The sequence below is a fragment of the Myotis yumanensis genome, unplaced genomic scaffold (genome assembly GCF_028538775.1).
Source record: "Myotis yumanensis isolate MYYU_CA2020_CCGP unplaced genomic scaffold, mMyoYum1.0.hap1 SCAF_3, whole genome shotgun sequence".
NCBI classification, from domain to species: domain Eukaryota; kingdom Metazoa; phylum Chordata; class Mammalia; order Chiroptera; family Vespertilionidae; genus Myotis; species Myotis yumanensis.
In genome coordinates this window covers 25,452,237-25,523,208 of record NW_027223754.1, presented here as the reverse complement: position 1 = coordinate 25,523,208, position 70,972 = coordinate 25,452,237, and the positions used below count along the sequence as shown (strand labels likewise).

The following is a 70,972-nucleotide window of genomic DNA, read 5'->3' as shown; positions in this document are numbered from 1 at the left end:
AAGATAAACAACCCAATCAAAAAATGGGCAACGGACCTAAACAGATACTTTTCGAAAGAGGACATACAGAAGGCCAAGAGACATATGAAAACATGCTCAAAGTCACTAGAGATGCAAATCAAAACACCAATGAGGTACCATCTCACACCTGTCAGAATGGCTATCATCAACAAATCAACAAAGGACAAGTGCTGGAGAGGATGCGGAGAAAAAGGAACCCTTGTGCACTGCTGGTAGGAATGCAGACTGGTGCAGCCACTGTGAACAGTATGGAATTTCCTCAAAAAAACTAAAAATGTAACTTCCATTTGACCCAGTAATCCCACTTCTAGGAATATGTTCCAAGAAACTAGAAACACCAATCAGAAAGGCTATATGCACCCCTATGTTCACAGCAGCACAATTTACAATAGCTAAGATTTGGAAACAGCCTAAGTGCCCATCAGCAGATGAATGGATTAGAAAACTCTGTTACAGCTACCATTTGCAATAGCATGGATGGACCTAGAGAGCATTATGCTAAGCAAAATCAGTCAGAGAAAGATAAATATCACATGATCTCACTCATTTGTGGAATATAATGAACAACATAAACTGATGAACAAAAATAGATCCAGAGACAGAGAAGCATCGATCAGATGGTCAAACCTCAAAGGGAAGGCAGGGGAGGGTGGAGGGAAGGAGGAGAGATCAACCAAAGGACTTGTATGCATGCATATACTAGTAAGCATAAACAATGGACACAGACACTAGTGGGGTGAGGGCACGAGTGTGGAGTGTGGGAGGCAATGGGAGGATAAGGACACATATGTAGTACCTTAATCAATAAAGAAAAAAAAAAAAGGCAGTGGCTTCACACACCCTAGGTGCTCCCCTCACTGTCTCAAGAGCAGGCCACATCCTTTCTGCTCCTTGCCCCAGCTCCAGCCTTCCCCAACCTGGAGTACCAGGCAGCCTCTTCTCCAGCTAACCCAGATGTCATCCTACTTGGGCTCTGCCTTCTTCCTGAAACCTCCAGCTAAGTGTTCCCTCATTGTTTCTCTGGTGGTCGTCCTGGCCCCTGAGTGCCTTGCCCTCTTGGGAGTTGCCACTGTCCTACACAATTCAGGTCTCAAGGGAAATGCCACTTCTTCACAGTCCTTCCCTGATCTAAGCCCTCAGAAAGAAACGTTCTGTTTGATTTTTGTCTGTAGCACTTTCTACTTTACTAACACCTGTTTGTTTTTTCTTATCTCTCTCCATTAGAAAGTAAGGCAAGAAGGGAACATGCCTGCCTGTTCCCTATGGTGGCTCCGAGCCTGGAACAGTGCCTGCCACATTGTAGACCCTCAAAAAATGTGTTGAATAAACTGATGAATGAATGAATCCTCCTTCCCCGTAGCATAGTAATCAATGCATGTTTGCTGGTGGGTTAGAAAAAGCGAACGGCAGCACCCAGCACCGTGAGGAGAGAAAAGGATGGAGCAGTACAGAGAGGGCTAGGGGCAGGCCCAGGATTAGGGTTTGGGTTCCTAACTCCACCTGGTGGGTGACTCCGGGCAGGTGGGCCAGTCTCCCTGTGGCTGTATAACACTCCAGGCCCTTCCTCCTAGGATTCTAGAGCTCTGGAGATGGGAGCATGTGGGACTCCCTGGCTTGGCCAATGGACCTGCCTTGGCAGCCGGTGCCCTGTGTGCAGGGGAGGTGTTCCAGCATGCCCTGGGGGCTGCAAGCCTCTTTATGGAGCCAGTGGAACAGGCATCGTTAGGAGAGGAAAGGGGAACAAAGAGCAACCTTCCCAATTATTAATAAGGCAGCAGCCCCATCCATCTTAATGAGACAAGGCGGAAAAAAACCAGCCGCCAGGCAGCCAGCACACAATAGGATACAATAGAGACCTTGCTTGCTTTTTCAAAAGGAGGAAAGAAAGAGAGACACACAGAAAAGAAAAAGCCACACAGATTGGAAAGTAGTTCCAAACGGTCCACCTCTGCCCCTTGAGGAAGCTGTCACCCTGCTCTGCAAACCGCAGCTGTTTGAGAAATGCCGAGGATGCATGGTCCTCTGCTGGGCCCCACAGTGGGGTGGGGGTTGGGGGGGCGGGGGCCTTGGCGGAGGGGTTGGGGCAACTTTTATGGCAAGTGGTGGGGAAAGTGGCATCCATCCTAGCAAGAGATTGAGTCCTGGGTGCAGTGTGGCTCAGTGCAAACATGAAGATCTCTACAGCTTAGTTTAATTCTAGCTTAGTTAAATGGGGGCTCAAAATGATTTGTTAACTTTTCAATTAAAGCTCCTCTCCTCCACCCCCACCCCCAACCCCACCCCACCTTCATGTTATGTTAAAATTTGTCTGAGCCCTGGATCTGGGTTCTTCTATTTGTTAGCTGTGAGCAAATCCCTTAATGAGTTACCTTCAGTTTCTTCAGAACAAACTTACCTTCTAGAGTCACTGATAAGATTATATTGTGCTAATCATGGATAAACAATTATCAAAGTGTCTGACACAGGAAGGCGTTCAGTAGTAAATCTTAATTGAATCAGAGTCTGAACCTTATTTCAGCTGGACAGGCGATGAGGTCTTCTCCAGGAGGTGGGGGTATCTTGACTGTGGATTTGTCTGATGTTCACCTTGATTCCCCTGGCCCAGCACAGGGCCGAGCACAGAGTAGCTGAATGAATGACTAAGAGGCCAGATGCTGATGCAGTGGTGGAGGACAAGGCTCAGCACTCACAAGCTGATGCCCTCCGGGGGCCAAGCCTGGATCCCAATTAGAGCAAGGATTCCTGCCAGTGATCACTGCACTCTGCCAGGATCCTCATCAGTTTGGCGGGAAATCCTTGCAAGCTCTGCTGGATCCTGCACATGCCCAGACACACTCCCGGATGTCTGAACCACTAAGCTCTCTCAGGGATGACACAGCTTGTCCAGCATTTCCTCAGAGCCAACATCCCCAGGCCTGTGCAGGAACTCAGGTGCTCTCTGTGGCACTCAAGCAAGCATTTCCACCATCTCTCCAGTCCTGGGACAGGGTCCAGTCCATAGAGGAAAGGTGTGTTTTGTGTGGCAAGTTATTACAGGACGAATTCCTGCAGCCCTGAAAGAGTGGCTGCCGAGAACTCTCCTGGTACGACAGGTACATGACCTTCCAAATTTCTCCTCTTGGCATGGCCACTTTATGGATGGATTACCTCAGGAGGCATTTGTTCTGTGCCTAATGTTGGCCAGGAGGGTGGAGGGGTCAGAGGTCAGTGTGCTTCCAGGGTGTTAGGGGCCTGGTGTCCACCAATGACCTACAGTAGGACCTGGAGCAGGCTGTTCAACTTCTCTGAGTCTGTTTCAAACCCTTCTCTGCTCCTTGGTGGAAACAGCTCAGAATCTCTTCTCTTCGGGGGATGCATGATGTAATGTAATGAATAGATGCTTAGACTGGGCCTGTAATTCCCTGGAGAGGGCAGGAGGCCCAAACAAAGCACACTGGGGTGGTGAAAGGTAACAGGGAGCGGCTGGGGAGGGCGTGTGTGTGAGGGAGATTGAGGACACCCATCCTGTACAAAACCTTGCACGTAGTAGGAGCTCATTAAATATTTGTTGACTGATTGCTGGCCTAAGATCTCTCTCTCCATATTTCACTTCTGTGTGGTCTGGAAGGAAGATGTAGAACATGACTCCATAGGCATCGTGACCTGGACAATGAGGGCAATTATCCAGAAAATGTGAGCCATCGCTCACCCCCCCCCTCCCACACTAAATCTTTTGCAATAATTACCTGACATTTCAAATGAAGCAGGATTTTTAAGAACCTAGGTAATTGAGGCGAATATTAGAGACTCACCCTGTTCCTTCTGCCTGAGAAAAACATTTGTGCTGTTCCATTTGCCCATCTTCTTTCTTTAAAAATTAATAGTTATACTTTTATCTTTTTTTTTTTAAAAAAGTGCTATATGGCCATTGTAAAAAATTTAGAAAATGAAGATGATACTAACAACCAGAGTTGTTAACATTTCAGTGTACTTATTTGCAGATAATTTTTTAACCTTTTTCCTTCTTTCTTTCCTTCTCTCTCTCCTTTCTCCTTCTCTTCTTTCTCTGAAAGTTGAATCACATTGTATATGTTTGTATTCTGTTTTCTCCATATGCCACTCATTTGTTCATTCCCTTATTCATTCAGCAAGCCTTTATTTATTGAGTGTTTGAAAGGTACCCGGGTACTGTACTTTGAGGTATAGTTGTGAATAAAACTGATACAAATCTCTGCCTTTGGGAAGCTTAATACATTTTGGTTGTGGTGGTGATAGGGTGACAGAAAGTAAAATAAATGAACAAATATGTAGTGTTTTAGGAGATCATAAGAAGTAGGTAGGAAAATAAAGTAGACAGGGATAGCAAGTGGTGGAGAGGTCTGGGTACAGTTTTAACTAGGAAAGATCTCACCAACTAGGTCAGTGGTTCTCAACCTTCTGGCCCTTTAAATACAGTTCCTCATGTTGTGACCCAACCATAAAATTATTTTCGTTGCTACTTCATAACTGTAATGTTGCTACTGTTATGAATCGTAATGTAAATATCTGATATGCAGGATGGTCTTAGGCAACCCATGTGAAAGAGTCGTTCGACCGCCAAAGGAGTCGCGACCCACAGGTTGAGAACCGCTGAACTAGGTGATGTCTGAGTCCCAACTGGCCGGGCAATATTCTATCCTAAAATACTTCATTTCCAATATCCAATCTTCAGGTGCTTAGAATGACTTTCTCAAGAGCACTTTCTGTAGGCAAATTCTTGTATCAGCCATATTAATAATGCAATAAATATGAAGAAAAATGCAAAGAAAAGTGCTGAAAGTTTATGACCAAGTTCTGGGTCTTTTATTCAGAGTTATCACAGTGTGTCCATGGCAGAACAGAAAATGAGTTGGGGGAAGGTAGGGTGGATTGGAAGTGATACTGCAGGTACTTGCTTGTCACAGCTATACCAATGTGCTAGCTCTCTCGTCTTTCCACTGTAACACACTGCATCATAGGAATAAAAAAAATCCCATCAGAACAGCTCGATTTTACGTGTCAGCTTTGCTCTGTTCACACTGGTCTTTGTCAAAGGTTATAATTATCACTAACATTTGCATTGGGCTTTTCAATTTTCCAAGTCCTGGTGTTTTTGGAGTTCTTGATACAGAATGAGGTGGTAAAGTAAAGGGTGGCCAGAGTTTCCTATTTATATAAAATTTCAAAGTTTGAAAGAGTCTAGAGCAGTGGTTCTCAACCTTCCTAATGCCGCGACCCTTTAATACAGTTCCTCATGTTGTGGTGACCACCAACCATAAAATTATTTTCGTTGCTACTTCATAACTGTAATGTTGCTACTGTTATGAATCGTAATGTAAATATCTGATATGCAGGATGTATTTTCATTGTTACAAATTGAACATAATTAAAGCATAGTGATTAATCACAAAAAACAATATGTAATTATATGTGTGTTTTCCGATGGTCTTAGGCGACCCTTGTGAAAGGGTTGTTCAACCCCCAAAGGGGTCACGACCCACAGGTTGAGAAACGCTGGTCTAGAGTCTATCTGGTCCAACTTCCTCACAGTTAAGGACTGAGGCTCAAAGAGGTTAAGAGATTGCGAATGCCACTCAGTTAGCTCAGCTTGGAAAACTAGACTCTAAGTCTAGTGCTCCGTGCACAACAGCGGTGTCTCACACAGGTTGTAATTACAGCATCATTCCCTTCCAGCACCCAACCTGGTTTTTCCCACATAAAATTCCAAACAATAAAAATTGTTCTGCAGTCAATTACTGGCACCAGATTTCTCAAATTAACGACGACACCTGTCTTGCCTGTTTTCAGAGCAGTAACGTCTTCACCTGCCTCAGGATCTGTGTGGGCTCTGTCTAGGGATGGGCAGGTGGTTGGTGTCAGCCTCTTGGCACTGGCATTCTTTGAGTGTGAGTTCCAGGAAGTAGCGTGGTGTTGGTACCTCTGTGCCCATTAGCCAGCCCCTCCTAAAGCTCTGAATATGGACTTTGTCTCAGGGGCTCCACTCTGCTCCGAGTGGACTAAAGCCAGTCATTTGGCAAAAATCAGCTCAGTTGCCACCATTGTTCTTAAAGAGGCAGAGCTGAATGGGCCTTGGGACTAATGTATTCTATTATGCCCCTCAGGCTGGCCTCTGAGTGTTGGGGAGAGGGCTGCATTCCAAAGGCCTCCCTCCCCCATACTCCACTCTTGAGCCCTGCCCACTCTGGGCCCCAGAAAGGAGCTGTCCAGCCAGCCCAGGGGCCAATGGGTGTCTCACCTCCCAGGAAGAGCCCTTGCAAATGAGCCGTGGGGAAGGCACCCCATCTGGAACCCTTGGGTGGGAAGATGGCATTGAGAGTGGCTGAGGGTCCAGTGAGGGAGCCAGGAATGGACATGGAGAGGCAGCCTTGGCTACTGGGAGGGGCAGGAGTCTACAGGGATAGTCTGTGGAACCGGGCACCTTGCTCCTGCCCTGCCCCTCACACCTCCACATCTCCACTCTGCAGGGCGCATTCACCAATCATGCCATGTGTGTCTGCCGCCCCTTCTCCTCTGTGAGCTGTTTCCCACCAGGAACATGCCTCCTCCAGAGGACGAGAAGGGTCACGGGATGTGATTTGAGCCGCTTGCAGACCTCTGGCTGCAGGGTCAGCGGTGCCTGCACCAAGAGAAATATGATGTGTGAAAGATAAGGGGCGAGGGGTTTGGAGACAGAGCGCCTGGTCGCACACATTTATCAGACATGCCCTTTTAAGCACAAAGAAGGGGTTTGTGTGAGTCTTGGGTCACTACCTCTGATTCTTGTGTTTGACAAGCTAGACCTCCATCCAAAACTTCCCCTTATCTTGGAGCACCTAAGGGAAGCTCAGCCAGGGCAGGAAGGAGAGGAGGCAGTGTGTGGCCCGGGGGCTTAGCTGTCTTCCCTAACTAGACAGAGGTTTGGAAATGTGACTTCCCGGCCACAGGGCTCGGTGAGCTCATACTGCAGAGGTTTCTCTCCCTTTGGACGTTATTAGTCCCTGTTGTTTTTTTCTCCCCACCACCCCCTTTTATTGGTTAAAGTATACTTATTTTCTTTGACAGCTACACAACCTTTGGGAGAGATATCAGAAGGCTGAGAGCCTACTGCTTAGGATAGTTTGGGCGAGCCAGGGGTGGGCAAAGTGATAGGGAAACGGAGAGAGCTGTCCCTCAATCTGACAGAATTGTTTGACCTGAGGAAGATGGGGATGTCTGTGTGCCTGATGCCGTGATGGGAGCGAGGTGGGTTCTGGTGGGCTTGTTCTGGGGCGGTGTGCCTAGCATGTCTGGTGGTTTCTCAGAGTTGCTGGACAGCGGGGCGGGGGGCGGGGGCGGGGGGGGAGATGAATGCTTGAAGATGAATCACCGTGTCCTGACTAACTGTGGTATCTCAGCCCAAGCCCTTCCCACATCCACTCTCCCCAACCCTCCCCTCTGTGCACGCTGCCCCTCAGTCACCTTTGGTGTGCATCTTTCTTCCCCACCTCTGGGATTTTAGGATTTTGGGAATCTGTCTTAGATATCCTCTCTTTCCCACATGACCCAGCCCAGACAAAGGTTATGTCAGGAGAAAAGAGAGGATAAAAGGAGACATGTAATACTCTTTGTAATACTTTAAACAATAAAACAATTTTTTTTTTAAAAAAAGAGAGGATAGAATGAAATTCCAATCTGAATCCCCCCCCTAATTGTGAGGAGGCCTTGTCCTTGGGGTGGGGTTGGAAATAAAACAAAAAATCGGGGAACTTGGGTGAGTTGAAATCACGCAGGATATAGAGCATTTTATCCTCCAGAAAGAATATTTTCTTCTTCTGTCAAGGCGCCAAGGATAATGGTAATAAAAGAAAACGTAAGTGATGGCGGTAAGGATTATATGGCCATTTAGGAAGCAGCCGGTTACATATTTATGGACCGAGATGGCTGCAAACCCCTTCACACGAGGAGTTAATGCAGAACTTGGAAAGCGCTTTAAGGCCGAGTGGCTGTACTCGGGAAGCTGTTATTTATGGAGCTTTATACTGTGTATTAAGCAATTTGGTGGTCTAGACTCCAGTTAAAAATAAAGAAAGAACAAAAGGGTTTGATAGACAAATTATGCTTTCATTGGGGTGGGGGAGGCTTGTAACACTCTAAGTGTTAGAAGGATTTGAGAAAAGGCAATGTTTGTACGATGGCAGATATTAAATATGATAGAGTGTGAAACTGCTGGAAGATTACAGAAGCCTCCAGATCTACATGCAGTTGCTTAGGTTACAGCCCATGTGGAAGAAAGCGGGGTCTGTGGGCTCCTGGCTGCGCAGTCAGCCTCCAAGGGGCCAAGGGGCCAAGGGGCCAAGGGGCCAAGGGGCGGGGCTTCTTTGCTGCCTACCCTTTGGCTGTGTGACACTGCCCATCCCCGGAACACTCCGCTGCATTGCTTCCTTAAGAGTTGCCTGTCCACCCTTTCTGCCTGAGACCTTGATTTCATTGCTAAAGGATTGTCTGAATGCCCTGAACATGGGATACCCGAGGAGCCTGTATGACTCAGTTTCCTCTTCTGAAAAGTGGGGCTTCATAAGATCCTTCCAGTGGGATGCTCAGTCAGGTGACACGGAGCAATGCAGGTGCGTGTGTGTGACGAATCCACTGACACTTAGAAATAGGGTGTTTCACAGCCATAGGACTCGAAACCGAAGGCAGACAGACACACTTCTAGGCCCGTGGAAGAGCTTCTTAGAATGTTGCTTCTTGGTCCCCAACACACCAAGGATTCACCTTGGAATCTGGTTAACATGCAAATTGATCTGGGGTGGGACCTGGGATTGTGCATTCTGACAAGTTCCCGGGAGACACTGATGCTGCGGCCTGGGGATCGCACTTTAAACAGCGCCAGGAGACGTTCAAAATCAGAACTTTCAGCCTTTGAGTTTCTTTTCCGCCGCGAGAGTCCCTACACTATAGACCCGCCTCAGTTAGGGTTGTTTCTAGCTGTTTGAAAGAGAAAACTCAGATCACTTTGGATTTAAGCAGACGAGGGAGAGAGATGGTAGTTCTCACCTAACAAGAATTCCAGGGTAGGCCGCTCAGGTCATTCCTCAAGACCCAAGGTTCTTTCTGTTTCTCTGTTCCTCCACCCCCGTTCACGGGCATTTACCCTCATGCTGTGGTCTCATAGTTGCAAGAAAGTGTCTCTTGGTATCACATCTGAATTCCAGACAGGAAGAAGAGGGGAGGGACCTTTAAGGATGTCTGTGCCCCACTTGCCAACCTGTACTTACTTCTCGCTGCTCAGAGCTGGGTCATAGGACAATCTTATTCACTGACCCCATGTATGTGTACCTACTATGTGGCAGGCACTGGGCTAAGCACTAGAAATACAAGGACCAAAATAGTTTGGGTCCTCAAGAAGCTTCTAGAAGAGCTCTAGACATACAAAGAAGCAAATAGTGAGGAGAGGTGCTCAGATAGCTGTGGTGCGTGGGGCAGACAGAAGACTGACTGTGCTGGCCACTTCCAGCTAGGGGACACAGGGGAGTGGCCAGCCTGGAGGAGGTGGAGAGCTGAGTCTTGGAAAAGGGCTGGGAGGACAGCCGGGCCTGTGGGGGCAGCATGAGCTCAGCACAGAGGCGGGAGACAGCCTGGTGCCTCCTGGGAACTGCATATCCATTCACAACTCTGTTGGAACTGCCCTAAGGCTGGGATCCAGCCCTCACACCCCTGTAGGGCAGCACAGGTGCTTTTCCTCTGTCATATAATCTGATTGGTCGTGCTGTACAGGTCTTAAATATTTTTAATATCACCCCTCAAAAGACCATGGAAGTCTCAACATGTCCAGGTCCTAGAGGGGATCATGACTAGCCCTCCTGCCTTACACCCTGGACCAATTCTTGTACAGTCTTCTTGCTCCCTCTTTCCTGGGTGTGGAGTGAGCCCTCCCTCTTTGCGTGGCTCTCAATGTTTTCTCCCTAGAAGGTTTCTTCTGGGCATCCATGTGATGGCAGCTCAGCGACACATGGTTTTTTGGCAGTTGCCAGCACAGAGTACTATGGTCACCTCTGCAACCCAGGCCCGGCACCCCTCAGGCACTCCCTACTTCCTGCTACTCTTGTTCCCTCCCAGGACCCCATAGGAAGACCCCTCATGCACCGCCAGGACCTTCAGACCTCTCTCTCCATCCTCTTCCTCTTTCAGAACTGTCTTCTCCTTCTAGCTGACCTGTGGGAAGAGCGATAAATGAATTCACCATAGAAGTTAATGACAGCCAAAGCCTCTCTGGGTTTCTCTCCCGGGGCCTAGCATTTAACAAAGACAGTTAGGCCTAGTGCAGAGTCCACAGGACTGGAATCCAAAGCTCAGGGGTTCTTGGCTGAGTGCGTCCCGCCCCAGAGCACTGTTATGGCTGGACTGTGTCCCACCACTCCGAGCCTCTGTGTCTTCTCCTGTGAAATGGGAATAACAAACGTTGCTGCCAGCTCTGAGGCGGTGAGGCCCCGGTGTGGTAATGCACATGGCGTGCAAACTGCAACAGGCTGCAGGAAGGTGGCTTCCCCTTCCACGGGGCACTGTGCCTCAGCCCCGCTGAGCAGGGCCTTTCGGATGGGGACTGTGTTATGCAGGCTGAGCAGGGCCTTTCGGATGGGGACTGTGTTATGCAGGCGGAGGGAGACTGGGCCCAGATGGAGACCAGGGGTGAGCGCTTTCACAGCCCAGGCTGAGGTCACCAGACCCAGAGGGGGAAGGAAAAGCTCTCCTGAAGGGCTCAGGAGTGTGATGATGGGCCCTCTCGCACTCCTCCCCCCAACACCTCATTTATATCCGGGTTGTTCTCAGCTCCAACCCTTGAGGAAGGCGGCCGAGCCGTCTGGCGCGCCTGCCATGAAGGGTTAGGTAAATAAGCACATGGCTCCTGGGGGAATGTGTCTGCTGCCACCGACGCCCCCCCCCCCACCCCCCCCGCCCCCGCCCCTTCCCGCGCAGCAATCTCAGCAGATTTACAGGCCTCCTGTCACCGAAGCATGTGCAACTTCACCTTCACTCCCGGATCACCAGGGCGAGGTCTCCTGCTCTGTGGGGTCCCAGCGAAGCCTCAAGCTCTGAAACCAGGACATGGCACCAGGTATTACAGCCTTGTAGCTTCTCCGGCCCCCACTTCAATCCCAGGTGCTGTCAGAGGCTCCCAGAACCCCCAGCTTCTAGGCCCCAGCTCCTGTTTTTTACATAGGATTGCATCAGGGTCTGGGGTCAGTGTCATGTACGATTTATAGGAAGTTAAGTTCTCCTTTTGGAATTGGCCACTACATTCCGCAACCCATTCTTCACTGAGCAGTCTACTGGTGCCGGCCCTGGGGAGACAAGGAGTTGGATGTGGCATCTGCCCACAGGTGGCTCTGGGATGGGAGGAGAGCCAATATAAAAGTCTCAGATGCCGTCTTTGTAAAAGGCTCCAATCATCAGCTCTCCTAGGAGTCAGATCTAGGCAGGATTTTCCTTCCCTGCAGACAAAGAGAACTATGTGAGTGCTTCATGCTTACTTATTGCCTTGCTTCTCAGGAAACTAGTGCAAAATCAATGTTCAAGTGGTGTCTCTCTTAGCCCGGATATTTCACACATCTCCTCCCTCTACTGCATGTTTATGCATTTTGGGGGGGAGGGGGTGGAGGGCCCTATTGAGCACCCACTGTATGCCTAGCACCATGCTAGATGCTGGGATGCAGGGATAAACGAGACAAAGAAGACAAGATGCTGGCTCTCCAAGAGCTCACAGTCATGTAGTAGATGCCCCAAAGCAAGCGGTTATAAAAGGTCGAGGCAAGTGCTGTAATGAAGGTGCTCTGGGTGCCAAATCAACTTTGAATTTTTATGAATCGTCCTAGACATTCCCAAACCCCAGACAGCAGGTCAGGACAGTTCTTGAGTCAGGGGAGGTCGGGATCAATAAGGCGGGCATATCTGCACCTCCACAGAGGCTGAATGGAAAAGAAGCCAGTCCAAGCAAGTACATTCATGTGCTTCATGATGTCATATATGGAATATCACTTTAAACATTTCACAGTTTACTAAAAGCCTATGTGCCTCACTGACACTAGCTATTGATAATTCATGTATTTTATTACATGAGGTAGCAGGGCAGGCATTACATCTCTAATTTACAGATGAGAACTCTAAGGCCAGAGGGATGAAGTGCAAGTCACCTAGCCTGTAAGCAGAGTCGAGGCCACACTTTGTATTTGCTGACCTGGGCCAGGATGCTTTTATTTGCATTTCATCAAAGCCACCACCACCACCCAGCCACAGGCAGGAGACCTCTCTGTACAACTCCTGATGGAGCAGATTCTGAGTATATCTTTGGAGAGTGTCATAAAATCAGTGATGATACGATAATGGAACAGACTAAGAAGAACAGGGTGGAAAGGCTCCTCCTTCCCCCCTAGTTTTTCTAGGAGAGGGCAGGAAGGAGCTCTGTGGGTGGGAAGAGGCCACCAGGTAGGCACCTGGGAGGCCCTTCAGTGACCCTGCCTGGCCTGATAGTCAGCTTTGGGTGGCAGGGAGAATGAAGAATGCCTCCTTGAGCTGATGCTATGAAGCAACAGGCAACACACATATACGGGCATCTGGCAGTGTGGGAAAATCAGAACCTTTTTGCATTGAAGAACACAAGTTGAAAGTTGCATTTTGCCCCTGTTCTCATATTCAAGCACCCTGGTTTCTAGGCGCTCTGTCACATCAGTAGCATGTTTAAAGAACCATTGCCCTAGAATTTTCTCCTCTATACACACATATTTTTGCCATTAGAAAAAAGGAGACTGGGCTTTGATGTGCAAAGTTTTGACAATATGAAAAAGGACCCCCCCCCCAAAAAAAACAACAACAAAAAACACACCACCACCACCAACAAAACACACAAAACTCTATGCAGTGCTAAAATACAAAATCTTCACCTGGCCGACGTGGCTCAGTGGTTGAGCGTCGACCTATGACCCAGGAGGTCACAGTTTGATTCCCAGTCAGGGCATATGCCCAGGTTGTAGGCTCAATTCCAAGTGTGGGGTGTGCAGGAGGCAGCTGATCAATGATTCTCTCTCATCATTGATGTTTCTCTCTCTCTCTCTCTCTCTCTCTCTCCTTCTCCCTTCCTCTCTGAAATCAATCAAAATATATTTTTTAAAAATACAAAATTTTCAGGCCCTTCTGCCGGGTGCCTTTGCACAGTATGTGAACTGACTGGTGGTTATCCTGCAAAAGACCAGGTGTGGGATAAAGTCTGTCAGTGGGACTGAGACCAAGTCCTTCCTTTCTAGTGGCGTCTTGGAAGGAGCCAGAAACTGAGTTTAGGGTTCTGGGGTCTTATTTACACCCACACCCCCTGTTTGTCCTTGAGACAGTTGTGTCACCAGCATGGCCTACCAGGCTTCTAAGGCAGTAAGACCATGTGGGCGTGGGGTGGGGAGTTGGGGATTGTGGGTGATCATGTTATAATGTACCCCACGAATCACAGAAGGACGCCTCAAGAAGTCGAATTAAAGAGTCATATTTATTACATTCCGGGACTCCGAGGGGGCATTTCGCTCTCCCAAATCTCGAAGTGATAAGATGGCCGCAACACCAGATTTATATAGGCAAAAATCACAAAGGTATTGATTACATCCCAGGGTTTGGAATGAGGAACCTGGTTCGCAAAAAAGCAGTTTACAGAGCAGAATTAAGCATGTTAATTATAGTTTTGGGTCTCCAGATCACTGAGTTGACAGGGACACATTATCTAGAGCCCTCGGGTCTTGGGACCACCGAGTTACCAGGAACACATTATCTAGAGCCATCGAGGCAATTTAGAGTAATTGCGCTGTCCTGGTTCCCAGGTACAGAAGAATGTGCTTTGATAACCAGTAAGATCACAATCAATGGGACATTCACATTATAGTCAATAAGGCATTCAATTGAATGGGATGATTTATATAATTCAGAAAATCAAAATAACTTTTCTATTGTTAAGCCAAACAGCAGGGTTAGAGTTAAACTACAGTTCCTACCTGCGATGATTGCTACCACACTTCAATCAAAGTTAATGGGGGTCAACCAGACATAGGCTAGGGCCTCCCACGAGTGGGTTTGTGAGATTTACTGCTGACCTGAGACTCCAGGGCTGGTGGAGGTGCGGTCGCCTGGATGGATTTCAGAATTGTAATGGTGGACAGACTCAAGTCCTCACACCATTTGGGGAAACTGCAAACATGAGAGGTCAGCCAAGCCTGGATGCAGAGGTGAGAGGATGTTATTTACTCACACAACTCTTTCCAAGGAGGGAGTAAACAGACACATTTGGCGTGGGACTGAGGGCCTGGCTGGAGGAGAGGGAAGGACCCCCTACCCAACAGCATTTTTCTCTAAATGCCCCTTGAGTTGAAACACAGTTGCCTGGTCTCCTGCAGTCTGTTCTCTGTGAGGAATGTCTTCCCCAGCTTCTCTGCTGAGCTCTACCAATTGTTTAGGGATTAACCCTTTGCCATCCAAACTATTGCTTTCTCTCTCTCCATCTCCGTCCCTCCATCTACAACTCTGGGCTTTGGTGCACCTTTCATTAGCCTAGAAATGACGAGAGAAGTGGAATCTGCAGACGCATTTTGCATGCACAGTGGAATCACAATCTCCGTATGGGCACGAGTGCTTTAAGAAAATAGTCTCGCTTCTTCACAAACTCAAGTAGCTTTATTTGGAATCTGTCCATCCAAAAATTTGGTCTGCAGAGTCCAAAGCCAGCTTCCCTGGAGCCTTACAAACAAGCTGGCTGGCAAGGCAGCGCCTCCTACAGTGTCTGCCTTAAGCAATAGGATCTGTGGCCCGTTTGCCCCTCAGATGCAGGGTTTTCAGCCTCCGTTGCCTCCTTTCACCCACACATCAGGGCACACGCAGTTCAGACCCTCGAACTTCCTAAACTGCTTGCTGATGTCTCCTGTCCCTGGGGTCAGTCATAGTCACGCTCCCAACCCTCCCAATGTTTGAAACATACAAAGAATTCCCAGGAACTCTGAGGTGGAGGGTGGCAAGGAGACTTCTGTTCCTGGGGGGCCAGGTGAGGAGGCCCAGCTGTGCTTCTGCTAATGCTCTCCCCTTGCTGTCTGCTGTAATGGGGACTCTTGGTTTCGACTTGAGGTTCGTTCCTGGGCCAACTCCGAATGTAGCATGTGTGCCTGAGTGATGGATTTGATATTTACACACGCCACCCTGATAAGTGCACATGTGTTTTTAATGTTTTGGCTTTCTACACCACAAACATGTCAATGTGGATATGCCTGCACACACAGACATGCTGTCGGGCTGGGACTTGAGTAGTTTTTTTTCTCTTTTTTTTCTTTTCCTTTTTTTTTTTTTAACTGCCCTCCCAAAGCTAACACCTTTGCAAACAATATTTCCCACCACACTGAACAACATTTACTTAATGCCTCCGGTGTTGTTGGAGGGCCACCATCCGGTTATCTTGCCCGGAAAAGTCCTGCATTTTAAAACCAGCAAACAGCTCCCACCACGCACCTTTTTCTGGTCTTTGCGGGAGCCCAGCCGGGCGCTCTGGGGATTTTAAAGGCAGACCTCCGTGGCTTCTGCCTTCCTGAGCCCCGGTCTGTCCGGGAAACGACTTGTCTTTGAATCGCAGCTACAGAGAATGAAACCGAAGAGGTGAGCTGCTTGTCTGGTAGGCTGTTGTTTGAAATGAGGAAAAGGTGTAAAAAAAAAAAAGTCTTCATTATCTCATGGATTTGCAAGTACAGTTAAATTCCTCGCTTCTCTCCGACCAGACGCAAATTAATTACAGCGTTAAACATTCTCTTCATGCACCCTACACTTCTATTGCCCTGTCCTTTATTTTCCCTTTTTCCTCTCTTTGTTTCCCTTCTTTTATTTACTTATTTCTTATTTTGTGTCTTAAGGGGTGTTGACCTGTGTTTAGTTCTAGTAAACCGAACCCTGTTGCAAGTGAAGCGATTGGCTAATTGCGCGGGTGACTGACGTGCTAAATGAGTGCGGCTCGCCGCAGCCCCGAGCTGATTGGCTGCGCGGGAGGCTCAGAGGGCTTTGCAACGGGAGCACCGGGCACTCGAGTCCTGCAGCCTCGGGAGTAGGTGCCGCGCTCCCGGGAGCCCGGGCAGCACTCAGGCCGCGCGCTCCCCTCCCCGCAGCAGGCCGAGGGCCGCCACCCGCCAGGGACTGGGCAGGAGCGCGCCGCGGAGCCCGGTCGGGGCCGGGACGGCGCCTTTTGTCGCCGGAGACTCCTGGAAGTTTGCGGCGGGACGCGCGCGGGGAGGCGGCCGAGGCAGCCCCGACGTCGCGGGAGCGAGTGCGCGGAGCCAGCATGGGCAGCGGGCGCGGCGCGGGGGGCCGGCGCGGGGCCGCCGGGGGCGTGCTGCTGGCGCTGGCGGCCGGGCTGCTGGCCGCGGGTTCGGCCAGCGAGTACGACTACGTGAGCTTCCAGTCGGACATTGGCTCGTACCAGAACGGGCGCTTCTACACCAAGGCGCCGCAGTGCGTGGACATCCCGGCGGACTTGCGGCTGTGCCACAACGTGGGCTACAAGAAGATGGTGCTGCCCAACCTGCTGGAGCACGAGACCATGGCCGAGGTGAAACAGCAGGCCAGCAGCTGGGTGCCCCTGCTCAACAAGAACTGCCACATCGGCACCCAAGTCTTCCTCTGCTCGCTCTTCGCGCCCGTCTGCCTGGACCGGCCCATCTTCCCGTGCCGCTGGCTCTGCGAGGCCGTGCGGGACTCCTGCGAGCCGGTCATGCAGTTCTTCGGCTTCTACTGGCCCGAGATGCTCAAGTGTGACAAGTTCCCCGAGGGGGACGTCTGCATCGCCATGACCCCACCCAATGCCACCGAAGCCTCCAAACCTCAAGGTAAGCCCTCCCCTCTCCGATGCCCGGGGTGGCTTGGGACCCCGGGATTCGCCCGGCTGCAGCGGAGGCTGCGGGAAAGCCCCGGCCACGGCCGACCCCGCGGCTGCCGCTCCACCGCGGAGTTCGGACGTGCTCCCTAGAGATTGCTCTTAAGCTGTGCAGAATGATTTTTCACAGCTTGCAGTCCGTCCCAGGTGTTGCCTAGCGCCCCTCCCGATCCAGGTGCAAGGACCTCGGGGCTCGCCCGGCAGCGACGGCTGAGCCTCCCCCATTCCTTACACGGGGTCCCTCTTCTGGAGCCACTTTTCCTGGGGTTCAGTCTCCCTTTTCCACACCTGAAACAAAGCCTAAAGCTCCAAATGAAAGGAGAGCCCGTCTCTCCTCTGGGAGAGAACCGAGTCCCCATCGCAGCGCTTAACACCCCAGACAGGATGCGCCAGGAGGGAAAAACCAATACCGTAGAAAGCCCAGAAAGGCCGGGAACATGCTAAGGAGCAGCTTTATTTTCAGAGGTTCCATGAGGATGTAAACAAACAAACAAACAAACAAACAACTTTTCCCTTAACTAGTCATTCAGCCCAGGAGGGCAAGCTGCAGTTCTGGCTGAGGAAGAAAGTTTAGAAACCAGGGATTTCTGTTTCTCCACCCCTTTCAGGTAACAGTTTGGGGAGGGTTGGGGGATGGAAAGTCTCTTCTTTCTCATTCTTGCATACCCCCTGCTTCTCTCATTTACACAAATCCTCAGGTAATTAGAAAGATAAAAATGTAATTAGTTCATTGTTGTCTCTCCTTGGGGAGTGGGATTTCTGATACTTTCTTGACTGTCTCAGGGACCACCCGAGGTTCCTCGAAGTCCTGCCACTTTAAAGGGCAATTCTTGAGTGGGGGAGAGGGGGAAATCTCGAGAGGCAACAAAACCAAACCAGCAAAACCCCCAACTTGATGGCCTGACTTTTATAGGAGTGAATTCAACCCTGAATTCTTTGGAAGCAGAGTTGAGATTTAAGGATGTGGAGATAGTCTGAGATGGGGAGCCATACCCAGGTGTGCTGAGCACAGGGGCGGGTGTCGGGAGGGCTTTTCGGGTGTGGGGCTGGCTGCTTGCTGACTTCACCCATCCTCTTGTGATGCCAAAAAGGGATGTCCACTGAAGGGCATGTTCCCCCAGAGTGAGGGTGGGGGTAGGTATGGGGCAAGGGGCACCCTGAACTTTGAATGCACTTACTTATTCTAGGAAGGGAGAAGATCAGTCTGATGTACTTGATGTTGGGTGGCCGGTTGGAAAGGCTGCAGCCTGCCTGCAGTGGCGAAGTCCGGGCACCTCTTGCTCTCCGCTTCCTGGGTGTCTGCACAGGGTTAACCTTTGGGAAGTGCAACCCTGAGAGCTGAGCAATTACCTAGAGCAAACAAAGCACTTTGTGTTCTGTGTGGAGCCATCCCCTGCAGCCCACAGCATTTTCCTCCTTCCCTTCCCCCGCCGAGGGCCACTGGGGGATTAGCCCAGCCCAGCCCTGCTCCTCGAGGCTGTGGCCAGCTCTGCTTGGGCCGAGTCCACTCATCTTTCTGGGACAGCTAGTTGGTGGACATGGAGATCTTTGGGGGAATACTTTCTGGGGGAAGGTGGGAAGACTGGCTGGGGAGCCTACTGAGGAAGAGGAAAGGATCCTCCCAGCTGAACTCCAAAGTCTGGGTGTCTTCGTGAAGCCGTTTACTCTTTGGCTGCTGTTCCACTTGTCTGCTTCCCCCTGCCTGGGCCTTTTTGTACATCCTCCTCTCTCCTTCCTCCGTCCAAGTAGTCACCTTCCCAAGACCAGCTGCTGAACAGAGAGAGGGGCTGTGAGAGGTCCAGTCAGGTGTGGGACCAGGGAACTGGTTCTCCCTCGGCATTTTTGGTGAGAGGCTCTGCTTTGAGAAGGAATCTGTTCCTCCCCAGCACTACAGCCACTCAGTGGGAGCCCCACAGGACTTCCTCTGAGGCAGGATGGCCACTGGAGGTGGAAAGGCTGTGTGTGTGTGTGTGTGTGTGTGTGTGTGTGTGTGTATGTTGGGACAGGCTGAGATGACCGCACTACTGGTCATTAAAACCTTATGGCTGGTAGCTCCCGAATAAGAACTGGTACTTTTGGATGGCAGTAAGTACACATGCACTATTTTTATTGTTTTATTCTTAAAAATTAAAACAGTTTTCAAAGCAGCATCAGATCTCTGCATGATTTATCTGATTTCTGTTTACATACTTGGGGGTATTGGGCCTCCCTTTGTGGCCATGTGTTATTAAAGATAAACTTAGTTATGAGAAATGAGGCAAAAGACCCCCCCCCCCCCCCCCCCCCCCAAGAAAAAGGCCATGGCCTGAGCTGCATCAAGCATCTGTTATGGGAGAGGCGATGGTTCTTTCCCCAGGAAAGTTATTTCTAAGTCTTGCACTTACATTAGACCTGTGCACTCTGATAAGTTGTTCCCCCTCCCTGCCAGGTTTTACTGGTTGAAGTTGTTTGAACAAGCAAATACTTTTAGTTTAGTTTTGCTGTTGTTTACGCATGTTGTGCATTAAATCAGCCTGGCTGTTGTAGTCACAGATCGCAGAGGCCGCAGTGTGATCCTTATGACCAAGAGCCTTCCACAGAGCCCCTTCTCCATGTATCCAGGAGATGGCTGGGGAAGACCTGCTGTGTGTGTGTGTGTGTGTGTGTGTGTGTGTGTGTGTGAGAGAGAGAGAGAGAGAGAGGGAGGAAGAGGGAGAGAGAAGGGGGGATGTGCTGTGTTTGAGAGGGGGGGTAGAGAATGTGCGAGGTACATGTGTGTGCATTGATTTTAAAAAATTCACTCAATCCTGATTCCACTGTGGGACTTTCTCTTCTACTTCCCTTTAAATATTAATAAAACACAAAAACGTTTTAGGTTTTGGTTCCTTTGCTTTAAACATTATTTTAAATACACTTTCAAAGGGGTTTTGTTCCACCTCTCAGCCAGATGACTGGGTGGATTTCTCCTGCCGAGGCAGCCTGTGGGGCCCCAAGGACAATTGGAGGGGCACAGATTAATATTGCATTACACATTCCTCCCTTCTCTGGATCAAGCTGCTGCTGCTCCAGAGTCTGCTGCTGCTCCAGAGTCGGCTATAAGGAAAGCAAGATGGGGGGGAAGCCACGTTGAGCTCACCTCAGCAAGATCCTGCAGCCCTGAGAGGCACTGGCGGCCAAAGGTCACGGATGGCACTGCGGGAAGTGCCCCCGTGGGGAACTCAGTGTGTCTACACCACATGATGTGAGTGTGTGGAGCCGATGGAGACCTGGTGTTTACATGCTGATGGCCCTGGTCCCGCTATTTGTTTAGTCAAGGTTGTATTCATAGAACCTTGCAATATGATAGCTTCCACTTTTTAAAAAATAAGGAAACAGGGAAAATCCCACAGCAAAGTTGATGCTCCCTCTATAAGTAACAACGTCCTTCCCATATTGCCGGACTTCCTTTCCCTGTTTTTCTCCCCAGGGAAGCAAGAACCATATGTAAAACTCTGGCTAAGTTTTTCCCTTTGTTAGAAACACTACCAATTTCAAATTTGATTTTGTGTGAAAAGCAAATTTCCAACATCTGGGCCAAAAGACAGTCAGACAGTCTTCTGCTTGGAGTGTGGCTATGGTTCCTGCTGCACTGAGAATCCAGACGGTGTTTGGCTCTGGGTACAAAGACTAAGGCATGTGGTCTCTGCTAGACCATGTAGGGACCCTGCTGGGAAGAGGGGGGTGGGGGTGGGTGGCCAGCTCTGGGCCAGTTATGTCCTGGGAACAGCATTGATCTGGGAGGGCTGTGCAGCTCCCTACCTACCTCCCATCTTGGGAGGCTTTGCTCATTTTACTGAGCCATAGGGGACCTCACTGAGGAGGACTGCTATCCCAGAAGCCATGGAGAGGGAAGGGAGGGAGCAGGATGAAGAGCCTTATATTTGAGCAAAGGTCACTCAGTACACCTCCTTCCTTGGGGTGACTTTCCTTTGCTCCTTAGCTCCAGCCTGGCATGGCCTCTAATGCTGTGCCAAGGATGGAGTGCCCTTGGAAATGCTAATGCTTTCTTCCTAGATCATGGATAAAATTCTAGGTGGTTTGAGAGATGGTGATAGTGATGATGGTGGTAGTGGTGGTGGTGGTGGTGGTGGTGGTGAGGATGGTGATGGTGATGATAAGCCACTAAACCCTTCTGGGGATTCCACTGTACCACTTTCTCCCTGCACTTCCACAGAGACAGTTTATCTCCCCAGGATCCCTCTAGCACCAGCAGCATTTTGTCTTAGAGGAGGCCTCTAGCCCTGGCCTCAGATGCCTCTTCCCCTGGAGCTTAGCCACCTATCAGTGGCCCTCAGGTCAGCCATACACACATCTCTTCAAAGCACTTCACAGTGCTGTGAAAATGCCTCCAGAGGGTCTCTCCCATCCAGCTCTCTCCTCCCATTTGGCAGCTCTTGCTAGCAATTGCCCTTTTGGAGAGGGGTGTCCTGGGCCTGGGGTTAGAGTTCATGAGTTGGCTGAGTTTTTATTTATTGGCTCCTGAAGAGCCGGTCAGATTGACCTGCTGTCTTGTTGGGAGTTTGGGAATGGCAAGGGAGTGGGAATTGGATGGGGGCTATTTAAAAGAGAGGGGGGAAAGAACAGGAAACCAACAACTGGAATAGATGTGTTTGGTTTATAAGTCAACTTTTCCCTGAGCCCCACCATACCCCATTAAGCCACAAGTTACAGGACTGCTTCCACCCAGCCCAATATTGTTGCTTTAAATAGGTGTGCCATATTCAACAGCTCTAGCCCCGGAATTTTCAAGAAGCCATATGTCTGCTTATAGCTTTAGGTTGTGGGCTTTAGGAGTCTTCTTTTTGATTTTCAGGTTGCCCTTCAGAAATTCCAGAAGACCTTTAACTACTTTCTTTCTGGTCGTGAGTTGATGTCTTTCCCAGGGAAGGCTTCTCTCTGCACCCATTAACCCATAACTCACAGCTCCTTTTTCTCCTCCTCTTCCTTCCTAGGCACAACTGTGTGTCCTCCATGTGACAACGAGTTGAAATCTGAAGCGATAATTGAGCATCTCTGTGCGAGCGAGTTTGGTAAGAAAGCATCCCTGGCTGCCTTGGGGAGGTTTGGCATTCCCAGGTTCCTCCTGGCCCATATCCCTGCTGAACAGAGCCTGTTGATGCGTCTTTTTGGGGCGCTATGTTTTCTACTTCCAGCCTCCCTTGTGGCTACTTTTCTCAGGCAGATGGAAGACTAGACAGGGTGGGGATCCGGGCGGTTGTTATTAAAGTCAAACTTTGCTTTTATCCTTCTGTGTGGGAGGTCCCTGGACAGGATTTTGGTGACCTTCTCTAGGAGCGAGGGGTAGACTTGGGGACAGGTGGACAGGAACTAGGGGGAACACCACTCCTTGGACACTACCAGAAGGCACAGCGGGCAGCTAGGGCTGGTCTTCTCTCCGCACCGGCTCTTTTTCCATCCACCCCTAGGTGTCAGCACCACTCTACCCAGGATCTAAAATGGCTGGAGGCTGGGTGCCTTCCTAGGGAGGTGAGTCTACTGTTAGGGCACTCAGAGAAGGGGCCCCTATCAGGTCCTTCCAGGCAAAGAAAATTGACACCCCCCACAGGATTGGGATTTAGCTTCCTTTTCCCCAAATCACTGTGGGTTAAAGGGGAATTTCGAATCAGCACTTAGAGCCCAGGAGAAAGGCTTGATGTGTCCCAGGGAGCTGATCTCAGGTGGCCTTTCAGGGATGGTCCCTGGTGGGGATGTGGTGGAAGACCCGTGCTCCAGACACCGTGGGCGTCTCTCCTCTGGGAGAAATAAATGTTCACCGCATCCGTTTGAACAGCTGACTCCCTTGTGCCTGCCTCTATTTTATGGTCTGGGCCAGGCCTGCTTTGCTGAAGGACAGGTTCAGCCTGACACGAACAGGGGGTTTCTCCTGATGCCTGCACCGTGTCCCTGTGGCTGGATTTTGTACAGAATTCTTACCAGGAAAAGCAGAACAGTAAGTAATGTGAGTGTTCCCTTTCAGAACCACCACCACACATCACCAAGTACACGAAAAGGCCTCGTACTGGCAAAGTGCCACGTCTGAATGAGCTGCACACGTATGTGCGTGCACACGCAAGTTAAAGGACATTGTACATATGACAGATGTGCTCTCAGGGTATTTGCCATTGTGACTGAATTGAGACCCTTTGCCATGGAGAGCTTCTTGAGGAGGGATGTGTTTTGCGTGCTTCATTTCTTTCTTTCTTTTTTTAAAAAAAATATATTTTTATTGATTTCAGAGAGGAAGGGGGAGGGAGAGAGAGATAGAAACATTAATGATGAGAGAGAATCATTGATTGACTGCCTCCTGTACGCCCCACACTGGGGATCGAGCCCGCAACCTGAGCATGTGCCCTTGACCAGGATCGAACCTGGTATCCTTCAGTCCATAGGCCAATGCTTTATCCACGGAGCCAAACTGGCCAAGGCTGCATGCTTCATTTCTACACTAGGTGTCTCCGTCTGCCTCCTTCATCCTTGGGGAGGACAGCAGGACCTCAAAGAGTAGGTCTATTCTGCATTTTGCTGCTTGTGTTTGTCACACACTTTTCCTTGTTGTCATCTTAAATGAACTCAAATGAAATTGTTACAGAGGGCTCTGAGCACCCTGCCATCTGACCGTAGTGGCATTTGCTTCTTGATGGTCACACTCTTGCTTCGTCAGAAGGTGTTCAATGCCAACCTGGTGGGTCTCCTGTGAGTAAGCCTGTGGGTGCGCGGCCCCTCACTGCCTTAGCAACAAGCAACATCCACACATGGGATTGGGATTTTTTTCCCCTAAGAAATGGAGAAAAAGAACATAAAATCTCTCAGAAATCCTGATGGGAAGCCTTTTGCTGCATGGCTGGGGCAGGAAGAATCTGCTCACGTATGGCTGTGTTCCTGAAGGATCCTTAGGAGGGATGACTAAGGGGCCACTCTTGTAGATTTCATTGATCCTCTTCCGCTATTGTAAATCACCACACTTACTCTCAGAAATTGGCCCCCTGGCAGTTCATCAAAGCCAGGGAATTGAATGAAACTCTGAAAGGTAATATATTAGCTGATGTGAATGCTCATGTGACTTCTATCAGGCTCAGCTCCTGAGGGAAGAGTGATGGAAAAACCCTGGAACTGAGTGTGGAGGTGACTAGCAGGGGGTGTCTTCCTGGTTTGGAGCTCAAATCCAGTGCATCTGATTATTCATTGATTCACATGTCTATTCATTCAATGTTTCTTGAGTGCAAAGCCCTGTGCTAGATGCCATATAAAAAAATACTTACCTAGGGTAAATTGAAATTTAACTTTAAGAAATTGAAAATCCTGACCAAACACTAATCAATGATTTTCTAGACACTGTGGAGTCATTTTATAACTCACCAGCTGAAGAGAGGGGGTGTGGGGACTCAAGGCCAAAGTTAATTAATGCCAAGGAAGTGTGAAAAGAGAATCCATGCTTATGCCCCGATTGTAGTCTGAAACATACCAACCTGAACTTGTCATCAGGTCTCCTCTAATCTCCCCCAATTACCTACCAAAATTCTGGTAACTAGGGGCTTTGTGGCAACTAGTGACCCTGGAGACTCCCCTAGAGGTGAGCTGAAGAGTCAAGCCTTGGGAAATAATTTGAATGTGAAAGGTTGACCTTTTGGTGTAGGGTAAGAGTCTGGTGCTCAGGTAACTCACCTGGGAATGGACATCTTTTCCCTTAAAAAGTAGGTGCCTACTAAGTGAGCAGGTGCGTGAGCAAGCACCTGTGCACGGCTTCCAGGAGAGAGGGCTCTATCTTATTTTAATAACCAGTCAGGTCTCGGTGAATCTGAGTGACTGGGACTGTGTTCTTTTAGCTCCGAGATTATTTTCTTCTTGGGTTCATAGTACTTTTGGCTTCCTCCCGGAACGTACAGGTCATCTTATCAAGTTCACTAATTTCATAAATAAGGAATCTGACTTTCCCAACTGGAGTTCTTTGACTCTCTGTCACGTTGCCTTCCTCTTTAAGAGAAGACGAACGGCCACCGGACTTTGCTGTAGAGAGGTTTATCTCTCCAGCATGGGTGTGGCATATGCAGGCCTCTTTGATTTGGATGCAGAGAGACTTTTAGTTTTTTTATTTGTAATGTTCTTCTAAGACAATAAGTAGGACTCCTCCCCTCCCCTCCTCTTTGCCGGGGCTGAGCCTAGCTCTGCCCTTCTGAGCACCCTGAAGAATGCAGCCTTGTGGGGAACTTGTTCTGAGCTGAGTTCAAGTAAGTGAAGCAGTTAGCTTACACTGATGGGATTCAATTAGAAAACAAAGACATTCGGCAATGTAAGATGACACACAACAGAAAAGAAAAAGAACATTTTACTCCCTACTCCAGGGATCAAACTTTGCAGTAAGTGGCCCTGACATCCAGGATGGGAAGACATCAGGTTGTTGGAAGGCTCTCTGTGAGCTCCAGGAACAAGGGGTGCATTCCTTCTGGGTCAGCACGCACACTTGCCCTCCTGCCAACTCCTCCTCGGACTCCCGCATGGCCTACCATCCCTCCTCCTCGGGCAGTGCACGCTTAACTCTGCCTGGTGTGCTTGGCCACCAGTCTCTCCGCCCCTGCGCTGGACCCCCTCGGTTCAGAACACATTTTTTTCCCCCAACAGGGAAAAGCATCAGTAGAAACACCTGTGTGCTGATGCTCAGGAATGCAGTTGGATCAGCCTGGATCAAGCACCAGATGGGGTAGCCAGAAGTTAGGTGGTGTAGTTTCTGAATTCAAGTTGGTGGCCAGCTTGCGTGCAGTGCTCAATTTAGGACGTGCTGATGTGTTTTCTGTCCTCTCTGGTTTTCCTGCTACGTGACAACAGGCTGCTGCTCTCTCCTCTTACGCAGGCCAATATAGTATTGCAAGTGGCAACACTAATGATACTGCTGTTAGTAACCCAGTGCCCATGGCCGTCTTCAGGTCAGCTTGTCCCAGGGATGTGAGGGTCTGATTTATAATTGCTGCCAGGTTAGAACCCCACCTCTGGCCACTCACTCTAGCTTCTCCAGTATCTGCAAACACCCTTAAGCTTTTCTGCTGGAAATGTGCATGATGATGAGATAGTTCAGAGCTTTCTTTTACCGGCTTCCACAGTTTTCTTGAGCTTGAGAGTTCAGTTGACAACTTCTTTAGCCCGGTATTTTCTAACTGTGGAAAAAGATTTCTTTGCTCCCAGAAATTTTCCTTGCTTTCTGGAAGGATTTCCCCCCGCGCCCCCCCCCCCCCCCCCGCCCCATTTATATGTTTCCTCATAAAGAGTAAAAACATACTTTTGCAACACTAAAAAAGAGTCAAATAGGAAAGCAAAAAATCAGCTCTCACAGTTAAGTGTTTGGGAGTATTTCCTACAAGAAGGATGTTTGAAGATTCCTGCACCTTCGCAAATCTGTTCTCACTCCTTTTCCAAGGTGTCTTGGCTGTGCTGCTGTTCGGAGACACAGTGTTTTACGCTGAAGGGCTGTTTGATCTCTTGCAAAGAGCAGGTCCAGCCTTTCCAAACTAAGCCCCGAGTTTCCTCCCACAGAGGAGGAAAACTGGCTGCCAGCAAAATAATTGCAACATCTGTAAGCTGCTTGAGAGCAGGGTCTGTATCTTGTACCGTATTTTACTTAATATAAGATGCCCATTAATTGTGAGATGCACTATTGGTTTGGTACCACTAACAAAGAAAACATAGTTTGTGTTCAAATGTAACGATAATCCGTGTCTTAGAATGAACAGAACAAGGTCTGCTTGTACTTAGAGCCTCTGGCACGGTGTCTTAGACATGGAGGCACAATTAAATGTTTGTCAGATGAGAATATAAGTGACACAGGATGGCAGGGATTTGGGAACTGGACTTCCTTTTTTAATAAAAGGACGAAGGCTCCTTTCCAAGTGAATATGTGCCACTTGTTTATTAAGTCCAAGAAAAACCACATGCCCTGGTTGGGGTGGCTGAGTGTATATGTAAAAGAAAAAGAAGCCCTAGCATTCAGAAATCTGGTTCAGTCAAAGTGAAATTAAATAGACATGAGAGAAGGGAAACAAAGGCTTAAGGGTGTTTGCAGATACTGGAGAAGCCAGAGAGAGAGGCTGGAGGCGGGGAGAAGGGTAATAGACAATCTCTGAAATACATAATCCATCCCCAGCTCTGTCTATAGTCAGAAGGAGTTGTGGCATCTCATGTGAGAGAAGAGACAGGGTTGAACACTTTAAGTGCCCTGGAAGTGTAATGCCCAGCTCACGGCCAGAGACCAGTCTAGTCTTCCCAGGCACAAGGCGGGCTGGACAGTGCACAGACCTCGTTGAACCAGGAGCCTTCCAAGCCTTCGAGTTGGCCGGGTGAGTTGTGATGTCATTCCTGGCTCACCCACAGTCTCAGATAGGAGAGTTCCTGAATAGATGCCAGACCTGGGGTCCTGGCCAGACGAAGCAGGTCTTGAGCAGTTTGGATTGAGGTCAGATCGGGAGCACCTTGCACTCGGAAGTCACGTTGAGGAACGGAGGAAAAGCTGGGGAAAGAGCCCTAGTTCCCCCACTGGTGAGGGTGGTGCATCCCATCTCCTCTCAATCCTTCTTGTCTATACCTGTCTCGAGAGGACAGTTAGATAAAGCAAATTTCAATGAAAAGCACTTCTCTTTAGCATCTTTGAATCCGTGAAAGCATATTTAAGTGTGAGAAAGTACACAGAAACCCAGGATCCATGGGTGGGCATGGCGTTCTCTGGGACTGAGTTCAGCCCTCCCTCTACCACTGTATGAATACTCTGCAGCACTGGGCAAATCTCTCAACGCCCCCCCCCCCCCCCGCCCCCAACCCTCAGTTTCCCTCTAAGAAATGACAACTGATAGCCAGGTATAGGTTTTGGTAAGGAGCAGATGAGCTAGTGGGTAAGGAACCCAGTCCTGGGCCCAGCAAACAGGCTGGACTCACTGAACATTCGTTTTGGGGCTCTCTGCAGGTACAGCAGTAGCCCAGCGACCTGTCCCTGGCACTGGAGGCCTCCCTTTGTGACTCTCACCAGAGAAATGAACTCTGCTCTCGGCTTATTTGTCGACATCTTTCCTGAACTGAATTCTGGTTTCAGCTCTCCCGCCTCCTTGCACCGTACTGGAATGGTGGCTTTTCTTTGTACTAAGACATAGCTAGGTATGGACTTGGTTGGTTCAGGATCGGCTGACACGTGACTTCCCCCTCTTGGTGGTGAAGTCCAGGTCTGACCTGGGGGTGGTCAGTTGCCAAATGGTGATGTACTCTCCAACCTGTGACTCTATAATTCTCCGGTGTGAGTAGCCCTGCCCAATTGCCTAGTCCTCATCTTTAAAAAAATTTAATGTGGTAAAATGTACATAACATAAAGTTTATCATTTTTAAGTATACAGTTTCGTGGCATGGAGTACATTCCCATTGTTGTCAGTCGTCACCCCCCATTCGTCTTTGGTTATTTCTCATCATCCCAAATCGAAACTCTACCCAAACACTAACTCCCCATTCTTCTCTCCCCTCACTCCCAGAAACCACCATTCTACTTTCTGTCTCTATGACTTTGACTATGCTAGGTACCGAATATAAGTGGAATCCTACAGTATGTATCTTTTTGTGTCTGGCTTATTTCACTTAACGAATGTCCTCTTTATCATCTGATGTATACACAAACTATCCTGGAGAAGGGGGGAAGGAGGATTTGCCCTCCAATTCACCCCTGCTCTCTGAAGCCTCTCTGAGACTGGCTGGAGGAAGAGGGGTTAAGGATGAGCTCAGATAGAGGGGCTGTTCGTAACCCACACAAGTGGCCCATTTCTTTGAGCGTTGTCTTGCTCATCTGTACCCCATTGTCATTAGATCTGCTGAGCATGATGGGGCCTCAAGATCAGCCAGTCCAGGGCTTTTATCCTAAAGGCTGAGGAAAAGAAGGCTCAGATAGAGGAGTTAGCCAGTTGATTGCCCAAGGCCACTCCGCCTGGCATCCCTTACAGGTTTTGTTCCCATCAGCACGTACCTGGGTAGCCAGTCCAGATTCCATACCCTTCCTCCTTCATGTTCTCTCACGCCCATCACATTTCCGTCCTGCCAGGAACGGTAGAGGAAGCTCCCTGGGAAGGGGGCACAGGGCGTTCCTTCACTACTTCAGAGTTTGTGGGATATAAATGGGCTGATGTCTGTGCCTAACACATAGAAAGGGCTCAGCAGTCGCTGATTTCTTTCTTTGTGGAGAGAAGCAGGTAGTACAGTAGGATATAAAGAACATATGCCTTGGGCCAGGCGGGCTTGGATTAAATCCCAACCCGATAAACTGAGCAACCTTGAGGGAGTCTCTCAACCTCCCCGAGCCTATCTCCTCACTTGTAAAATGTGGACGGCGATTCCTGTGTCACTGTGGGGGAGAATTGAATTAATCAAGTGTGTATAGTTCTTGGAATATGGTGGCTGCTCCATCCCTAGCCATGTTCTCTTATTCAAAAAGATTGTGCCCAGGTAAGAAGAGCCTGGCACTAATGAAATCTGGTTTGCAAAAAAAAAAAAAAAATGTTAGGACATGGAATGGAATGTCCCGATTAATTCTCTGGTTAAAAGAGGATTATGCTGAAGAAGCCTTTTAGAAAGCCCAGAAACTCCAGTCTGTATTTGGAAAGCTTTAAAAGTTTTATGCAACTTCAAGGTGCTGTAGTTAAAAAACCAAACCCAAACCCAAACCAAACCAAAGCAGACAAAATGAAACACACAAACCCTACCTACTGGCAGTTTTAGTTAGATGCCACCCTTACGTCATCGTAAGGCTGGATGTCATCAGACAGCCAAGCCTGCAGAACACAGGGAGCTTGGGCTGAGTGTAGACCAAGTCTAGGACAGGCTGACCCACGCGTTTTCTTTGTGTTTTTGTGTGTTACTTAGAAATCATATTCCTAATGTGAGCTTTTCTGCTCATAATCCATTGGGCCTGTTTAAGAGGGACTTAGACCTTGGGTGTTGAACTTCCCTCCATCTTCCCCTTTCCTCAAGCAGTATCTGCAGGGCAGTTTTTAATTCCCTTTCCAACAACTGCCTTGTTGATGTTCGATAGGTGCTCCTTTGGACCGAAACACAGCCTGTTGAGAAGCAACTGAAATTTAAATATTGGTAAATTTTGTCCAATTTTGCAGAAATGAGCCAGAAACTCCAGTCTGTATTTTTTTTTTTTTTTTAAAGGAGAACAAATGGCCACAGAAATGTCAGGCCCTTGCCCTGCCTCAGCCTGCTTAGACCAGCCAATTAAACATGCATTAGCTTTGAAAGGCTTCTCAAAGGCCTATAGATTGCACTCGAAATCTTTGTTTAGTCTTTCAGGAACACTGTCACATGGATGATTTATCAAAGAAAGTTGTTTATCTGGCAGTAAAATAAACTCCGGGCCTGTTCAGGCTAAGGTTTCCCGTGAATTTCTACCAAGGTAAACACTGCTAACTGGCAGGTTGCAGATTCCGTGTGAAAGCCAGACACATACAATAAATATTTGAGCTACAGCTTTGCCGTGTAAGAGGACGGGCCTGTCACTAGCGCTGTCACTCTCCCTGTGCCGGGAGGACCTGGCGCTGCAGCCTGGCCGCTGGGCCGCCAGGAGCGAGAACTGGCAGCGCCTGTGTGCGCAGAGGCCGCCCCTATTGCGCGGGCCTCCCTGGGCTTGAGTGCCACTTAATGCTGGCACTGGGGACTTCCTGGCTCAGAGGGGGACCAGCCTCAGACGGCTTCCCTCAGCATCGCATACACAGCCGGTGATGAGTTATGAGGGACGTGAACCAGAAGCGGCCGGCTTAGGTTTCTTTGAAAATAGACATTTGTTGAACCAAATTGGCAGGGGGCTGGGGCGTGTTGAGTGATTTGGGAGCTGAGGCCAGGGCACAGTGGGAGGGGGAGATCATCGTGAATTCTGCTGACCTGGAATTCCAGCGCCAGAAGGGCCGAGGTGCTTCCCCGGGGTCCCCAGCTTTGCTCACTGGTGGTGGTCGAGAGAGATCCCCTTGGGAGTAAAGAGGGCGCGTCCTGCTCTGTGGGTGCTGCAGCGAGTACTCAGGTCCATCTGAGTGATGAGTGAATGAACAAACAAAAGGGGATGATGGAGAAGGGAGGAAATAAGCCGTCTCCATCTTGAATGGAAGCTATGGTGGTCATTGTTCATCGTGGCTTTCTAGGGAGTGACCGCTGAGTTATAAACCGCTGCTTCTCAGTCCCAGAGGCTGGAGCTTCCAGACCACCGTGCTTGGTCAGGACTGAGTTTCACTTAGAGCAGGACCGAGTTTCATGCTGTCTGCGGGTACCTCCCATAACTTAGGCGCCACCCTGGGCCCCTGCCTTGCCGACCTCCGTGCTGGGTCAGGGAGAGGAACCAGGACCCTGGAGAACAGGTGACGCCTGTGTCTGCTTGATGAGGACTTTTCAGGTTGGGCTCGTGTGCGGGGCATCTGTGCTCAGGGTTGAGTCCCGAGAATAAACGGCCTTTCCAGGTTGGGGTTGCGAGGCCAGGCTGCCTGGCAGCGCTTAGAGATTGATGTGCAGGTAACAGATGCTTCCTGGCTTGCAGATATTTAGGGGGATAAAGGAGTGCTTTCTGCAGGGCAGGCATAGGGAAATCATTTACAAATTCTGAAAGGATGTCTGTGAGTTGTACAGAGATGCCCACAATGTGCTTTGGCAGTGGGAGGCACTTGGGGACCAGCTCCCTGAGCTGTGTTCTGGCTCCGTCTGGCAGGATTCTGAGCAAGGTTTTGCCTTCCTTGTTTTCTCTAGCCCTTCCATCAGCGTCTACCCAGGACACTTCCTGTACCTCCGATGTTTTCTCCTCTGTGTGAGCCCTTTGAAACTGAGTTCACACTGGTGTGTCTTCCACAACAGATCCATTCAGCTCCTGGGAATGGCTTTGGGGCTGCAGGTGACCCCGAACTCTGAGTCTGGCAGCAGAGCTAGGAATGGGGGCCTGGAATAAGCACTTTAGGCCCTCAGAACAGCTGGCACCCGGGAGAGTCCTCTCACGCGCACTCCACGTGGGGCAGCGGCGCCAGCTGCCATGAACTCATGGGCCTTGGATGCAGGCGCTTGGGTCTGTGGCTGAGGTGGCCCCACTTCCAGGCTTCCTGAGTTCTCACCTCTGAGCGGAGGGACCTGTCCTCCAAGAATTTAAGAATCCGGTGGATGAGGCCTTCCTTGGCAGTGCTTGTTTGTCTCTGTTCCTGGTGATTTCAGATGCTCTAGTGCAGTGGTCGCCAACCGGTGGTCCGTGAGGTCCGCGAAAGGTTGGCGACCGCTGCTTTAGTGCATGGTCCCAACTCCCTGGCCTGAAGAAGGAAGGGTTTTTTCCTTTTGGGGTGGAGGCTGGAGAAATTCAGACAAGTTTCCTCGAGGAGAAAAGTAACCTAACTCAGGCTCAAGATTAATGGAGAAAGTAAAGAAGGCATTCCTGGTGTCAGGAGATGGGGCCTAGAAAAGGACGTGAAGATTCAAAACAGATAATAATCTTAAAAGTGACCAAACTTAATGCAGCTAAATAAATGCAGGCAAAGAAAGTCACATGTTCTTTCTGACTACCAACTCAGCATCCTGTATAAGGGCTAGTCCCAGCCAGAAATGTGGGGTCTCGAAGGCTGACTGGAGGTGTGAAGAAGAAAAGGGGTCCTCCGACCCACACCATTGACTGTGTACCCTGCTGGCAGGGAGGCAGGGTCCCAGTGGCACTGGCACCACTTCCTATGAATGGGCAGCAGTTGGAATGAGCAGGTGTGGTTACCCATTTACTGTGACCATGGGCCTGAGTCAGAGACACCACCTGGTGGGGCAGGGCTACAGGAGGGAAGGAGGTCCATCAATAGGAATTGTCTGCTTTGGGCAAGGTGCTGGGAAGTGGAAGGGCGACACTGGGCCAATGAGGGCAGCCTCTAACCTCCAGGGAATCCGCAGCCCCCTCCACCCACAGGGAGCAGGGCTAACTGGAGAGTTACAGTTTTTGTTCTGAGATTCAGAGGTGCAAGGTGCCAAATGCCAGCCACCCAGCCTCTCGGGTTACAGCTTCTTCACTCTAAGCATGTATTCATTTAAAAACAGGTGTATGATGTGTGTGTGTGTGTGTGCGTGCACGCGCACACATGCATTTTCTGTTGAAAATCTATCTGCAGGAGGTGCGCATTCTTGCACAGATTTAATTCAACAGATGATTGTGGGGCTTCTACTGGGTACATGGCCCTGCTTATACTTTATACTTCATAGGCTGACTTGGCGATCAACACCCAAAGAGCTGTCAGTTGTGTGGACGGGAATGTTTGTATCCTTCTCCCCAGGGTCTAGGAAGAGGGCCATCTCTAGTCAAAGCCAAAGAGAGCCGCCGCCTCCTCCCTCTAGGTGGTGCTCTGAACCCTGAGTTGAGCCCTTGGCAAGGAAGGTAAGACCTTAGTTGGCCAGAAGATGGGTCTTATCTGTATACAATTGTCCTCACCCTCACCCTCAACCAAACATCTCTCCTGTTCCAAACATCTCACCCCCGAAGCCTGAAGTTTTGCTATTAGCACGTCATCGCAGGATGAATGAGGACCTTCTCTTTCAAGTGTCCTCCTGCTCCCCACCCAAGGGCTTCTTTTAAGAGGCTGTGGCTACAATCTAGGACAAGGGGGAGAGAGGAGGCCCTCAAGTCACATCCCTGAAGGGCTCAGGGCAGTGCTTGGCCAGGGGTGGGCCAGCGCTGGCCACCCACTTGAAGGGGCTCCTGAAAGCGGGCCTGATGAGGTCAGCACACGGCCGGGAAGGGGCCCATCTGCTGTGGTCGGGGCCCCCGAGAAACCTTTGTTCTGGGCGTGTGGAGCAGGAGCCAGAGCTTGTAATCAACTCCGAGTTGGGTCACCGCAGAGCTGGTCATTACCAAGAGCAGTCGTCATTAGGGGCCGTCATAAACGGCCCTGAATTTTCTCCCCAGACCTTGTTAGTGGGCCAGGCAGGCAGCAAGCACAGCGCTTCTGGAGCCAGCCCTGTAATCGCTGGCCTGGTAATGGCATTAGTCAGGGCCCGAGGGGCTGGATCAGCTCAGGTGTCCAGGGTTTTCTGGAGGAGGGAGCCAAGAGAGGCTGTGGCTACAATACAGGACGAGAGGAGCGGCCTCAGTGGTTTGTGTGTGTGTTTATGTCTGTGTAATGGGGAGGTCTGAGCTGTGGGTGTAGCCATGTGATTATCTGTGTGCTCACAGCACATCCGCCTGGTAAGCACAACCATGGCAGCCAGCTGCTTGCACAGCGAATGGGAGAGCGCCTCTTACAGCTGGCCTGGCCTCGCAGGTGCTAAGTCTCCACTGGTGAGGTCAGAGGCTTGCTCCTTCCCCCATCGTTCCAGAGAGAGGCCCTCAGAACACGGCCCCGATTTCCCCGGGCTCAGGAAGGCTTAGAGAAGCCCATAAATATTTCTCTGCAGCACGTCTTTATGCAAAACCATCTTGTAAGTCTGGGGACACTGCTACAGCCTTGGTGAATTGTTTATTACTCCAAATACCAGCGTGGCCTATTTTGTTTAGTGTTTGCAGCAAGTCCATTTAGAACTGCTGGTTCTCTGGGCAGGAGTCACTTCCTTAGCAGATTCCAGTGGTTGCAGGGATTGTCATAAAGGGCATGCTGTAATCCCATGGATTTATAAAGTAGAGTGGACAGAACAGGCATGGCTCAGGAGTCACACGGACCTAAAGTCAAGGCCAGTTCGACTATCTCCTGTGTCAGCTCAGGCAAGCCACTTAACCTCTCCATGACTCAGTGACCCACCTGTCACAAAACAAAGGTAAAATCTTCTGTGCAAGGAGATGTGATGGACAATAACACAGATTCTGGAGTCCCGGGATCCGATTTCAGCACTGCCACTAAATGGCTTTGTGACTCCGGCCAGTGTTAACGTCGTCTCTGAGCCCGTTTCCTTAAGCACATTGAAGGGGTCACCCTAGGGCAGCGGTTCTCAACCTATGGGTCTCAACCCCTTTGGCGGTCGAATGACCCTTTCACAGGGGTCGCCTAAGACCATCCTGCATATCAGATATTTACATTACGATTCATAACAGTAGCAACATTACAGTAATGAAGTAGCAACGAAAATAATTTTATGGTTGGGTCACAACATGAGGAACTGTATTTAAAGGGCCAGAAGGTTAAGAACCACTGCCCTAGGGGGACTCTAAGGCTCCTTCCAGCCCTGAAGTATATGGTTTTGTTCTGCAAAAACTCTGTGACGTGGTTTCTTGGTAGGATATCTTCGTGGGCCCCTCCCTGTTCCCCGGAAGTGTTCACTGGGAACCTCTGGCCTTTGTCACAGGCACCTGTGGAGGAGAAGTCAGTGTCTCAGAGTGGGCAGCAGAGGGCAGGGGAGTTGGGTGGAGTTGGGGTGCATTGTTACAATGCAATTGTAGATGAGCATTCGCCTACTGTGCCTGGGGGGCTGGACATCCTGGACAACCATCGTTCCTAGAACTCAGCTCCTTGGACTGGTCCCACATTTGGGGTCCCTCTCCTGACCTTGTCTCCGGTTCCAGCTCTTCCTGTGTTTACTGAGAAACCCAGGGATGGAGGGCATAGGCCCTTCTTCGCCTGCATGGGGAAGGCATGGCCTGATGGGAAAGCAGTTTGGAAGCTTGGAGCAAGTGACTTCTGAGGAGCACTCTCTAAACCTCACAGTCACATTTTAATTCCAGCTCCACAATTTACCAACCATGAGAGTTTGGCCAAGTTCAGTTCTCTGAGCCTCAGTTTTCTCACCTGCAAAATAGGGATCATTGTGCATACTTCCCAGAACTGGGGTGTAGACCCCACGAGATCCTATCGAAGTGTTCTGGAAACGACAAAGTGCAAATGCACATCTAACAAGTTACCCTGTGGCAGCCGGTCACAGGTGCCACCTTCCAGCTTTGCTTGGCATCCCCAGGAAGGGCTTTCTGTGCAAGCAGAGGCTGCCAGCATGCCCAGCAGGGCCACATCCCCCTAAAGCATTTATAGCATAAGCACACACTTATATTTCCTTAAAAAGGAAAAATAAAAGTTTTACAGATACACTAAATCTGAACCAGGGTAGTAAGAGTGATGCTTCTCTCAGAGGAGCTCACAAAGAGTTTCATAGAGGGGATAAATGGTGTTGGGAAAAATAAAATAAAGAAAAAAAAGTTTTAAAGGTTATTCAAACATAGGCTGATCTAACCCTTAAGCATCTCCAGGCTCACAGGGAGCACATATTACCTGAAGACTGAGGTCCAAAACCATGGGGCAGGAGAGGCCTGCATCTTTGGGCCAGCCTGGTCCCCAAAGAGGGGACAGTGGCCATGGCAGGCCCTGGTACAGGCGTGTCACATCTGGGAGTGACCTGATGCTTCCACTGCCACTGGTACCAGTGGTGAAATGAGTGCTCAGCCTCCCTTGGGTCCATGGTGGCCGATGGCAGGTATTTTGTGCACAGGAGCTGTGAGGTGTCAGAAACTGAGCTGCCAACCATCGTTCCTAGACCTACATGTTGCACAGTCGGGTTGAATGTTTCCCACTTTCCAAGGGGCCTGGCGATTCTCCCATGTCTTCCCTCAAATGGATAATGTGTGTCTGAAGCTGTCTGCCTCCCAGGACTACAAGTGTTGGGAGGACAGTAGTCGAGAGAGCTGAGACTGTCTAGTCCAGCAAAGGGAAGATTGTTCTGCTTGGCTCTGGTAGAACCTGGCTTGCTGAGGAAATGAAACCTTGAGCAACAAAGTAGTAGAGTCCCCACCGCAGGAGCTATTCAAAGGCTGGATGGGCTCTTGCTTGCCATACCCGAAAGGCCTACAGTTGGCAGGAAGCCAGAAATCACGGCCCCGTGGTCCTTTCCAACCCTGCAGATTCCATGGTGCAGTGATTTATGGAGCACCTGCCGTCTGCTTTCCACCTGGGAGGTGGCTGTGTTAGTGGGTGAACCTTCCTTCTCACGAGGATATCGGAGTATTTTCCCGAGGAAGGTCGAGGAATAATCTGGGGCCCCCAGCTCACTAGGTCACCCGGCAGCATGGAATGCCACCTCTGAAATGTGTTTCTATTCACTTCCAATCTCACGTGTAAACCCACTCTTCAGCCAGGAAAGGGCCAGCTCCTGGGTGTGCAACAACAGAACCTTGAATGCATTCCTAATTGCATGTCTTCACGATGAAGACCAGATGGCTCGGAGCATTCTGGTGGGCATGACTCTTGGGGAGTGGTCCTCCAGTTGCCAGAGAGGAGATCCCACGGGCATGGAATGAGGTGCGGGCCGCAGGCTGGGCTTCCTTCTTCTCTTGCTTCCCTGTCCTGCCTTTTCCTTCATACAAGCAAGAGCATCTGGTCTACCCCCCCACTCCCTGGTATCAGTTTTCTTGGTGACTTAAAAAAACCCTTATTGCCTTCACAGTTGTATAACTATGTGTGATGGGGGCGGGTGGTGAGAATGTTGAATATGAAGCTGCTCCTTCACTGGAAAAGGAGAAGAATCAATAGATTGTGCTGTTGATTTTTCTACATGACTGACAGCTCTTCGCCTGCAGCCTTCTTTTCTTACAGACTTAATGTGTCTCCTGGCAGGTTTCCTTGTTTGAATGATTCCTCAAGTGAGGAACAGTCACGCCCAGCAAAGAGCTCAGAACTTGTCCTTTCTTTCGTGCGTCGTCCCATCAGGTCCCCTGTCCTGATGCTCTTCGGGAGCTGGTATGTGAGCTGAATCTGGTCCGAGCCAGCGGAAAACTCTCTGTGCCCCTGCCTTGCCTTCTGGGTTCCTGAGAAAGAAAACCAGGTTAGAGTTGGGGAGCTGCTTGTTCTTTTCATGGGGCCCTCAGCAAAGGGGCTTCTGGGGGATCCATACCCCAAGACACTCCAGCAGAGGACATAACAGAGAGTCCTTCTGAAGTGGTCTGGGGTGATCATGGTATGAGGTCTGAGAGCCCATTTCTCAGGCTGCTCTCTAATGAGTGAGCTCACGGGAGCACATCCATCTGTCCTAGTTCCTGCCTCACCCCAAATGCTCCTCAGAGGAAGGTAGGTCGGGGACTCACCTGCACAGGCCCCAGACTGCTCAGTAAGTTTCCTGAATCAGTGGGGATTGAGTGTGGGGCTGCAGCCCGCTGTTTTATTTGTTCTGTGGTCCTGGGCTGGAGCCAGGGGCCAGGGGCTGGGCAGCACCTCCCAGGTTCTCTGTGAAGGGGATGGGAGCTGGCAGAGGGACCTCTGGTCCCAGTGACTTATGGGATAGTGAGCTGGGGTTGTACTTCTTCAGCCTGGATGGGGCTTAGTTTCCTCATTTTTGGTATTTTGTCCTGGTGTTGGAATTGGGAGGGGTTTGCCTGAATTTGGAGAAGGAAGAAGGGAGCACATGGGGCTGGAGCCTTGGAGGCTGGGTGTCAGCTCTCTGCGTGTGTATGTGTGAAGTACAAAAACACGAGGGAACACTGGCCGTGGGGACTCGGGGTCCAGGCTCCGGCCCTGGATCAGCTGCTGACAGTTGAAACCGTGGTCCTCATTTTCTCTGAAATGAGACTTTGGCTAGACGGTCTCTTAAACCACATTCCACTCTAAGAATCTGTGCTTCTGTGTCCTAACTTACTGATCTGTAAACACACACCTGCAATGAAGCAGAACCTTTCTTCAAAGAAAATTTTACCCTGAACTCCATTATAGGAAACCGGGGTTGGAAGAAGCGGGGACCTGGAGCTGAGTTGGCCTGGGGTACATCAGCCACTCTTGCAAATTACAGGGTATGTGACCTCAGGCAAGACAGGCTGGATTATCCATCCTTCCTAAATGGAACATTGGGGCCTTTACCAAATGTCCCCTGACCTGGCCACCTGTGGGTACAAACGATGCCATTTCCATCCAAACTGGGCTAGCCAAGTAGCCCGCCTTTGTTGGAGTTCTTCCCTGCCCACCCCAGGCTTGATGGCAGTCACTGCAGAAGGCTACTTGGGCTGGGCTCCCAGTGCTCAGAGGCCCACAGGAGTGCCCTGGGGAGGGCCCTACACAAGGGTACCTGGGTCTTGAAGTGTTACAGCCTCCAGTGAAGCAGCGGACTCTTTTCTGGAGAGAGGTATGGTACTGATTCTCCATCAGAGCCTCCAGGAGGAACAAGGAGAGAGGTATGGGACTGATTCTTCCAATTAAATATATTTTTATTGATTTCAGAGAGGAAGGGAAAGGGAGGGAGAGATAGTAACATCAATAATCAGAGGGAATCATGGATTGGCTGCCTTCTCTACGTCCACTACTGGGGATTGAGCTAGTAACCTAGGCATGAGCCCTGACCGGGAATTGAACTGTGACCTCCTGGTTCATAGGTCGATGCTCAACCACTGAGCCACAGTGGCCGGGCTGAAACAGCTTTTGAATGTCTTTCCACAGCACATGTTCTCTCCAGCGTGGCTGGTCCGTGCAGTAGCCACTGTGTTGCACCCGGAGCCACGATTCCCTCCTTCCCTCGGGTCCTGCTTCTGAGTCTGGGCTGATGAGCTGACTCTCATTCCTCCTGGTGTCTCCCTGGCTTCATGTCTTCTCAGTGATGTGGCTCTCAGCAGTTCCTCCAGGTGTTCCTGCGTATGCATGGATCCCACTCACTGTAACCTTAGGGTTCTAGCTTTTCCAGAGAGTTCCTCCATGCTCATGCTAACAGGTAGTCCTGGTGGTGTTGGAAGTCTACCAGTTGTGCTGTGGCCCCACTAGGACACCTGTGTCCAGGGATAGGCAGGGCAGAGCAGTCAGTCTGAGCAAAAGAACAAATGCTCATCCACTCTATATACTATTTGAACCAATCAATAGATAGAAAATTGGAGTGATGATTTCTTTTCCTTTCTAGAAAGATAGTGTTGACCTGGGTGGTTTTTACAAGCTCAGCTGCTGATTTTGGTCTGACCTTCTGACCCCTCCATTGGATTGCCTTTGAGTAAATCTTGAGAATGGCCGAGAAAGCCACCTGGTGCCTGCTCGTTGTCCTTCCAAGGACGATTTCACTGGGTTTCCTGTCCACCAGCAGGTCTGTCTGACATGGGGGACTTGCTATATTTCTAGGAAAAAGGCCATTCCATTCTCATTTTACAGGGAGAACCCACAAAAGTTGACGGGGGCCAGGAAGAGGAGATACAGGCAGTTGCCACCCAGTAGTCTAATTCTAACACATGTCCGGGAAACATACTTTTTGTTAGAGCAAAGGAAAGAAGCAAAGATGTGGCTATGTCCCAAAGCTCAAGAAATAAAGGTATTGAAATCTAAATGCAGAAAGAGAGGGAGAAGTGGCAGGGAGCACGGAGTTAAAGGTCACATAATGCAAAGCAAGGATTGAAATTTAGCAGTGCTCTTAACTGTGAAATAGTTGGCACCTTCACTCTTTAGGGAGTAGGATGAAGAATAATGAGATCGTACATAGATAGTCACAGAGAGTTTCTGGAAAGACCATGGGGAAATGAACCAACCTTCTAAAGCTAGAGTTATTTGGCCTAAACACAGTAGGAAACTATTTGTACTTTTCTACTTCTCCTGAAGGCAGAGGGGTCCTTAAAAATCGGGCAGAAGTTTAGGTGAATAAAATAAATGAATTCATGAATAAAGAGTAAATAAAAACACAAATCTGTACATACATGCTTACTTAATTTAGTTTTGAATATGTAATTTAGTTTTGAAAAGGCAGTATATTCACATGGTGTAAAATTTTAAAAAGTACTAAACAGTAGAGATTTAAAAGTAAGTTTGCCATTTGCAAAATGCTTTTCCATACATGAGTTTATTTATATACTGAGCCTACCAATGACCCTGTGAGGTGTGGCAAGTATTATTACCCCCCTTTTTAGGTTGAGGAAAGTGAAGCTCAGAGAGGACAAGCGACTTGCCCAAGGTCACACAGCAGAGCTGGGAGTCAGACCCAGGGCAGCACGGGCAGGCCTCCAGAATCAGACATTCCAGCCAATCCTTCATCTTTCTCATAGTTGACTGGCTACATCTGTGGAGAGACAATAACGCAGTGGGGTTGAGTTTGGTGTGTGTTAGTTTCCTAGGGCTGCCGTAACAAGTGACCGCACACCAGTTGGCTTATACAACAGAAGTTCAGCGTCTGACAGTTCAGGAGGGCCAGGAGTGCAAAACTTTGTTCCTCCTGGAGGCTCTGAGGGAGACTCAGTCCCATACCTCTTTCCAGAAAAGAGTCCGCTCCCCTCAAAGCGATTCTGGGTCCTGAGGCTGCCTCTACCCTGAAGGGACACATACATGAAATGTTTCAGACCGGAGATGCACCAGTTTCCTCCGAACATTATACACAGCCCCGCAGGCTACCCGTTGCAATAAGCCACGATGTGCATGCTGTACTAGGGGCGGTTTCCCAGCAAACCCTCCATTTATGACAAATCGGCACCATGGCTGTTCTTTATCCGGTGCCTCTCTATGAACATCTGTCTACGAAAGACCTGAACTGGTACTAGTGCTTGCACAGTACATGCCCGTTGACAAGATGCCTCCCCGCTTACCAGATTTTCTGAAACCCTCAGATGGTAGCCATGAGCTCAGGCATTTGGTGTTCTGAAGTGACTGTGCTGCTGCTCTAGCTATGGTCAAGGTGACATTCGTCTTCCACCGTCCTCTGTCTGTGGCTGTCACATCAACCCTCCTAGCCTGAGACAGTGAGAGATGCTGGGACTCCATGTCTTTAGCAAACCCAGGAAGGACCTGCTCAGCCTCTGGGACTTCTCCAGGTTGATACGAGGGTGAAGCTTGCTGGTGAGGCTTGTGTGGGGGTGCGTGATGAGTACCCTCTGGCAATACCTGAGGTGTTGGAGGAGGGACACCCCTCGCTCCCTGAGTGGGGCAGAAACCCATGCACAAGGTGTAGGAGCACTTGGCAGGTGGCACTGGGGAAAGGAACTTGGGAGATGTGAGATGGGAGAAATGGACACACCCACTGGGGAGCTGGGCGCTGACAGGACTGTCCCATTGGAGCTCCAAGCCATTGCCCGGGATTGTGATTCCAGGGATTGTGACTGTCTTTAGTAGGAACGGGGCTCCAAGGAGACCTGCCAGCTCTGGAGTCAGGAGCTGGGGAAACACACAGAAAGCATTTGTCACCTGAATGGTAGGAGTTGGGGGCAGGACCCCAGCATGTGGCTTGGACACCTGCTTTCTTCTAAGGTCTGTCTTGGTGGTACCCCGAGTCTTGTTCATCCATCAGACTTGATGTGACTCCCCTCTGGGCCGGGGGCTGTTTGTTCCTCCTCTGGGCCACCATGGCCTCCAGAGCCATGAGGAAGTTGGTTTGTTCATTGACTAATGTTTGTTTTTGTCTCTTCTTAATAAGTGACTTTCCTGAGAAGGAGGAGCACAGAGTGGGAGCGTATGTGTTCCCATTGCCTTTATTTCCCTTGTACCCACTGTCCCCTTAGGTCCCGGGACCTCTGCCTGTTACTTGTGTGTGAGGCTCCAAATGGGTGGAGAGAAAGACAAGGTCAGTGAAGGTCAGAGGACCTGGAAGCAGGAGTCGGGACATCCAGCCCTAGGCTGATGCTGCCCAGCACTCTGAGCGGCCACCCTGGGCATGTGCCTGCTGAGCTCGGCAGAGGTGCAAACCCCAAGAAATCGAAAGGAGCCAGCTCAGAGTTAGGACTGGGGGCTGACTTCCATTCACTGTTTAGATTTTTGGCTTCAACAAAACCTACCTCAGGCCAAGACAGATGTCACCGTCGGGAGACCAGCCTCCCCTCCACCCTGTTTGGTGTCTGTAATCCAACCGGATGCAGATCTGTTCCAGCAGGGCTTGGCGGGTGGGAGATAGGAGAACCGGATGTACTCTGTCGCCCCTTCCTTGGGACTTTGTAATCAAGCCGGGCACTGCCCCATGTCCTGGAGGCAGCGGGTGTTTGTTGTGGCCCAGGCTCCCACTGGACCTCAGTACCTGCCAATCGCCAGAGACGGGCAGGCTGCCAGGGCGACTGGCTCTTCTGAGTCTCCCTGCTGTTTACACAAAGCCTAGAAAGGCTGAAAAATGAAACAGAAAATGAAAGTGCAGAAAGTTAGATAGATATGTAGGGTCAGTAGGAAGAACCTTAATGTCAGGGGTGGGGTGGCCGAGGCCTATGGTGAAACCTGTTTCTGCTGCAGAGAGAATCCTGCCATGGGTGGAATGAAGGATTTGGGACATAGGCTTCTTTTTTGTGCCCTTAGCTTGGTACTTTCCAGGAGTCCGTGATAACTCAGAGAGGCGAGACCCGCTCTGAATCCTGTTATACCAGAATGCCCTTTTCCCTGGCCATCGGGGGACTGGGCAGGGGAGGTTCCAGGGGGAAAGAAGATGGTCTGTGGCTTGGCTGGAAGGATGGGTAGGAAAAGTATAAATTTAGTCGGAATGTACCTTCTGCCTTCAGAAGGATCAGCTAAGACATGAAAAAGGGAGAAGAGCCATGGCCAGTGTTGTCCCACTCCAGCCAAGGGGTCAGGGCTCACCCCAGGCCTCTTCTCCCATCTGTCCATTGGGAACACACCTGACACTCCATCGTGCTTGGAGTGTGTCGCATGCTTTTCGGGGCCTGTCTTTGAGTTTAGACAGCTTCACAGCCAGGACTGGACTCTTGTACCATTGTGTTCACTCTAGTCCTGGGCTGTGCTCCACGTAAGCAAGGTTCCCGGGCGGTGTGAGAAGACCGGGGTAGCAGTTACCACCTGGGGTGGGGGGTGCTTTTCCCTTGTGTGAATTTCAAGACAGAAAGGAAATATGAAGATTTAGAAAGGTTGCCAGTGCTGGGATGGAAATTGAGATTAAGTGGTCCAAATGGCTACACAGAGACCCAGGGAAGTAAAACGATTTACCGTGGTTTGCACAAAAAGGCCCAATTCTGCTGACTCTGGACTTAGGGTCCTTTCCTCTGAAATGTGCATCTCTTTGCTGCCAAAGCTTTTGTTTTCCCAACTTTGCGAATCCACCACTGAGGTTTAGGGGCCCACAGACCTGCAATTCTGAAAACACTGCTAGGCGACTCGCTCGAAGTCCGCTGGGCCTTGGACATGCCCATGTTGGCCTTCCTCAACTCAAACTGAGTTTCTGTGAGGTTGGAGGGCTGTCCTGGGCCGCCAGCATGCTTAAACACCATCCAACAGAGTCCTCACACTGGACCACTGTGAATAGCCATGGTGACAGATCAGAAAGCCCACCTTATCCCCACCCCTCAGACTCTGAACCAGTAGTTCTCAAGTGTGGTCCCCAGATCAGCTGCATCAATATCACTTGGGAACTTGGTAGAAATGCTAATTCTTGGGCCCCATCCCATTGCTACCAATCAGAGCTCTGGGGGTGGCTCGTCCTGTAACAAGTGTCACCGGCAACAAGTCCTCCGGGTGATTCTGATGACACTGAAGTCTGAGGACCCCTCCCAACAGTGAGCATCTCTCAGAGCCAGGGGGTAGCTCATGGCTTTTCCTGTTCATTGATTGCAAAGCCCCCTCCCCACGTTTTTCCTTCCAAGAGGCCATCATTCCACACTCCAGCTTGCCATTTGTGTGAACAGTAGGGGGTGGAATGGAGAGGAATGGAAAACAGTGACCCTGCGGCAGGAAAAACTGTTTGCCTTGGCAGGTTGGCCCAGACTTGGAGCCAAGATTCAATCAATCCTAGTGATTGACTTTATTTAAGCGATTCTCCCATTCTCCTCTGCCTCCTGCTTGGGGGTGGGGTGGGGGTGGGGTGGGGTGGGGAGGAGGGATACAGAGCTTACAGGCAGGAGGGGCCCAAAGCTCTTCTTTGTCCCACTCCGAGGCCCAGGCCCCTGCTGCCAGAGCTGCCAGTGCACACGTCTTCCCAAATAAAACCACTCCAGGAGCTCTTTGCTCTTAAAGTGGGGTTTTCGTTTTGCACCGTTAGCTTAAACCAGTGGGGACTTAACACAGTCCATGAAATCATGCAATGAGGCAGCGGCATCCTGGCTGGCTGACCTCAGTGGCGCTGTGTTGAGTGTGTGTGTGTTGGGGAGGAGCCTGTAAAGTTGCAAATTCCACCTTCCTGCCCCCCCCCCCCACCCCGCCACACCTCCCCAAGATGTTGGGGGTCCAGAAAACAGAACAACAATTAATTTGCCCCAAGTAATTACCCAAGGAGCATTTTTTTACATCTGCTGTTTTTTGTAAATGAGAGAAAAAGTAAGCTGCTTTTAGTCTTTTGGGCGTGGGGTGGGGTTTGTTTTTGCTTGCTTTTCTTTTTTTTTTGGTAACGCATGTCCTGCAGTCAGTAAATGCATGTAAGTATGCAGCGTGTGGTTTGTGGTCAGGGGAGAGGCTGAGTTATTGTGACCAAGTGCGAGCTCCTTTCTTTGCTAAAGGAGTTAATGGTGCCAAACACTGGCTCCTGCTGGGCACAGAGAGGTCTGTTAAGCCTCCCTCGCGGGGCCTTTGTCAGTAAGACTCATTTGGACCTAATGCCTCAAAGCCAGTGCGCCACTGTGCCCAGACCCTCTGCTGAGAGTTGGAAGGAGGCTGAGTTTTCTCACAGCCCAGCCCTTCCCCAGCGCTGTTACCCAATCTCATATGCTCAGTTGGGTTTGGGGTCGATGGTGCTTTCTGCCTCCGGGACGCCCACCCAAGAGATTTGTGAAAATGGGTCGGGAAGCAGAAAGTCAGGCCCCCTCTGTTTTTAAGGCTCAGCAAGGTCTTGTTATCTGAACAGGCTTTTTCATCTGGAGGCTCTATGTGGGATGAGGGGCGCGAGCCAAGGCCCCAGAGCTGATGCCCGTGTGCCCATCTGTGGGCTTCTCCTGATCCAAGGGGCCAGTAACAGGCCACTTTGTACAGAGTTTGCCAGTCTTACCCGCCTGCTTCTCAGATCATCTATTTGGGAACGTCGGCCCTCTCGGCAAGAGAAAGCAATTGAGGAAAAAAGCAAGTCACCAGGAATCCAGGTGTGTGCTGTTATCTGCTGTGGGATGGCTTTTCATGAGCAGCCATTAGAGAAAATGGATCCACCTGCCTGTCCAGGTGTCCCCAGGATCTTCCTGGACTCATTCATCCCCTCTTGCTTTTCTGCTTGGAGGAACTGTGGAATAAAGGGATGAGCTCTGCTGGAGAGGCCAGGGAGCAGGTTCTCACAGAGCTATGGGAACCTCTATCTGTATGATCTTGGGAAAGTTGCTTTGAGCATCAGTTGAACTAGGTTTCACATCCCTCCCAGTTCAAAGGAAATAATTCAGATTCTAACATAATAGTTTTTTTAAAAAATATTTTTTATTGATTTCAGAGAGCAAGGGAGAGGGAGAGATAGAAACATCAATGATGAGAGAGAACCACTGATTGGCTGCCTCCTGTACGCCGCCCCCCCCCCGCCCCCCCCCGCCCCATGGGGATGGAGCCCGCAACTCGGGCATATGCCTTGACTGGAATTGAACCTGGGACTCTTAGTTCAGAGGCTGACACTCTATCCACTGAGCCAAACCAGCTAGGGCCCTAATTGGTTTTTTATCTGAAAAATGATGGGGTTGGTTAGATTGATTAGGGCCAACCCCTTTCCCCCAAAAGCACTAGAAAAAGCAGAATTCTCACTCAAACATAAGCCTTAAAGAAGCCCTAGCTACTGCCAAGCTTCTCTAGTTGAAGGGACAGTGGAGGACCTGGAAATGTAATCTTTGTGTTTCTTTTAAGATCTCACATTTTATGATTCATGTATATTTTAAGTTATTTAGAGACTATACACTTTTTTACAATTTTAAGTTTTTTGCTTTACAATAAATACAGTTTAAAAAGTCAAATAGTAATTTAAAAAAAAAACTGCAGAACCTTGCCCCAGGCCTTCCTACCACTAATTCCCACAACCTACAGGTAAAATTTTAGTAATTTTTTTGTGATATTTAACATGGTTTTTCTTAAATTGATTTCTTAATTTTAATTTTTAGACATTATTTATTTTCTGTTATTGAAGATAAACATTTATCTGTTTTATAGTGTCTCCCCACTTCTCCTGAATATAGTTTTATATTGTTGGTTAAGTTCATATTCAATGTTTAATTCATTCTAATTATGTGACTATTACCTGCAGCTGAGCCATGTAGCATACTGCATGTATATGTCTTGCACACCTTTGTGTTTTCCCTTGAGTTGCTAATTGCCTCATTTCATTTTCCCAGTTCTAATGTTTGTATTATAAATCTAGCTCCAAACTTTTCTGCAGGTAATCTGCAGGTCTCTTTCCTCCTGTCTCAGTCTGGACTGGCTGAGCTTTAGGCCTGCCACACAGCTGTTCTGGAAAAACCATTCTGACTTCCATTGCTTTTATTTTAAGTTAGATCTTTGGTTTTTTGAATTCTGTGTCTTCTTGTTCTGCATTTTCTATAGAGTACATCAGGGAGTGGTTTCCTGAGAGAAGACATGTGGGAGATAATTTTTCTTTAATCATTGAATGTCTGAAGATGTATGTCTTTATTCTACTCTTACATGCTGATTGATAGGCTCCATATCTAATGTGGGGATTTTAAAGACATTGATCCATTATCTCCTAGCTTCTAGTGTTGCTATTGATAAATCCAATGCCATTCTGATGCCTGCTCCTTTATAGTCGAGGTACACTCTCTTTTTCTCTAGAGGATTTTAAAAGTTCTTTTTATCCCTGGTGTTCCCAGATGTTGTGATTCATTGAGCTGGGGACTGTTTAATCTGAGAGCTCATGTTCCTCATTTCTGGGAAATTTTCTTGTATTATTTCTTTTTAAAAATTTCTTTATTTATTAAGTTATTACATATGTGTCCTTATTCCCACATTACCCCCCATCCCCCCGAGTCATGCCCTCACCCCCCTGTTGTCTGTGTTCATTGGTTAGGCCTATATGCTTGCATATAAGTCCTTTGGTTGATCTCTCCCCCTTACCCCCACCCTCCCCTACCTTCCCTCTGAGGTTTGACAGTCTGATCGATGCTTCTCTGTCTCTGGATCTGTTTTTGTTCATCAGTTTATGTTGTTCATTATATTCCATAAATGAATGAGATCATGTGATATTTATCTTTCTCTTTCTGGCTTATTTCACTTAGCATAATGCTCTCCAGTTCCATCCATGCTGTTGCAAATGGTAAGAACTCCTCCTTTTTTACCGCAACGTAGTATTCCATTGTGTGGATGTACCACCATTTTTTAATCCACTCATCTGCTGATGGGCACTTAGGCTGTTTCCAAATCTTAGCTATGGTGAATTGTGCTGCTATGAACATAGGGATACATATATCCTTTCTAATTGATGTTTCTAGTTTCTTGGGATATATTCCTATAAGTGGGATCAATGGGTCAAATGGAAGTTACATTTTTAATTTTTTTGAGGAAACTCCATACTGTTCTCCACAGTGGCTGCACCAGTCTGCATTCCCACCAGCAGTGCATGAGGGTTCCTTTTTCTCCACATCCTCGCCAGCACTTGTCATTTGTTGATTTGTTGAAGATAGCCATTCTGACAGGTGTGAGATGGTACCACATTGTCATTTTGATTTGCATCTCTCGGATGATTAGTGACTTTGAGCATGTTTTCAAATGTCTTTTGGCCTTTCTTCTGTCTTCTTTCGAAAAGTGTCCATTTAGGTCCGTTGCCCATTTTTTGATTGGGTTGTTTATCTTCCTTTTGTTAAGTTGTATGAGTTCCCTGTAAATGTTGGAGATTAAACCCTTATCAGAGATAACATTTGCAAATATGTTCTTCCATGCAGTGGGCTTTTGTTGTTTTGTTGATGGTTTCTTTTGCTGTGCAGAAGCTTTTTATTTTGATGTAGTCCCATTTGTTTATTGTATTATTTCTTTGGTATTTTTTCCCATTCATTATCTTGGTTCTCTCTATAATGACTTCTATTCAGATGTTAACTCCTGGATTGACCTTCTATCTTATCTTTCTTCTTTTGTTTCCCATCTCTGTGTCATTTTCTTTAGCTTTCTAGGGAATTTTTTCAGCCTTACCTTAAAGCACTTGTATTGCATTCTTTACTTCTGCCCTTAGATTTTAAATTTCCAAGTGTTCTTTCTGTTCTATAAACATGTCTTTTAATAGCTTTCTGTTTTGGTTTTATGACTACACTATCTTATCTAATATTATCTTTGTACAAGTTTTTTTTATTTTATTTTATGCTCCCTACATTGTCTCTGTTATCTCTGATTTATTTATTTTTCCTGATTTGTTTTGTATGTTTTGGTCTCCGTAGTTCACATTGAGAGGCTTCCTTCAATGTCCGCGGATCCTTGGCTGGCCATTTGAATTTAAGAGTGAAGCGCTAAATCGGAAGCTCTTTGTGTAAATTCCTGTGATTTGTGGGGCCTCATTTTAGTTTCCCGTGGGAGCTGTAGGTCTTTCCTTGTGGGCTTCTAGCTTCTTTAGATGGAAACCCTTCAGGTCCCTCACTGGGGGATATAAACGCAGTGTTCTAAGATCTAAGGGTCTCACTACTCCTCATGCAGCACCTCACTACCCTGTCCTCCTGTCTGGTGTCGCCACGCCCACTGTCTTCTGGTTCAAACTTTCTGGAGAGAATCAAGCTCTTGGCTGCTGCCGGTGAAGGCCAGTCACCTGGCTTTTTGGCCCAGACCAATAGATCTGAGTGTCCTTACACAGACTTTTTACCAGTTCCTGTTCAATTCAGCCTCTGTAATGGGGTGCAGAAGCACCCAGTGGCCCCGGTTCCTAAGCGTTTCTGGGTCCTGCAGTGAAGATCGACTTGTTTCTGACTGGCAGCTAGATTTCAGTTTTCCCTCTCCCTGTCAAGCCAGGTTCCACCATCCATTTGCTTTCTATTACGCTAAATGTTGATATGTTCTTGCTTCCTTTACCGTTTTCCTCCATGTGTTTATAACTTTTTTCCCTATACTTTTAAGCTGACTTCGGAAAGGAGTGGGAATGATTGCATGTGCTCGGTCTGATATGTTTGGCTAGAAGTGGCCAGTGGTAAATCCACACAAACATTCCAGAAGCTTGGTGGTTGTCAGTGTGGCATACCTTTCCTCTCCACTTCCCACGGCTGCTTAGCTCTCTGGAATTCACTCTCGCCCCTTGGGATCCTGGCCTCCCACAGGTCTTCAGGGACCGCCTGATTGCCAAGGCGAGGGATCAAGTCTCACACTCGTTCTTAAACTCTGCAGTCTTTGGGTCAAGGAGCATTTTCTCCCTTCCAAACACCTTCCCCTGGTGCTTTCTGAGACACCAGGCTGCCTGGTTTTCCATCTGCCTGCGATGACTTTTGTAATAACCCTTCTTTCTCTCCCCCTGTGAAGATGCTCCCAGGGGTCCCCCGTTCTCTTCTCTGTCCTTTACTCTTCATTGTAACTACTGTCTGTAACCAGATGAGTCACAAGTCTGATTCCTAACTCAGCCCCATCCCCACCTTTCCCATCAGATTTTTCTTATATTCCGGCAGCAATTCCACGTCATTGGTTGTGTAAACGACTAGCCCTTGGCTAAAAGTTGCCCTACATCCAAGTGCCCTGTCTAGGTAGTTGGAAGAATGGCGGCACCATTAGTATAAGCAGGTCAGGAGCAAGAGATGGTTTTGAAGATGGGTTTGCCTAGAGTGTAATGAGTTTGCTATTCTCATTTCAGCCTCAGAAATATGGCCAAGCCTCATGGGAAGTATTCCAAGGAAGTGTAATTTGGGAGAAAAAAAAATATGGCTTGGGTGACTGAAGTGGAATGAAGCTTTAAGAGCCTACCTGAATATGAAGGATTATTTGTTTTAAAATTTCTGAGAAAGCCCCTAATTGTAGCCTTAAATTTTGGGTTTTCTCAGTTTCTAGGTCTCTGGATTCTTGCTCACAGTGACTGGTGAGCTGAAAGGTGGAGTTATATTCTACTCTTGAAAGATGCTAAGTTATTGCTACAAATAAACAACAAAAACCCCAGAGAAGTGTTTTGTTTTGTTTTAGTTCGGAGTTCAGCTGATACAGGTAGCTGAGGTCAAGGGCCTGAGGCCTTTATAGCATTCTCCCCCAGGTGAGAGGGCTCACCAGGAGGGCGGAGAAGAAAGAGCAGTATGGGGATGCTGGAGATGAGCTTTGCTGCCCCCCCCCCCCCCCCCCCCCCCCCCAGTATGCCCAGCATGGTGCCTCCGGATGGTAGTGCTGCTAGGCCTGCAGACTTCACTCTATGCTTTGTAGATGGAGAACAGACCCTCAGAAAGCCCCAAACCAGATTTTTGTTGTCACAGAGTTAGAACCCAGGACCCAAGACTCCATCACACCAGCTGCTGCCTCCTGGGGCGTCTCCTCCCTGCCCACCACCACCAGGTGCACTGCAAACTGAGAACACAGTCCAGAGGCGTAGCCCCGGCGGGCCAGGCACTGTCAGCATTGGGGGCCTCGGAGGGGAGGAAGACGGGATCAGTCCCAGACTGCTCCTGGGCCCGCATCCACCCTTGTCCCAGCAGTCCCTGGATGAGGCATGGTGGGGGGTTGCCCACGTAACCACAGGCACAGGGAAATCAACCGCGGACGGCTAATCGCCTATCCAAACATTGCTGGTAATCTGCATCCCTAAAATAAACCCTTGAAAGATGGAAAGATGTTAGTAATTTCTGGCCAGATGTGCCTCCTCCTTCCCTACTTTCCCCACCTCAAAAAAGAAAGTGAGCCAAATGGCAAGGAATAAAGAGCCTAATGCAGAACACATTTCCATCATTTGATTTCCCCTCTCCCCGTGCCGTCCCCCCACTTATGTAAACTAAATTCCTTTACACGGTCATGGCAAAGGACCATTAATTTTTGATTTGAGTTGTGATTAAAGGCAATACAGTCAAAAGAGTGAGATAATTTCCACTGAAGCAATGCCATTTGAAACCCAGTCATGGTATAGTAGGAAAGAGCGGGGGTCTTTGGGGTTAGGCTGGATTCTACTTCTGATTCTCTCTCTTACAAATGGAGGCCACGTGTTTTATTACTTAACCCGAGTCCTCTCCCTGATTGTAAAAAATAATAATGCAGATTCTACACATGGATGCTCTGAGCACTAAGTCAGGAGCCACACCGACAGCAGCTGTCCTGTGCTCACACAGCGGCATGTGATGAGAACTTAAGAAAGGATGGCTCGCCGAAACCGGTTTGGCTCAGTGGATAGAGCGTCGGCTTGCGGACTGAAAGGTCCCAGGTTCGATTCCGGTCAAGGGCATGTACCTGGGTTGCGGACACATCCCCAGTAGGGGATGTACAGGAGGCAGCTGGTCGATGTTTCTCTCTCATCGATGTTTCTAGCTCTCTATCTCTCTCTCCCTTTCTCTCTGTAAAAAAATATATTTAAAAAAAAAAAAAAAAAAGGACGGCTCACGTCTGTGTAGCAGAGAGGGCGCCTGCATTGTCAGCTGGGCATGCATTCACCTCTCCTGGGGATGGAATTGATTACTCACTCCGATGGCAACGCTTGGTTCCCAGCCTTCGACACTGGGAAGTAGCTTGGGACTCCTCTAACGCATGGGGCCACCTTTTGGAGGGCCTTGTGAAAGGAGAATAGTTCCGACTGCCTTGCCTCCCTGCAGTATTCTTTGCTGCCTTTCTGTGATTTCTCCTAGTCCCATTTACTCTGTTTGACTTAGCCTGGGCCTGAGTAGTGTGTCTCCTCTGGCTGGTTCCTCACTCAACCCCTCTGAGAACCTTTCTTATTGAGCCAGCCACAGACGAGAACAGTCGAGGTCTTTTCTCAAGTGAACCCCAGGTACCAGGGCTGTAAGTCTACAAGAGAAGCTTAGCCAGGTGTGGGCCTGTTCGGGCCTGTCTGGGGTGAGGTCCTAGAGGGAGGGTTTCTGCTGCTTTCTGTTCTGCACTCCCCCCTGCTGGTCCCGCTACACTGTCCATGGTGCGGGTGGGCGTCACACATAATCAGTGGCCCTGGGCAATGGCTGGTTCAGGCTGAGGGGAGAGCTAAAGAAAGGAACTCCCTCCCATGTGTGTGGGGAAGCCTGGACCAGCCTGTGAGGTCAATGCTAATCCTCAGTGAGAGAGCATTCTGCTGCCGGGTGCCCAGTTCCTGAACCTTCTGCCACCCTTGGGAGTGAGGCATTTCATAAGCGACACCAGGTCTAGGGTATTCTATGGGGTTGAGTAGGCTGCAAGGTCTGGAACCCTTTTGTAAGAAAAAGAAAGCAGTTGGGGCCATGTTTAATTTACTGACTTTGACTCATTCATTAAAGATTGTTCCTAGGACAATTTCTTCTCTCCTCCTTATTCTTGGGTTAGGCCAAGGGTGTGTTTTCTAATCAACTAAATATTAACTTATAAAGCTGCCACAAATGCAGTGTTTCCTTTGCCACAACAGTCTCTTTCAACCGGGAGGAACTCTTACCATTTCTTAAGTAGGTCATTTTGAAATGTGGGTGAAACTGGGAAAGGAGTCTGAGTTGCTCCCCCTTATTTTCTTGGCCCATTTAAGCAGTATCTCAGTTTCGGGTTCATTATGAAGAATTTTGCAACCATAGAGCCAGCATGGGCAGCACAGTGATTAAAAGTGCACATTCAGACATGGATTCCAATCTAGGATTAGTGACCGTGGGCACGGTAACGCCTTAGGCCTCATTTTTTCTCATCTGTTAGTTGGGGGAAATAATGGCACCTTCCCCATGGAGTTGTTAGGTTTAATTGAGGAAATGCATGGCAATGCTCAGCACAGTCGTAGGCATGCCATATGCTTTCATAATGGTTAGCTATTGTTATTTAGTTCAGATTCAAGTCATTCCTCATGGCTTGTGGGTGGGAGCTTTGTGTTATTAAAAGGAGGGGGCTGAGTAATTTTGAACTCAGAAGAATTCAGAGGATGTACAAATTGTCTGGTGACTAGCATCTAGAAAATGATTTCCAGCACCTTTGGGAATACCGGGGCTGGATGGCCTCTGAGGGGAGTGGACTGTAACGGCCATGCTGTGTTAACACACTGACCGCTTAGAGCAGTGATGGCGAACCTTTTGAGCTCGGCGTGTCAGCATTTTGAAAAACCCTAACTTAACTCTAGTGCCGTGTCACATATAGAAATTTTTTGATATTTGCAACCATAGTAAAACAAAGACTTATATTTTTGATATTTATTTTATATATTTAAATGCCATTTAACAAAGAAAAATGAACCAAAAAAATGAGTTCACGTGTCACCTCTGACATGCGTGTCATAGGTTCGCCATCACTGGCTTAGAGAATGCCGTCACATTGATTTATCTTCATCCAGAGACCCTGTGCAGCCATCACTAAAGTATCTGGTCCACACGTTAGCATTAAAATAATGTTAACTCAGGGTCTATAATGACAAAGAAGAGAGAAGGCCAAGTTGATGGACTCTCCCTTTCTGCAGGGGGATGTGCTGAGAACAGAAGCAGCCCATGTAGCAAATTAGACTTGAGAGTATCATTACTTTGACTTATCTATCAGGACTCCACCAGGACTTGCTCTAATCTACCAGGAGTTTGGTTCCATGTGGGTCTACTCAATGGATAGATGCTGGAAGCGGATTAGTGGTTGGCAAAACCTCAGCGGTACCTGCTGTCAAAACTCTTAAAAGGCACGCTGGTGGGGGCCCTGATCTCCCCATTGCTGACATTGGACATTGATGTTGAATGCACTTGAGCATGACAGGTTGAAGCCCTTTTCCTTGTTGGGTGTGCACACATAGATTCTATCGTCTTATTCAGAGGACACAACTTTTAAGGAATTTTATGACCCTTGAATGTTAAAAAAAACCTAAACCAATAGCATAAAAACAACAACACAACCCTGAGGGTTTCTCTTTAACTCCAGAGTCTAAAGCATTAGATTATATGGGTTATATTGGATTACATGATCCCCTCTCTTTCTCCAAGCATTGTGTGATATTCTGAGTCACTGAGTTTTAAAAAAGAGAAATGTGTTTTGGTTTTGAAAATGTATTTGAGATTCATAACACCTTGCAGCAACTGGTAGGCACCACAAAACTAGGGGGACAGAATCAGTTAACTGAGCCGTTGGTACTTATTTATAAAACCGCCTCCTTCTGCCTGCTATTTGCCTTTCATTCCACCCTCCTCTTCAGCCATAGGTTTGGGTTATTGTTGTACATGAAAAGCTGTGTTCTAAAATTCTCTTTCCCCGTCTCTTCTTTCCCCTCCCTGCCCTCACCCACTCTAGCACTGAGGATGAAAATAAAAGAAGTAAAGAAAGAAAATGGTGACAAAAAAATCATCCCCAAGAAGAAGAAGCCCCTGAAGTTGGGGCCCATCAAGAAGAAGGAGCTGAAGAAGCTTGTCCTGTACCTGAAGAACGGGGCCGACTGCCCCTGCCACCAGCTGGACAACCTGAGCCACCACTTCCTCATTATGGGCCGCAAGGTGAAGAGCCAGTACCTGCTGACGGCCATCCACAAGTGGGACAAGAAAAACAAGGAATTCAAAAACTTCATGAAGAAAATGAAAAACCACGAGTGTCCCACTTTCCAGTCGGTCTTTAAGTGAAGCTCATGGGCAGGGCAGGTTGGGGCGGGAGTCCTGGGTTGGGGTGAGGGATGGGGCTGAGCAGACAACGCTGAAACTCACTGCTTCTGTGGGTAGAGAACGTTGTAATCCCGTTGGCTTTCCTCTTGCAGCTTCCCTCCTCTTCCCTCCACACCCCCCTCCAGCCCCAGTATAGCCAGTATTTAAAGCCGCACGCCCAGGTAGGGAAACCCTGTTAGATTAGGAAGTCTTGTCTGATCTCCAGTCTGGAGCTGCATGTCACTGAGTATAAGGAGGTGCAAAACCATTCAACTAGAGACACACTGCACCAGAGACACACTAACTAAAAAATGAAAACTTTCCGCACCACAAAAGAGATTAGGCAAAACCCAAGAGACAGCAGCAAGCACTAAGCCCCATGACTTTCTTTGTGTCATTACAAATCACTTGTGAGTCGATCAGCTAATCGATTCCTTTGGAACTAGGAAATTCTAACTATTGGGAAGACATGTCGCTTTCGGTTCCAGGGGAATTTCTCTTGCTGTCTGCTTTAGGCAGACATGGACACCCACCACACGTACAACTTCAGATCAGTTCCAGGGAGCAGGAGGTGCAGGGGAGAGAAGCACAGCACAGTATGTAACAGTGAAAACAAAGGGAGGCCATGCCCGCCCTGCTTCCCCAAGGATTGCCTTTCGCTAGGAATCAACCAGTCTCAGATGCCATGCGAGTGACAGCTGACATCCGCCTCAGTCAGGATCGAACCCCCACTCATGGGGAGGGCAGCACATGCGGCCTTTGTGTGAGGAAGGGAAACACTGTGGCACCAGGCCCATGGCTGAGAGAGAGGACGATTTTCAGACCCCAGAGGCCTTGGTTAGTGGTTTTTAAAAAGCATACTTAAGAAAAGAAAAATTTAGAACAGTCCAGCAAATTGTTAGTCCCGGTGACTGTAACTGGGTGAAGAGATTAGTATTCTAATGTCATCTATTGTTCATTTCACATTTTCTTAAAGAAGAACAACTAAAAAAACCCCCACTTTTCAAGGATTGTTTTTTTTTTTAAAGTCTACACTGAGCATTTGAAAGGTATGCTAAGACCAGGGTCTCTTGTGCACCCGAGGCTACTTTCCGGCTGAGCGGTGCTATCGCTCGGCATTTTGGGTGGGAGGTGGATGTAGCTGGTGCATAGCCGTGGGACCTCCCTCCTGAGGAGTCCTGGATTGCTCTGGCCCCAACACAACGCAATTCAAAACTCACAGTGCTTCCCATTCCTTTCTTGCCTGTGAAGAAATGGATTCCTTTCAACAGGTCAAAGACATTCAGAACAGCCAGGCTACCTGTGCTCCTGCATTAACAAATTTTTATTTTTATTTCTGCAGAGGGAAAGTTAGGCCACACATGTCTCCCCACTCAAGGAGAGAGTTTCAAAGGCAACATACCTCTGCAGTTTTTTCTGACTCCCCTAGGTATTTCTCAGAGCCTTCTGTTTAATAAGTGATGTACATAAACCTGTTCACTTAAGCAACTTCATTCCCCTTGTTCAGTGTATAGGAAGCAATTCTAAACAATCAATGCTAATGTCTTCCCCAAGCCCGATTCCTAATTCTCTGTAACACCTCGGGGACTTTAGCAATTGTCCCTCTGGGTGAGTGGTGACACCCAACGTGGCTACTGCACAGAGGCCGGCAAGTGTTGCCCTCGCCACACAGGAACAGTGGAACATGCTCTTAACGTCCCAAGACTCCAGACTGAAAAATCTGCCTGCCAACTTCGTTACCTACCTGAGGGTTGTCCTGATGTAATTAACCTCTCACAATTAGGGATCCCGTCATTTTAATACCTTTTTTGGTTGTCTCCAAACTTTAATCATCAAGTGTTGGGGGGGCATTTTAAAGGATTTGCTTGTAATTGTGGATAGTTTTAAAAAATGTGTGTATATATATTAGTTAATTAGAAATATTCTACTTTCCTATTGTCAGCTGAAATTCAGAGCAATTTCATGAGTGCATGGATCTGGGTCTTAGATTTGGATGATTAGCTCAAGAGTTCATTGAACGTATGTATCTGATGTATCTGCTCGTTTTGACAGAGCATCATGCAACAGGCCCCTCATTCCAAGGCAGCGGCCTTGGGAGAGGGGTCTGTGTTGGGTATTAGCAGTTACAGCAGAGAGATTATGGAAGAATAATAGGTGGCCGTGCTGTGCAACCCTCTAAATGGGAATTCTCAGGTGGAAGGTGACATTTTTAGAAAAAGTTCAAATTAAATTGGAAATATGAATTGCAGCTGGATTTACCCCAACCACAGTGTCCTAGGACTTTGAGGTTTACTGTGGATTTGAGACACCCAGCAGCTCTGTGTACAACACAGCAATTTCAGGACGCAAAGGGAGGCTGTGGGCCCAAATCTGCATTGTTATCCCAAACCTTTGATTTGCTCAACAAAGGCCATAACAAAACCAATGTGCAGACTCATTGGCTTGGTCATCGGCTCCCAAAAGAGGTGGTATGTGTGTGATTTGGTAATTATTGCTAATGCAAAGATCCTGTTTTGTAAAGGTTTCAGATAATCATTCTGGGTAGAATCCTGTGAGGTCATTGGCAGAACTCAGCTCAATCTTTGAAAAATATTAGTAATTATCTTAGAGGATAGGAAGGGAGGTGAGACTTCCAGGAACATTTTGCTTTTAGAATATCGGGTAGGACACTTGGCTCTCAGTGCCACTGAATTAGCACCAAGGTGGAGTCCAATTAGAGCTCCGGTTCATTTGCATCTGTAAATTACAGAAGCACCTTTTCCCAAACCTAGAGGCCGCGTTTCTCCTCAGACTCCAGGTAACTAGTTGCCCTGTTGTAACTGTCCAGGTGTGGTGGGCTCAGACGATCTGTTTAGAAGCACACCTTCCACCTTCAGTAACTCCCACGGAATAACGTACTGGCTGTCCCGACCTGTCACCTGCAGATACATAGGACACACACAAAATTTGTTTCCTCTAGTTCCTTCCTGTAGCACTCCTCTTTTAGAGTCTAAATCTTTTACAAAAGCTTTGAATACTGTGAAAATGTTTTACATTCCATTTCATTTGTGTTGTGTTTTTTAAAACTGCATTTTTACCAGATGTTTTGATGTTATCACTTAGGTTAATAGTAATTCCCGTATGTGTTCATTTTATTTTCATGCTTTTCCTGCCATGTATCAATATTCACTTGACTAAAATCACTCAATTATCAGTGATCATGTGAGTTGTGACTTTTTCCCCCCAATAGTACACCACTCACCCTCTTCCACTGCACACTTACCACTCCTGATTTTTTCAGTGATGTTTTCTGGCCTCAGTGTAATGACTTGCAAGGAGTAGCTGGGCGTGGGTGGGCTGGAGAAGCTCCTGGGGGCACCGCAGGCCGCCCTCACCCCCGTTCCCCGTTTACCATCTGCTCCCATGAATAACTTCCAGGAGTGTTTCTCCTGGTTGTGTGTGTTTCAGATCAGAAAGAAGGTCAAATACTTGCTCTACTACAAGAATGTATTTTTCAACCCTGCCTGAGTTTCTTTTTCTGGTTTCAGATGCTCTTGCCCCTCAGACCAATTCCCAGTGTTAAAATTACCAACTAAAATTTGAAAACTCTCTGGTTATCTGAAATCTTAAGTGCAACGGAGACCTTAGAGCAGTGGTTCTCAACCTTCTGGCCCTTTAAATACAGTTCCTCATGTTGTGACCCAACCATAAAATTATTTTCGTTGCTACTTCATAACTGTAATGTTGCTACTGTTATGAATCGTAATGTAAATATCTGATATGCAGGATGGTCTTAGGCGACCGCTGTGAAAGGGTCGTTTGACTGCCAAAGGGGTTGCGACCCACAGGTTGAGAACCGCTGCCTTAGAGGGACGATTTTAATGTACAGATGGAGAAGCTAAGATGAGAGACATGGCTAGGATTCCCTAAGAGTTTGGGCGTTGCTAGAATTAGAATCCAGGGCTCCCAAGTCCTAGTCTTGTGGGAACAACACTTGACTTACCATTGAACTTCCCTTTGGACCCACAGTATAGCCCTGGCCTGGCCCATGCTGTTTCATATTAGGTTATATGCTTCTTGCATAAGGAGTTGTTCAGTGCAACTTCTTATTCTGTAAGCAATTACAATGACAGCTTCAGTTGATGTCATCCCCTGATTAACAAGGCACTTCCAAACCTCAGACAGCTGGCAATTTTACCTACAAGTGAGCAAATACTCCACACAAAACCACACCTAAACACAGAGACACCATTTTCTGGGCATGGTATGGGGACTTGTAAAAATTCCACTAAAGTTAAGCTCTAGTATGGAAAGATTTTATCATCTAGTGTACCTGACTGGTGAACTAGTGATACGCTAGCCCAGCCAAGGCAAATACTGGCATTTCCTTTCAGTTCCCCTGTGGTTAATAAGGAAAATGTCTTTTAGGCCGGGTGTGGATGGCCCATGATTTCCCATTGCTGCTTGCATTTTTTTTTGTAAAACAAATCAGCAAAAGAGTGAAGTTGCCCAGGAGCTTGGGGTGTTCAAGAGGCCCTGGAAGCTTGTGTCTAAGATGCTGGCCTCACCCAAACAGCAGCCTTGCCTTCAATCTCTATAGCACCTACATCTCTTCAAGGAATCACACCGGTGCTCTCCTACTTAGGGGCAGAAAGAGGTGAAGGGCCAGTCACTATATTATCCAACTTCAGCTGGTCTCACTTCTAATGCCATCTCCCCACCATGAATCCAGAGGTGCCAACATTTCACATTTGTTCCTGAGAAAGGGAAATCCGTACCTATCATCCAATAGTAATCAAAGGACGTAGGGAGAATCATTCTTAAATCTTAGTATGTATCATCGAGGGGAACTTGCTAACGTGCAATTTCTGGCTCCCACCCTCCAGATGTTTGGGTTCGAGGTTTGCCATGGGGCCCTGGACTCTGCACTTAGAACTAGCGCTCTAGGTTATCCACGTGCCTGAAGTCCACTGGGTCTTACTTTGTAAAACATGCCAGTAGGACATAAGTGGCTGGGGATGAAAGATTTTTTGGGGGCACTTCCCTTTTCTCTATCCGCACACTTCATATTACTGCAGCCCGTTCTGAAGTTTTCTGAGCTACTCTTACTAAGTATTAGTTAATAGAAATCAGACACACAAGGGAGAGATTGAGCCTAAATCCTTTATCCCTGGGTATGTCTGGCTCTCCAACGAGTGCTTCGCAAACTTTAATACGCATGTGAGTCCTCTGGAGACCTGGTTACAATGCAGATTCCCCTCCATAGGTCTGAGGTGGGGCTGGAGTTCTGCATTTCTTTCTTTTTTTAAAAAAATATTTTTTATTGATTTCAGAGAGGAAGGGAGAGAGAGAGGAAGAGATAGAAACACATCAATGATGAGAAAAAAAATCATTGATCAGCTGCCTCCTGCACGCCCCCTACTGGGGATTGAGCCCACAACCCTGGCATGTGCCCTGATCGGGAATCGAACCGTGACCTCCTCAAACCGTGACATGCTCAAACACTGAGCCATGCCAGCCAGGCTGGAGTTCTGCATTTCAGATGGGCTCCTGCTGTGGGGAGAGGCTGACCCCACCAGGTTCGTTCGAAGAGCACACTTTGAGTAGCAGTCTCTAAGGGGCAAGCAAGAAGGGCTGCCAAGGCTCAGGAGTGTCCTTGCTCCCTGTTGTAATGAAGCCATTTCCGGAGTGCCCACATAGGGCCCATCTCCTAGGGAGTCAAAATATTAACCATGTTTTGGGTTGGAAAGAAAATCCAATTGTGGAAGAGTTACTGGAGAGATAAGCCCTCGGTTCTTGTCTTCTTGAAGGAAATATTTCAATCAAAAGACAAAGTGCAGGAAAGCAAGCAAGAACTTATTGGCCAACAAACATAGGAGAGTAAAACAAGGATGGGCTTAGCATAGAAGCAACAGGAGAGCCTAGGCTGGGCAGCGTTGGCTCACGAGGAAGTCAGAGAAAAGAGGGCCTTGGAAACAGGGTTAGCTGGTTAGCCTGGGACGAGCTGCCACTGCCCATTGCTCCCCTGGTTTCAAATCTCTTGGGGACCCTTCGATGGAAAAAGTGTGGAAAGGAAATGGCCCAGTGTGCTCCCTGGCAAGGAGAGCGTGCGCTGGATTCTTTGCTTTGAGGGTGTTTGTCTCTCTCTTGCAGACGGGACTTTTAGGGGTTGTTCTCAATAGAATATTCATCAGCTCTCCAGGTGTGTTCTTTCAGGGTCATGATCTCACTGATTGGTTAGAGCCAGGGCACGGGATTATTAGTCAACGCAGCTGGTCCTGAGGCAGCCACGGCATCACTTGTCTGGTTTTGTTGCTTTTCTGGGCCTGGAGCTGCAATACAACTGAGGCCTAGATATTACCTTTAGGGAGGAAAAGGTCAGGAAGTCCAAACCGCATGACCATCGATATGAAAGGTAAGGAAATCGAAACCGCATAACCAGCGTTATGCTAGGGGAGGAAATGTTACCCTGGGAGCAACATCCTTATTTTTCCAGTTTTGCCCCTTGCTTGGCGCCCGGGGCTTTTGGCCCTGGTGAGCTTCTGCATTGGTCGTTGCTCTGCTCATGTGTCTCTAACTGCCTATTACAGAAGAGTACTGGTTAGAAACCCAAAGCTGGGGTTCATCTTCTCAACCCACCCATTAGCTTTCACTTTTGTCCACGGCCAGGAGGGTTGGTTCTTTTTCCTCCACTTATGTTGGAAACTCATAGATCCCTTCCATTTAGAATCAGGCCTGTGCCCTTTACCAAACTCTCCCAGCCCCCTGTCCCGGACCACCAGGGGTCTTTGGTGTTAACCAACTGGTGGTTTTTACCTCGACCGTTAAAGTAATATCAGACTTTGACAAGAGAATTGGGACTTTTCATGTTCCATTTGTTCACATCTGGGCAGTTTCAAGCTCAGGTTATGGGAGAGGCCAAGACAAGGGGGGTGGGGAACTGAAGTATTTGCAGGGGAAATCCCACCTCTTTGATAAATTGAGGACAGCCTGCCAAGCTAGGCTGATTTACCGGGGGAACAGGCGTCAGGAATTTCTGTCAGCGAAGGTGGGGAAGGCTGCCTTTTGTAGGCTTGGAGAAGATGGGTACCAGAACCGGCTCCAATGAGGAGCAGAAAGCTCCTGTGTCTTTATACATCTGTGGACTATTTAGATAAGCAGGGGCTGTACTTAATCATGGAGGGAGTTGTTTGCTTAAATGAAGGGAGGGAAAGTTGCATGTGTGTGCTTAAGAGGAGAGAAAGAGGAGGCGGGAGGAAGGAGAAAGGAGCCAGCCATTTTCCACAGCTGAAACCCCACTGCGTGGTTTTAATTAGGATGACTTTCCCATCACCTGGATACCAGAATTCGTGGGTGGGAGCTGGGGGGAAGGATTTGGAATTCTCATGGTTCTGTCTGTGGGGCTCAGCTTGGCTCTGCTGTGGGCATCCGTGAGCTCCAAGGAAAGGTTCCTACTGGTTCTTACTTCCCTTCCCTGGCGTGCCTGCGTCCTGGGCTCTTGGACCACGTGTATGCAGGCAGCCTGTTCCTTGGCTAGCCAGGTGGGGTCCTGGGCCAGTGCTTCTCTGAGATCCCATAGATGTTCAGACTTGAAGAAAAAGCAGTCGAAACCCAGAACTTCACATTAGATTTCCTAAAAAAAAAAAAAAAAAAAAAAGGACAAGGATTCCCTGCTGAAATGTCTGGGACATGATCCCATTTCTGTGGCACTGTTTACTAATTTTTCACCAGAATCACCTGTCACTGTTTGGACCTGCAGATGGATTGGTGGTGGGAGGTGGTTTAAGGGCCTCAGTTTCCACTTTGTCTAGTTCTCTGGAAAGTTCATGCAGAGCATGGCAATTTTGACTCTTTGCCTAGAAGACGAAGCCCATAATCGGAAGGAATAAAGGCATAACAGGCCGAAACCCAAGTGCCTATTTCACAATGTGGCCCCGGGACAGCCAGGGTGGGTTCCGCAGAATTAACTGGATTTCTCTGGGGTCAGCACTGCCTCCCAAGGCTGGCAGCTCAGGCCACCTGGAACCTGAATTTGGCTGCTGGTCTTGGCCAGTGAAGCAGTGACTTCCAGCAGCAGTATGTCCCTCCAGCATGGCCAAGCCGGTCCTGACCTGGGCCAGGCCTGGGCAAGGCCCCCGGGCCCCTGCAGAGGAGAGGGAGAAGAGGGAGAGGAAGTGGAGGAGGGGGAGGAGGCAGCTTGTAGTTGGCTAGAGGAAAAATGAGCACCAGCCTGTAAACTGCAATTAATGTCAGCACGAATCCTTCCTAGCTCTGCCCACGACTTGCCAACCAGCTCCTGTAAGCTCTGCGTCCTCTCACAGTTCTCTCCAGTTGCCTCCTCACTGCAGTGCCAGGACTGCCAGCTCCTGTGACATGGAGACTGGACTGGTGATGCAGGCATCCCAGGGTGGAGTTGAGGGAGGCACTGCTTAGATGTGCACCAGAACCCAGACTAGCATTAATTTTTATCCACGAGCTGGCAAGAAAGAGTCACCTTTAAAACCCTCGAAACTGGCTTGACCATGCCGTGCATCTTGACGATGGGAAAGGACAGCTGGTGTGTCCCGCTCAGTGTGGCTCCTAGCAAATACTGCATCCGAGACCCTCCTCATTTCCATGCAAGCTCTCGTGCTGAGCTGGAGAGCACAGCAGCCCGCTGGGGACTGTTCTCTGTTCTCTCTGGGTCTGGACATTTCCCAGCAAGCTTCACACCGAGCCTTCAGCAGGCCCTGAGAAAATCCTCTCCTCTCTTCTGACTCACTGTTTCCTCCCCGCCTAGTGGATGGAAATGTGTTTGTTCAGGAGAAGTGGTTTCAACTGCAGGGGAAAGGGATCCAGCTTTCAATCAAGTCAAATGAAATTCATGTGTTTCATAAGGCACAGACACGCGTGTGCGTGCGTACACACAAGGTCACATTCGTGTCCAGGCTGGGTCACGGCTCCGCCCCAGGAGGACTCTCTTGAGCAGACTACTCGCTCGGGGTCGGCACTGGTTGCTCTCGTCTTCACAATCACTGTTCTGTGTTCAGATGATTGTGAATGGCGTCGGACATGTTTGTTCTCATGTAATTGCTTGTTTCCTACTGAAATTTCCATGTCAGACCCTCTCATTGTTCTCATTATCGCTTGCCTCATATCCCGCCTGCCAGGGAAGGCCCATCACAGCGCCTCTGGCACGGTTGGTATCGATTAGGGGGCCCAAGGCGGGTTCCCCTCGCAGGCGGGCCCTCGGGCGGCTGGGCTGTCAGGAGCCCGCCACATGGATTCGGGGCTGTGAGCTGCAGCTCCGTCTTGACCAGCTGGGGTTCCTGGTTGCTGGGCCAAATATCAGGACAAGGGAGACTTGACAAGGGCCTGGCCTGCCTCCTGATTCCGGATTAGGCTAAACGCAGACTGCATTTTGCATCCCCATTCCAAGTATTTCAGAGGAAATGTGACCCTTGTGTTTCTGATTCATGTGCACTCAGCTCACTAAAATGTTGATTTACAAAGGGCGAGAGATGTCCAAACAATCCTCCAGGGCCTCTATTCTGAGCCAGCCTTTCTTCTTCTTCTTTCTTATGGCTTGTTTGTGAGTAGGGTAGGTGGGAAGAAGAAGTCAACGATTTTGCCTTTGAACTGGGGAGTTGCATTCCGTCAGGAATAAAACTTGGACAGAGAGGACAGGAGCACAGACCTTTGGAATCAATTGGGTTCTATATTGGACAAGTCATGTGCTTCTAGACCTAATCAGAACCACCTGGACTTCCTCACGGCCCAGTCACTTTCCAGGCAGCACAAAGCATTTGAACTTGACCTGTGCTGAAAATGAGCCAGAGTACATAAAAAGAAAGACCATCGTCTGTTTACAGGAATAAACGTGTGTCTACAGAGAGCTCTTGGAATTCTGGGATAAACACCCCATGTTGCCTTGTCTCTTATTCACCTGAAATTCTAGTGACTGCCTCCCATGGACACTGTTACTCTTTCAAAAACTCAACCTTTCCAGGAACTTGGGGTACATGCATTTTCTTATGGGCTACACATAAAACCTGTTTGGAATCGGGCAAAAGGATGATGACATACTATAAATTCAGTCATAAGTGCCTTCATGGGCCACCAAACATTTTTAGGAAGCCCTGGGCTTTTGCCCATTTCTTACTTATTTCAGGAGAGAGACTTAAAAAAAATTGTATCCCTGGACTTGTGTGCCAGGACCACATCTTTTTCCAGGGTGTAGGTGTATGTCAGGGTCAGCGTGTGTAGGTGTTGGCATTGGGGTGTGTGTGTTTGAGTTTGTGTCAGTATCTGTGTGTGTAATTTGGCTCCAAAATTAGGCCCCTCTTCTGCAAGCACCCACCATATGTGATGTACAGTGGGATGTTAAAATGTTAAATCGTGTGGTGCCAAGTCTGTCTTGTATGGATCACTCTTTTTTCTGGGATGCTTTAATCACTTCAGCCTGTTTGTAGACACTATGAGATACATTATACATTAGAATACCTTATGCTAGCCCTGGCTGGTTTGACTCAGTGGATAGAGCATCGGCCTGTGGACTGAAGGATCGCAGGTTCAATTCCAGTGAAGGGCATATGCCCAGGTTGTGGGCTTGATCCCCGGTGGGGGGCATGCAGGAGGCAGCCAGTCAATGGATTCTCTCTCATCATTGATGTTTCCATCTCTCTCTCCCTCTCCCTTCCTCTCTGAAATCAATAAAAAGATCTCTATATATAAAGAGTCAGGGGCCGTCACATCCAAAACAACCGAATGGATGACCGAACAGGCTGAGTGGGGTGACAAGGCCGGCAGGGGGGTTAGTGAGGGACAACCAAACGACTGAACACCAGGCTGCGTAGGGCGACCAGACCGGCAGGGGGGTTAGTGAGGGGATGACCAAACGACCAAGCAACAGGCTGTGTGGGATGACCAGGCTGGCAGGGGGGTTAGTGAGGGATGACCAAACGACCGAGCAGCAGGCTGCATGGGGTGACCAGGCCGGCAGGGGGGTTAGTGAGGGATGACCAAACGACCGAGCAGCAGGCTGCATGAGGTGACCAGGCTGGCAGAGGGGGGCAGTTGGGGGCAACCAGGCCAGCAGGGGGGCCAGTAAGGGGTGACCAGGCCAGCAGGCAGAGGCAGTTAGGAGTGATCAGGCTGGCAGGGGGGCCAGTTAGGGGTGATCAGGCAGTCAGGCAGGTGAGCAGTTAGGAGCCAGTGGTCCTGGATTGTGAGAGGGATGTCCCAGATTGGAGAGGGTGCAGGCTGGGCTGAGGGAACCCCTCCCCTCCCTCCCGTGCACGAATTTCATGCACCGGGCCTCTAGTATTTAAATAAGCAGTTCTCAACCTGTGGGTTGCGACCCCTTTGGCGGTCGAATGACCCTTTCACAGGGGTCGCCTAAGACCATCCTGCATATCAGATATTTTACATTACAATTCATAACAGTAGCAACATTACAGTTATGAAGTAGCAACGAAAATCATTTTATGGTTGGGTCACAACATGAGAAACTGTATTTAAAGGGCCAGAAGGTTGAGAACCACTGATTTACATGAAAGAATAGGCACCTTAAAAAATAGAATACCTCGCCGAAACCGGTTTGGCTCAGTGGATAGAGCGTCGGCCTGCAGACTGAAGGGTCCCGGGTTCGATTCCGGTCGGAGGCATGTACCTGGGTTGCAGGCACATCCCCAGTGGGGGATGTGCAGGAGGCAGCTGATCGATGTTTCTCTCTCATCGATGTTTCTAACTCTCTATCTCTCTCCCTTTCTCTCTGTAAAAAATCAATAAAATATAAAAAAATTATAAAAAAAAAATAGAATACCTCATGCTAATATTATACCTGTGTACTGCTAGTTCTGTGTGTCACCCTGTCACCACTGCCATTGCCCTCAGCATTCTGCCTTGCAAGGGGCTTGTACTTGAGTAACTTGTGTTAAGAAAGGGGTGGGTGGGGTAGACTTCAAAGTCTTGCCTATCGGAGCCTCTGTAAGGCCCTCTAGGAGAAAGGAAAGTTACTCTGAAGGGTGAAGAGGTTGGGCAGCATTCCTGTAGCTTTGCTGTCCCTGCCGGGGTGCCCCTTCCTCACCTCCTATTGGTACTGTCGGGTGGAAGGTGTCGTCAATGAAACAAGCTTTGTTTTTTCCATTATAAGAGGAAAATGGTGAATTCATGCCAGTAGATTCGAATGTGCTAAAGGTTGGTCTGACTTCGCAGACGGTGTCCATCAGCTGCTGACCTACCAGTGAAATTAGGGAAAAGCTGGTTTTCCAGTATTTCTTTGGCAGAGGACCCAGCAACTGACAGTGGGTCGGAATGAGGGCTCATAAAGCCCGGAGCCAGGACCCGGACGCTGAGCGCTTTCTCATCAGATGCTTTCAACTCTTATCTTTCTGAACAGTTAAATGTCTGCATTTGGCTCACTCCCCTCTGGACCATTTATTGACTTTTTAGAATGATCCCTTCTGGTACAAGTAGTAAAGATCTGAGCTGGCCAAAAAATCTGGGACATTTTCCCCTGAATAAGCGGTTCATTTTGATTCTTTTATGTGGTTCTTAACTCTTCAAGATTCCTTGTGTAGGACTTGAAAAAACATACTCAGAAGGCAGGAAAAAAACACTGCCAGCATCAAAACAAAACCCAACCAGCACCAACAAAACAGTGAAGCTAAAAATAAAATCCTGCCCTGGCTGGTGTCACTCAGTGTTAGAGCATCAGCCCGTGCACCGAAGGGTCGCAGGTTCAATTACCGGTCCAGGGCACGTACCTGGGTTGCAGGTCCCATCTCCCATCCTGGTCAAGGAGTGTGCGGGAGGCAACCAATCAATGTGTCCTTCTCACATTGATGTTTCTCTCTCTTCCCTTCCCTCCCTGCCTTTCACTCTCCCTAAAAACCAATGGAAAAAAATGTCCTCGGGTGAGGATTAACAACAACAAAAAATCCTAAATTTAACATGGGCCTGCAAAGAGAGGATTTCTGATAACCTCCTACATAAACTCAGACACAGAAAGTAACAGAAAAAAAGGGTTCATTTAAGCTGGCCGTGCCTGTTCCCAGGGCTGGTCTGAGAGGCTGGGATGCACATTGTATTAATTGGTGCGGAGTTTTAACTATCACTTAACGGCATCTGGAGAAGAGCCATAGTATTGACGTTGGCTGAAAATACTGTTTCTTTCAGGAACCATAAGAAAAAAAAAGATAAATTAGACTACATCAAAATGAAAAACTTCTGTGCATCAAAGAATGCAATCAACAGAGCTGAAAGGCAACCCATGAAATAGAATTTACAAATCATGTATGTGATCAAGGATTCATATCCAGAATGTATAAAGAATCCCTACAACTGAAAAAAACCCCACCCAGAGACCAACAACCCTATTAAAAAGCGGGCAAAGGACTTGAATAGACATTAATCCAAGGAAGATACAGCCATGGCCATGAGGCACATGAACGATGCTCAGCATCAGTCATCATTAGGGAAATACAAATCAAAACTACAGTGAGATACCACCTCACACCCAGAGGATGGCTCCTACAAAAATACCCCCTGAAACAAAGCAACACCCCCCAAAAAAGACCCCCAGAAAACAATAATAGCTGGCAGAGATGTGGAGAAATTGAAAGCCCTGTGCACTATTGGTGGGAATGTAAAATAGTACGGCTGGTATGGGAAATAATATGAATAGTTCCTCAAAAATTAAACATAGAATTACCATCTGACCCAGGAATTCCACCTCTGGGTATATACTAAAAAAACTGAGGGCAAGATCTCGAAGAGCTGTTTGCACACCCATGTTCCTAGCAGCGTTTTTCACAATAAACAAAAGCTAGATGAGTGGATAAACAAAGCATAGTCTATTCATAAAATAGAATGTTATTCAGCCTTAAAAAAGAGGGAAATCCTGACACATGTTACAACGTGGATGAAAGCTGAGGACATTATATGAAGTGAAATAAGCCAGTCACCAAAAGACAAACACGGTATGATTATAGGAGGTATGTAGAGTAGTCAAATTTATAGAGACATAAAGTAGAGTGGTGGCTGCCAGGAGCTTGGGCAGGGGGAGTGGAGAATTGCTTAATGGTTATAGTTTCAAGGTTGGAAGATGAAAAGAGAACGAGAGATCGGTTGCACAGCTGTGCACTTAAAAATGGTTAAGATGGTAAATTTTGTTTTGTCTATTTACCACGATTATAAATATTGTCCCTTTTATCCTGGGCATTTCTGGGACAGAAGAGGTTTTCCAAAGTTCAGGAAGATGTGAGTTGGAAGCTCTGTGTGCAGCAGACCCACATTTCTGAATTACTTCTGCAGCTTAGGCCTTCTAAGTGGGAAAAAACCCTCACGGAGTGCTTTTTCCACCCCCTTCAGCTCACCACACTGGGGAGCATGAGGGGAAAACAGCTACACCCAATCCATAGTGATCAGAACTCTTGCAGTGGCAAGATTTTCCAATCCCAGCAGGCAAGCTCCTCATCCCTCCCTCAACTCTCTCTCTCTCTCTCTCGCTCTCTCTCTCTCTCTCTCTCTCTCATCACTGGGCAGTACGAGGGTTGAAAGGAACTGTCCTGCCTGACAGGAACAGGGAGGAGCGACATAGCGCCCTTCAAAAGGGACCATTTAGCAACCAACCATTTTTCCTTCGTGCTGTTGGGATTTCCCTGGTCCATCAGGGCCTTCACCTTCCTTGCACCTGAAGTAGGAAGAGCAGATAAATAGCTGTTTACCTCCGCCCAGCCTGCTCCATACAGACTCAGGGAGTGGTACTTGCGAGCATTGGGAAAAGTCAGCTTTACTGGGCAGCCATGTGCCAGCTGTGATGCAGGCGGCAAAGAGCAAGTGGAAATCAATCCACTCCCAAGTACTTTAGAATCTCACAGGGAAGGTAACACGGCCATCAGTGACCACAGCGCTGGGCAGGGAGTGACGTGTGCAGGAGGAGAAGTACGATGACTCCCGAGAGGTCCTGGGAAGATGGCAGGTGGGAAACCTCCTGGGAACCACCATACTTTCATCCAGGAGGATCAAACATTGGGGCAGGTGGCACTGCAGTTGGGAGAATGGTTAGGCCTGGATACGCCAAGGCACGGAGAGGGCATCCCAGGCCGAGGGAATGGCAGGAACACTGAGGGAGATCGGAGCTGGTGCTGGGGACCCACTGAAGGTTGATGTTCAGGAGACCAACCAAATCAGAACTTGCTTCCAGGAGACTGGAGAGCCAGCAGGGACCACAGCCTGGGTCTTAAATGCCTGTGGGTTTTAATCACCGGCTACTTCAAAAGTGCAGTGGCTGCCACTAATTGACCCCAGCTCGTACTCCTCAGAGCATGATCCACAGCCCGGCTGCCACTGATACACAATGAAATAAGTGCAGAAATTGCAATTTAATGGAATAATGTTGTCTGTCAAATCTAACAATACAAGTTTTGAGCTTGTTGCATGTTTTGCTTTTATTCAATATTTTCTAATAATTTGCTTTCATTGTATTTTACAAAATACAGTAATTTTGTGACAGATTGGAAAGAAAAAACACACAAAAACCCCATACAGCTACAGTAGTTTTTCACGTCAGAGAGCTTGTCCCTGCCGTTCTTCCTGGAACAGGCTCCATGTCCCTCAGTGACACGTGTTTGAACCTCACAGGGTTTGCTGAGGTCCATCTGGGGTCTGGCGCCTCATCTATT

General features: G+C 48.6%; 1 protein-coding gene across 1 annotated transcript; it reads left to right on the top strand.

Annotated features, from left to right (window-relative positions):
* The first annotated feature begins 16,106 nt into the window (after nucleotides 1-16,106).
* On the top strand, nucleotides 16,107-58,539 carry SFRP1 (secreted frizzled related protein 1). Its single transcript, XM_070408447.1, has 3 exons — nucleotides 16,107-16,883; nucleotides 21,901-21,978; nucleotides 54,988-58,539. Exons 1-3 carry the CDS (start codon nucleotides 16,340-16,342, stop codon nucleotides 55,308-55,310), a joined length of 945 nt encoding a protein of 314 aa, XP_070264548.1. The 5' UTR covers nucleotides 16,107-16,339; the 3' UTR covers nucleotides 55,311-58,539.
* Nucleotides 58,540-70,972: the final 12,433 nt, after the last annotated feature.

Excerpts from the sequence above, each read along its gene's own strand:
- SFRP1 (XM_070408447.1), top strand. The coding sequence starts at position 16,340 with ATGGGCAGCGGGCGCGGCGCGGGGGGCCGGCGCGGGGCCGCCGGGGGC. Across the intron at positions 16,884-21,900 it reads CGAAGCCTCCAAACCTCAAG|GCACAACTGTGTGTCCTCCA; the intron begins GTAAGCCCTCCC and ends CTTCCTTCCTAG. Across the intron at positions 21,979-54,987 it reads TCTCTGTGCGAGCGAGTTTG|CACTGAGGATGAAAATAAAA; the intron begins GTAAGAAAGCAT and ends CACCCACTCTAG.